At 35.9% G+C, this 72,089-nt stretch overlaps 1 protein-coding gene across 1 annotated transcript; it reads right to left on the minus strand.

The window, feature by feature from the left end:
* Positions 1-32,467: 32,467 nt before the first annotated feature.
* Positions 32,468-33,095, minus strand: LOC101971974 (fatty acid-binding protein 5). The gene has a single exon (XM_040272359.2). The coding sequence runs from the start codon at positions 33,078-33,080 to the stop codon at positions 32,673-32,675; it is 408 nt and encodes a 135-aa protein (XP_040128293.2). The 5' UTR covers positions 33,081-33,095; the 3' UTR covers positions 32,468-32,672.
* Between the last annotated feature and the right edge of the window lie 38,994 nt (positions 33,096-72,089).

The following is a 72,089-nucleotide window of genomic DNA, read 5'->3' on the forward strand; positions in this document are numbered from 1 at the left end:
TGGTTTCTGTCATCTGAAATGATATGACCAAGGGACCAACCTCCCCTAAAGCCTGTGCTATCTGAACAAACTTCAAATCTCCAAACTAAAACTTAAGTTACACTCTTCATAAGAAACCTGTGCCAGGTAGTTCATCACAATGCTAGAGACCTGATTAATTTATCCAATAGCGTCAGCTGTGCAGTAGTATGACAAGAATGCTTAACCTGATCCAATTTGTGATATATTCTGCAATAAAAATTGCCTCGGCATTTCAGAATATCAGTCATATGAAATGAGGTAGGACAATCTGTTCTAGATTGAGAGGTTCAGCAAATGCGTGATCTTGTTTGGATCTCTGATAAGGAAACAGAGAAACAGAACATATTTGAGTGATAAATGACACTTGTAAATTGTATTTAAATAATGTTTTCTAAAATATTCAATAATATTTATGCAACACCTTATTCAAATTTCATGAGCAATAATGACAGGACTGTGGTTATATTGACAAATGTTCCAGTTCAGGAGGTTTGTGCTAAATAAAAGTCATAATGTCCATCTCTTACTTTCAAATGCTTCATCAGATAAAAACTGTACATGTGTATGTGTTTGTGTATGTGTGTGTGTGTGTGTGTGTGTGTGTGTTTACTTTTTTCTGTTTCTGAATCAATAATATATTTTTTAAGAAATTTGACTCTGTAATTAAGTGGTGAAATTCATGGTCATGCTATCTCCCTCCTATCTTTTGGATAAAGAATCTCTAGAGACACCACATTTTCATTTCATTCTTTTCTTGAATTTTTTCTCCCTGTGATCAGTCTTTCTACTGGTTTATCAGTTTGTTAGTAATTGAGAAGAATCAAGATTTGGCTTTGTTGATTTTCTCTATGTTGTCTTCTTTGTAGTTCATAGATTACTTCTTATTAGTATATACTTCTTTCCTTCTGAGTTCTTTAGCAATAATTTGCTTGACTTTCTGTTAGCTTAATGAAAGCATGAATCATTCATTTCAACTTTTCCTATTTTTTTTTAATATTATATATCGGTAAAAACTTACATCAAAAACAACTGCATCCTAACTGGGTTCAAACCCTAATACCCCCTTAAAAAAAGCTACCTCATAAGTAAAATAGTTTTCTATTGTTTGCTAAATAATATTGAAATGAACTGTGGAGTGCTGTACAGACTGGTCTAGGCTTTCAGTGGTTTTGCAACTCAACTCCTTTCTGGTTTCCTTCTGGGGTGTGGCAATCTCTGGGGTTTTTTTTTTTTTTTTTTTTGAGTGAGAGAGAGAGAGAGAGAGAGAGAGAATTTTTTAATGTTTATTTTTTTAGTTATCGGCGGACACAACATCTTTGTTTGTATGCGGTGCTGAGGATCGAACCTGGGCCGCACGCATAACAGGCGAGGGCTCTACCGCTTGAGCCATATCCCCAGCTCTGTTTTGTTTTCTTATTTATTTATTTTTTGTTACTGGGGATTGAACTCATGGGCACTTAGACACTGAACCACGTTTCCAGCCCTTTTTATTTTTTATTTGAGACAGGCTCTCAATAAGTTGCTTAGGCCCTTGCCACATTGTTGAGGCTGGCTTTGAACTTGGCGATCCTCTTGTCTCAGTCTCCCGAGTGCCTGGGATTATAGGCATGCAAGACCATGCGTGGCTAATCTCAGGGTTTGATTTGGAGCATAGCTGGTCTCTTTCTCCTCAGTTCTGAATGACTGCAGGAGATTCTGTTCTTGCCTTTGTGGGGTGACAGCTTAGCTCTTTAATCTTCCCTCCTGGGGACCTCAAATTATAGCCTGTATGTTGAGGAGAAGATTAATATGCACTGTGGTGAGCTTTACCCTCTTGTGCAATCTTTCATCTATGCTTGGTAAGAAAGTGGGATATTTTACTCTCCTTTTTAAATGTTATTTATTTGTTTTTGTGTGGTGCTGAGGCTCGAACTCAGTGCCTCACACATGCAAGGCAAATGCTCTACAAACTGGGCTATAATCTCAGCCCTTACTGTCACCTTTTATTTAAATATATATATATATATATATTAGTGCATTGTCATTATACATATTAGTGGATTCCTCCAAATACAGGGAAGATCACACTCCCTTTTAAAAACCTTCCACCAATCTCCTAGTCTCCCATGTCACACAGCAATTAGCAACTGCCCCGTGGGGGAAACCTGCCATTTGTCCAGTTCCAATGTGTTCTAGTTTCCATGTGTCCTGTTAGTCTCATGCTAGCAATGGCTGGGTTTGGCTTTTCCTCTTCTCCTGTGACAGGTTCACTCCAAGGCTATGCTTGTCCTAACCTGTGCTCCAAACTCGGGCTCTAGGAGATGAAAACCTTCAGTGGTCCTCTGCTATTACCATGCTCTCTCTGCCTGCAAGTTTAGTCAATTTCATTCCTCTTGCTTCTGTAAGTCTCTGACTTCTGCAAGTATGAGTTTCAAAATGTATCTATTTCTTTCTAATAATTACGCTAGAAAAATAGGTACCTGCTATTATGTACTACTTAGAAAAGAAAATATTCTCTTTTTCTAGAATTTTTTATAATTATACTCTTACTTTGTTTTCATGTTTACTATATATATTAATAATCCCAAAACTCTATTTTGGCTTATGTACACTAGAATACCATATGTAAAGTTAAATCATTCTCTATTATACTATTTTGATGTGTTTAATTCAGCTTTAAGTTAATGAAAAAAAAAATCCATGTTTACACATACAGTAGTAGTTCATTTTTTTTGCTATATAGATTTCCATTTTATGTACTAGCCAAAACTTGTTTATATATACTATTGATGATATAAATGTAAAGAATTTTAGAGGTAACTTATATGGCATTCCAATATAGGGATATCAGCTCATTTCTTGAGACGTTGCTAAGTATCATTTCCCTTACCAAGTTTACCACATGACCTCAGAGGATTTCTCAAGCTCCACCCATTTCTTCTACATTCTGGACAACAGAAAACATGAAAGAGGCGAGCATAGTCTTTTGGGGACATTTCTAGAAACTGTTCATATCATTTTCATTTACTTTAATGGTCAGATTTTAACGATTCACTCACCTCCAGGTACATGGGAAGCTGGAATTCACATTTTTTATTTTAGGGAGTAATAGGTTTATGTATACGTAAAATCTATTATTATGTAATATATTGGGGATAAGGAGACAACTATCCTTTTTTTACCACATTAGTAATAAACACTCTGCAACCAAGTTTCTATGTATTATTTATAGCTATTTATGGTTTATGTTTTCCCAGAGTGGTCTTAAATTTATGAGGAAAGCTTTGCTACTGGTGATTGAAAGAGAATTTTGCCTATATTGATTCATGTATAACACATATAGTTAATAAACTATTAGTAATATATTTTTTAGAATTTTACAACTATTAGTGGTATATATTTTAGAAATTTATATATTTTCTATTGTTTACATTATTTTTGGTGTCTGTAATAATTATAGCATTGATGTGCTACTAATGATAATGTCTTTATTTAAGAATTAAAAAAACTCTGAAGAAACTAATGGGAAATCCCCAAGCTTATTTTCCTCTGATAACAGTTGATATTTTAAAAACTGTATGCTCTTAAGAAAAAAAATAATGCAATGCAATCATCTATATTATTTATAGGATTTTAAAAAACATTCTCATGTTATGATTTTGAGTTGTATTGGTGTTTTATTTTTAAGAGAAAAAGTAATACGAATTACAAATTATATGTTAAATCATATTTTAAGATACTGGATAGCTTGGATCTCAAAATGATGTCAATTCCTATAAATTTATGGTGTTTGCATTCTGCTTTCAACATAAAATAAATGTGTTCATTGTAACTGTCTTTTTGATAATTATGGACCATAAAAGATTGAATTCATTTCTGGGTATTTAAAATTCTGTGAATGACTTTGAATATGGTTGCTTAATATATGATATGCATGCCCAAAGAGAACAAAAGGATAGTAACAAAACAAATATGTGGAAGGCACATGCATTTGAGATTAATGTGAAGCTCCCTTTTGACTTGCTGGTATAGACAAGATGTAGCCTTTCACCATACAGTTATAATGACGGTTGGTTTCAGGTAGCAGGGTGAACCCTTGGGATTAGAAGGGGGAGACAAAGGAGGTAAATGATTTTCTATGAACTGTCTGTCTTTCCTTTCCAGAAATATTGGTTTAAACAGAAAGTGTGAACCCAGGAAGATGAGCAAAATTGATGATGTGACTTCTGTTATGAGACAGTTATTAGAGAATGAATGCCTCTTGCTGAGGTGGAAATTAGAATTCTCATTTCTCCTATTTATTTATTTATTTTTTTGATCACTTCATATTGTAAGTGAATTTTTTTTGAAAATATGCAAAAGTGAAGGATGAACCAGAAAAAATTGGGGGAGGAGGAAAATCTGCCAACAGTAGGTGGGAAAATAATTGATTAACTATAAACAGGAGCTGAGAATATGAGGTTCAGCAGGAGTGAGTTTTTGGAGTTCAGAATCTGCTGTGAGATGTTAATAAGAATAATGAAACAGCAGGGCCTAGTGCTAACTATGGACTAGATACTTTTAAGTATTGTGCATGGATTAATCAACTTAATTCTTATTTAATAATATGAGGTAGATACAATGGTATTGCCTTGTTTTACAAAAGAGGAAGCTAAGGCACAAGCAGGTTAAGCCATTTGCTCCCAGTGACACAAGTAGTGACCTGGTACATCCAGTTAAACAGAGATCTTCTGGTTACAGAATTGGAGTCTTCACCGCTTCTCTGGTGAAAGGCCTTCAGAATTAAGGCAGATAGCAGAAAGGTTGGGTTTCTATTTTAGTGTGAAGAGGCAAGGGGTGCTTCATTTATACCAAGAACAGCCACAGAACCCACTGACACATCTCCTAGGAGAGAAGATATAATTCTGAGTAATTTGAGAGTTGGAGTCCTGCAAACTCTCATTGAAAGGGAAGAAGGGATGACATCTAGACTGTGGCAGGACATCCTGAAATCCAGTGACAGATGAGCACAGATATGAGAGAAAAAAAAGTGCCTTCATGAGATGGACTAAAATTAAAGATGGACTTGTCATTTGTCAAATTTTCATACTTTCAGAATGGGTAAAGAAAACATTAAATAATTTTTAGAGCAAGCTCCCCCACCAAAAGAAACAAACAAACAAGGAATGTCATTGGACCAGAAATGCAAGTGCTTTTTTATTTTTTCCCCAAAGACTCAAGATGTTACTTGGGAATCCATCTAAGGAATAAATGCCTTATCAGATTGGAAAATAAACCATGGACCTTGTTACATTTTTCTGTTTGCAAAATCAAATGTACCTTGGAGCACTGTGCCCAAATCATGATTGAGTTTTCTTCACAGAGTATGTGAAGTGGCTGATTCAATTTTTGGGAAATCAAGGGATCTCCCCTGAGCTCACATAATGAAGGCAATTGGACAAAAAGACTACAGATCAGCATAGTTTTCTCTAAGCATCTCATGCTTGCAGAAGATGACTGAGTAGTAAGGTGGAAAAGAAGAGCCTTTTTGAAACTGTGAAGTCTTAGCATTTTTTTTCCAAATGCAATCACCACTTTTTTTTTTCTGTAATATCGACAATATTTAAGTTCTGAGAATCTGTTTTTTAATGTCCCATCAAGTCAAGATGAAAGTATCAACTTGATAGCAATGTTTTGAGTGTTACATGGCATGTTGTATAAAATTTGAATGGAGTCTGACACCATAAATAATAATTTTTCCTGATTACCTTTGAAATTGCTTCTACAATTTTAGCTTCTGAACACTTCTGATATTTTTATGTTGTATTTAACAACCTTATTAATGAAAGCCAGGAAAAAGAAATATTGTAGAGTTTATTTTGACAGCCACAGGCCAAGTCGTTCCAACTCCAGGAGATTCAATGATCAGTCCAACATAGGTGGAGAGTTTAAACAGGGACTGAGCATCCTCTGAGATATGACCTTCAGCCTTAGCCCCAGGGATGAAGACAGCATCCCAACACCAAGCCACAGTCCAGCCTGTGGACCAAAAAATGTGATGTGGATCTCACACATATAACTTCTGCTTTTATTCCCTGATCTTGAACTTAGCCATAAGGCTAGAAGGGAGAAGGTGGTGATGACATCTCGAGAGACAAGAGCTCAGCAGAAAATCCAGCATTTTACACTGTGACCTTGTACGAGCTATTATTAAAGGATAAATGAGTTGCCATGGGAACATGGATGAAGAGCAAGTGAGCATTTTGAATGAAGGGGTATCTTTTCTCAGCCAGCTTCTTTCCTGAATTCTATTAGTAATCTAAATGTTGACAACAAAAATACACTTTTCTTTTATTGAACCATGTGAAAATGTACTCTTATGTATGAATTTTAAAATACTCGTGTTGTTCTTGATGATTTAAAAAACCTCACTCTCTAAATTTTGGCATTTCCTTGGGATGTGGTCTTGTGTCTGAGATGGTGAAATGACCATGATGGTAGAAGTATATTCTACAAGTAATTCAACTAAGTGTCTCTTACCTGAATACACTCCTTCACTCATTTCTTCATTTTAAAATGATAATTAAATAAAAACAGATGTTTGAAATCAATAGCACTGAAGAGTGGAAAGGGAGAGAGGGTGATGAATAGGCGGGGTTAAGCCCTGGGAGGAGCACAATGTCTGCCTCAATACTATTAAAATGAAGGGCTGAATTGAGAAGCAGCCAAGTGGGAAACAAAGATGCTAATGATAAGCTATAAGGTGCTTCAAACAAAGTTTTCCTGGATATGTGGTCAGCTGAGTGTCTGTTCTGATTGACAAGACAGCATTCCTTCTTCCCTACCCTGCTCAGCCAGGGCTGAAATATGCTAAGAATGCTAAATTAATCAAAGTTACTTCTTCTTTGCTTATTGAATTATCAAGGAGTTTCATGTGTCTTGATTCCTAATTCCACCAAGAAGCTATGAGTGGGCTGGGGATGTGGCTCAAGCTGTAGCACACTCGCCTGGCATGCGCGTGGCACTGGGTTCGATCCTCAGCACCACCCACAAACAAAGATGTTGTGTCTGCCGAAAAAACTAAAAAATAAATATTGAAAAATTCTCTCTCTCTCTCTCTCTCTCTCTCTCTCTCTCTTAAAAAAAAAGAAGCTATGAGTAATTCATTTCCAGAACATGAGTGGACATCACATAGGAGCCAAAAATGTGTTAGGTGCTAGAGGTGCTAGAGGACAAACAGGAAAGCATCCATAGTCCAGCAGGACAGACCAACACTCTTATGGTCTGGGAAGGAACTCTGCAAGGATGCCATAGGCACAGGTGAGGAGAGAACAGAAAAGGTGGCATTGGGCGGACTGGTGATTCTGGAACTCTCTGGTGCCAGAGAGGGGCTGAAGGATGGGTTTCCACACCCTCACCCCCTGTAGCTCCGACACATTAGTCAGAGCTGCTGACCAGTGTACACATTCACAGGATTTCCTTGAAGGTAGGCATTAACAGGCAATGAAAATTGAAAACCCCATTCCCTGAATGACATGAGTGCCAATCATGAAAATTTTCCTTGGAGATATATATATATATATATATATATATATATATATATTTCACACACACACACTCAGAATTAACCCTAGTGTACTTTACCATTCAACCACATGCCCAGATTTTTTGTTTTGTTTTTTTGAGAGGGTCTCATTAAAATGCTCAAGGCCTATCTAAATTCCCAAGGCTGGCCTCCAACTTATGATGCTTCTGTCTCAGCCTCCTGAGCTGCTGGGATTACAGGTGTGTGCTGTTGTATTTAGCTTGTTGTTTTTGACCAATTTATTTTATGGGATTCATGCATGTTGACAAACGTATCTGTACTTCACTTATTTTCAATAATGAACAGCATTTCATTAGTTAAATCTGATATGATTTTTAAAGTTATTTCTCATGGTAATCTCATATAGTTTTCTATTGCTAAGAAATTAGTGGGAAGCAGAATTCTGAGACTGCCCTTAAGATTTCCATCCCCTTGTATACGTTTACTTTATAATTACCCACCTGTGACTGTGGGTAAAGAGGGGTACAGATATGATGGATTTTACATCCTAAGTTTGTATTAAGCCCAGATGAGGAGATTTTGAAGTGTACTTAATTAAGGTTGAAAACCAGTTAATTTTGAGATTATTCTATGTGGACTAAACCTAATCAAGTGTTTGCTTAAAAAGGGCTGGACCCTTCCTGAGAGGTACAATAAATGGTCTTGATGGCTTTAAGTAAGCAAATATTCATGTTGTAAAGTACTTATTGCTTGTTTTAGCTACTGAATCCTCAAGTGTACAGTCAAGGGACTGAATTCTGCTCACCACCTAAGTGAGCTCAGAAGAGGATCTCTCATTTCATGAGAGAACTCAGTCCTGAAAGATACTTGGATTCCAACCTTGGGAAACCTTAAATAGAAGACTCTGCCAATTAGCCTCAGACTCCTGAAAGTGGAATATAATTGAGAAATATTCATTTGAATCACTAAGATGTGCTAATTTGTTACACAGTTATATAAAACTAGCACATCTAAAAATTTTGCTGTATAATTCCTGATGCACGTGCATTATTTTTCTTTAGGATATGGACCAAGGGCGTGTTCACCTCTGCACACTACCAACCCTGCACAAAAAACAGCTTTTTTACACAAGAGAAGAACTAATAATCAAATCATCAGTCTTATAGCCATGTCTTTTCTCTGATATTCCATTTTTCTGGGAAAGTATTTTACTGATTTACTTCCACAGTATAATTAAACAGGAACATAGTATTTTTTTTTATTAAGAAATCACCCTATAGATTTGTATCTCATGTGGCATAGTGTACCCAACTGCATTCTTAAAGTCAAAAATCTTTCTGAAATAGTAATTACAAATGCTAATTTTTAATGTGAAACTACATTCATTTCCAGTTTGTACTTCAGAGAAGACATGCACAGTGAAAAAGAATACAATTTCCATTTCTAGAGTGCTCTTCAAATTCATGAGCAAGGCCACAATAATGAAAGGCTGCTTATACACGGTAGAGCCAGGACTCAAAGAAAGGTCCTTGGGTTTGCTTCCACAGATCTGTTTGCACATGTTGCTAGGCAATGGAAGAAAATCACAACCCTAAAGCTGTAGATTGCCTTTTTATGACATTCATTATTAAAAACAAAACTAAGTATAGTATATGCAGGGTTGCACATTTATATAACCTAATTTTTGAAATTTGTTAAACACTAACACCCATTTTAGAAAATAAAAAATTAATTTGGCCCCAGTCAACGAATGTGAAGTTTTGTTTCTCACTTTTCCTATGAAACAATTTTTGATCCTTTATTTATTATGATTATTGTATTTAGAACATGACAGATTTCTTTTAAAAATCCAAAATGATGTTTGGTAGTCTCTTGATACTTGCAGGTTTAAAATTTGGGGCTCTGATTTTTCATGAGTGATATTGGTAATTTTCTATTCACCTGTATAATTTTTCAGAGGCATGTATTTGAGAGTGAGTTTAGCCAACCATCTAGCAGACATGTTATATAAGCCATGTTTTCCTACATAGGCTTTATTTCTGGTGAAGCCAGAAAAAGGTATTACAATTATTACAAGAAGAAAGTAAGGATGGAAATAAAGAAGGGAGAGCACATACGAGAGAGAATTGAAGGAAAATTTAAATACACATCTCCATAGGCATATGTCCAGTGCCCAGGACTTACTTAAAAGGTAGGATTTGCACGTCCACAGCTGTGCATGGTTTCAATGTAACCAGAGAGAGACCAATTGCTCCCTGGGTTTGGAGTTCTACTTCCCGTTCTCCTGGTGTATTACTGGTATACGTGTTCCCATTCCTCAAATCTTCATTAACACTTGACTTAATCTTTGTCCAGCTGATCATAACGAAATATTTCATTGTTCCTGTACTAGTTTTCTTCACCTACTATATCAAATTGTTGCAAATTTAGTGGCTTAAAATAAGCACTGAGCCAGCAGGCTGAGTATAAAACTCACTGGTAGAGCACTTGCCTAGCTTGTGTGAGACCCCAGGTTCAATTTCTGGCACTGCAAAGAAAAATTAATAAGCACTTGTTTTATTTCAGTTTTGTAGGTCAGACCTGTGGGCAGAGCATGTGTTGGGTCCTCTGTTTTGAATCTCATGAGGTCAAAATTGAAGTTTTTGCAGGATGCTCTGGGGATTAATCCGCTTCCAGGTTCATTCAATTCCTTGGCCAAATTCAGTTCTGTTTTCCTTTTCAGCTTCAGCCAGTGGCTGTGTGCTCTTAGGACTGTCGGTACACGTTCTCTTTCCTTCTGCGATGGTGGGTCCAGTCCCTCTCACACTGATTTCTCAGTGTTCATATACTTTATTTCTGTTATTCTACCTGGAAAGAGTTCTTTGCTTTAAGGGCTTGTTTAACTCCAATGGCCTACCTGTATAGTCCAGGGTATGCTCCCTGTCTTGAGGCCCCAAGTTATAACCACATCTGTTTTAGTCAGGCTTTTCACTTCTGTAAACAAAAGACCTGACAAGAACAATGTTATAGCAGGAAAAGTTTATTGGGCTCAGAGTTGCAGAGGTCTCAATCCACAGATGGCCAAAGCCGTTGTTGCTCTGGGCCTGAAGTGAAACAGAACATGATGGCAAAAATGTGTGGAAGAGGAAAGCAGCTTGGGATGCGACAACCAGTAATGAGAGTCCACTCATCAGAGACAAAATATACACCCCAGAGACACACCGCATGAGCCACCTCCTCTAGCCACACCCTACCTGCCTACAGTCACCACCCAGTTAATCCATTAATATGCTTTATAATTATATAATACTATTATATCATAAGTAATTGATTAGGTAAGGCTCTCACAACCCAATCATTTCACCTCTTAATGTTCTTGTATTGTCTCATGCATGAACTTTTGGGGGACATCTCACTTCTAAACCATGACATTATTTAAGGTAAAATAGTCATAATTTCTAGGCATCAGGGCCTGGGCACCTTTGGAGTTCTACTCTACCTTCCAGAGTTTTATTTTTTAATCTATATTTTGTTGGTTACTATTGAGGGTGAGCATATTTTCTATGTTAATTGGCCATATAGGCTTCTTTTCTTTTGAACTTAATTTTCATAATTTCCTTTTGAGCATTTTTTATTGTTTTTTGTGGTTTATTATCTGTTTGAGCTAATAATAATTTCTCCAAAAATATTAAAAATATTTAAAACTAAAATATAACTTTTAAAGAAGTTTTACTTATTTATTATTTATTTATTTACCTTTTTTGTTACAGGGATTGAACTCGGGAGCACTCAACCGCTGAGCCACATCCCCAGCCCTATTTTGTATTTTATTTAGAGACAGGGTCTCACTGAGTTGCTTAGTAATACCTAAGCAGCCTTAGCAGTTGCTGAGGCTAGCTGTGAACTCGCAATCCTTCTGCCTCAGCCTCCCAAGCTACTGGGATTACAGATATGAGCCACCATGCTGGGTTTAAGGGAGTTTATGATGTCTTAAGTACTTAAATTTTTATAATTTTAAATTTGGTCAAATTTATCAGTCATTTTCCCTCATTGCTGTGATGGTATAAAGTCACTCATCTGTATTATCTTCTAATTTTTTTTCAATCTTCCATTTTTTTTTTCACTACTTGTTTGTGTACATGATTTGGAATTGATTTTAATGCATAAGAAGAGATGAGTGTGATGTTATCTTTATATTATAATAGTATCATATTATTATTAAGCATATTAACTTTTACTCTCTTGTAAGGAAAGTCCTTCTTTGTTAATATTATTCAGGTTTCTCTGGCTATTCTTTTCAGATTGACTCATATTTCTATTTTTTAGGATTATCTGGGTAGATTTTGTGAAAAAAAATCTTTTAAGAATTTTAACTCCTTTATTGCATTTATAACTAATATTGTCAAAAAACTATCAGCTTCACAGTACTGACTTTCTTTCATTAAAAAATGTTCTCCATTCCTATAGGTTTGATGGTTTTGATAACTATTATAGTTTTCTCCCAAAGTTTTTATTTGGTTAGATGAGGCTCAAGATGCTTATAGTTGTTGTTCATGGCTTTATTGATATTAAATTCTTAATTAAATTATGTAATTTTTTAGCTATATACAGGAATGATACAGACTCTGTACAGACCTTTACTAGTGTGGTCACTTTGGCTTACACTGGTTTGTGGACTCATGAATTCTTCCCAGTGGTGCCATTCAGAGGTCTCTTAGTGAGTGCGCATATTCCACACTGAAGAACTGCGCCTAATATTTGCAGAGTATTGTCTCCCTGGCTGCACTTTAGCTGCCACAGGCCACCAAACGAGTGGTTTTTCTTTTTTTTTTTTTTTAAAGAGAGAGTGAGAGAGGAGAGAGAAAGAGAGAGAGAGAGAGAGAGAGAGAGAGAGAGAGAGAGAGAGAGAGAGAGAGAATTTTTAATATTTATTTCTTAGTTCTCGGAGGATACAACATTTTTGTTGGTATGTGGTGCTGAGGATGGAACCCGGGCCGCACACATGCCAGACGAGAGTGCTACTGCCTGAGCCACATTCCCAGCCCACGAGTGGTTTTTCTCTTTGAAGGATGGTCTATCTTACTGGGGACACATCTTTGGTCTCTGTGCTTTTGCAGCTTGGTTTTTCAGAAGCAGCAGTTGTGAAAATCAGCTTTAATATATATAAGTCTTTGGTGTTTGGTGAGTTGATCCTAAATTGGCCATCTCCTCTCCAAGTCATCCACCTGAAGCCAAAGTATTAATGGTCTAATATTTTGGGTCCCTAGCTTCATTGAAGACACTGAAAGTATTTTTGAAAAATTGCCAAGGACTATATTATATCTATAGTATATTCATCTCATTTCTATGTGAATGATTTTTATTTTATTTGATAAGCACTGCATTTTAATGAAAACAAAAAGCCTTTAGCAGAAGACTGAAAAGAAGGCATTTGTAAATTTTAATTTGTCACAAATCCAGAAAAAGTAAGAGAGTGTTCTCTAGAGCAGTGATCCTCAAAATTTAGTGTGCATTGGGATCACCCAGAAGGTCTATCAGATTCCAGATTACTGGGCCTCCAAAACCCTTACCTCATCATCTACCATGGTTAAAAGGGGAGTACAGGCCTTAGGATGATGGTGATTTTGAAATGTTTTGTGTTGTTCAATGTTTACTCTAAATTGAATTTCCAAAGAAAGTCTTCAAAGCATTTCTCAGGAGCGTATTCCTAAAGACCCCAAACTCAGAGATTGCTCATATCTTAATTCCTTGGCTAGGCTTGGCAGTATCTTCCTCTAACATATTTTAGGTATCTGCTGAGCCCTGAGTGGGACTGTCCTGTTAATTCTTTGATAGATAATAACCTGTGAAAACTGAAACTAGAGCTTTCACTGGGCAGGAGCATTAGGGTGCTAACACTTTATAATGATTTCTTGAGCAGAAGTAGCTCATGGAAATTACTACTTAGACAATTTATGTCTGATTTATGAGAAGTATATATTTCATTTCCTATGTAATATCCATTTCCTTTATAATATTTTCCTGTTTATATCTATGTAATAAACAAAAGCACATACTATCCTAAAGTAGCCTTCAGTTTTATGAGGGTGTAGTTCTTAACACCCTTATTTTAATTTTTAAATGACTTACAATATAATTAATGGTCCAAGTGGGAAAAGTTGAATTTGGATGTGAAATTAACCAGTTTTTATTTGCTATATTTATGTAACCTCAGCCCTGAAGAACTAACATTCATTATATCCATTCTTCTCACATATTCTGTTTATCTTTTATGCAAATTATAAGATCATAAAGCATTCTGTGGAGCTGTTAGTTATGCATGTTTTATGACACTGTTAAAGCATCTTTGTACATTTAAAGTGATACAATGGCAAAAAATGGGATTAACAAGTATGGATTTACAAATTGAAACTAATTGTTTAAATGAATGGATTAGTTTTGAATCTGGTAGACTTCTGGGAGCACATGCTGAATTGTTTTCATGCTTTTCTAAGTTTATTATAATAAATTTCCTGCAAATGAATGACTTTAAAACAGTACACCTAAATTTATGAATAATTATGAAGATGCTTGGTATCCCAAAATACATGGTAGAATTAATAATAGAAACTAAATAAATAATTTATTTCACTTTTGTGGTGTACATTTTTATCAGTTACATTAGCATGAAACTAGATTGGGAACTTAAGAATTATTCAATTTCAAAATTTTGTCTGAAAAGTTTTCTGTGGCTATACTCATTGTGAAACTTTGACCTTTTATCCTGCTGGAGCTCAGGGAGGAAATAATGAATTTCACTTAGTCACCTACATAGATATTATGCAGCTTTAAATAGTGCTCACAGAAGATCTGCCATTAATTTTGCAGCAGTGGAATCTACTATGGTTGAGCCCATGAGAATATAATTTTAATTTAGTTTTTACTGAGTTTCCTCAGTAATGTTCCTACTATGTTCAAATGTATTCAACTCAAGTTTTCTCACACCTGAAGTCTTAACATTGAGAAGACTTGACTGGAAATATGTGATTGGTTTTTAGGAAATATGATCTAGATATTTATAATCTATTACCTACTTTCAAAAAATAGTTGTAGTTTAAGTCTCTGATGATACCTGTTATCACATACCTCATGTTGGTCAAACTTCTAGGCATTTTCATCTTTACTTATTACTTATTGCAGAGACCAAACTGAAGTAACAGAAAACATGATTTGGGTTGATTATTTTTCTTCTGTTTGAAGTTCAAAGTTCAAAGCTTGGTCCAGAGTGGGGAGTCTGCGATTTTGCACATGATCAAAAATACAAGCTCCTTCTCTCTTACTTACGGCTTTTTCATTCCTTAACATCTTACCTATTTTCCTTGTAAACTTTTCAGTTTATGAAAAGAGAAAAAATGAAATGGGCACAAACATCTTCGTCAAGAAAAAAGGGAGCCTAGGTTTCTCAGCTTGCTGTCTTCCCCCTGAAAAAATGACATGTTGACTTTCCTATGATTCTACTGTTATAATTTATTCTGCTGATAAAATATATAGCCTTCAAAAATTTTAATTGAAATGTATACTTGGGTAATTGAAATATAAAACTGCTTAGTGGTTACAATCCACTTTATGAGTGCATCTAAAACGATAGGATAGCTATAGTAAATCCATTTCAAATCTTTTTGTCTGGAACTTTATGAGATTAACATTTCCAACCCAATTTACCATTATTAAGTATTTGTATCCTTTTGCAGGATTATAGGAACTTTCAATTTACTTCAACTTAAGAATATGATATGTGGATTCCTGCCTTGTGTCCTTATAGTATTCCTCACTAATGAGTCCAAAGAAATTGTGCATTTGTTGATTTACTCATTTAAGCTCTTATTATAAAAAACATGACATTAAAAATAAACATTACACTAAAATTCACTAATTATTAGCAGTAATTATCAAATTTGAAAGATTCTTAAAAATTATTAAAATATATAATATTTTTTTATTGATTGTTCAAAACATTACAGAGCTCTTGATAAATCATCCTTCATACATTTGACTCCATTGGGTTTTGAACTCCCATTTCTACCCCCAACACAGATTGCAGAATCACATCTGTTACATACTCACATTTTTACATAATGGCATATTAGTGACTGTTGTATTCTGCTACCTTTCCTATCCCCTACTATCCCCCTTCCTGTCCCGTCCCATCTTCCCTCTCTGCCTCCTCTGCTGTTGTTCAATTCTCTCCCTTTTTACCCCTCCCCCTTGCCCATCATAACCTCTTATTCTTTTGTGTATCATTGAAGGTCTCCTACCATTTCCATATCCTTTCCCTTCTCTCTCCCTTTCTCTCCCCCCATTCGTCTTTGTTTACTGTTAGTCTTTTCCTCATGCTCTTCCTTCCTGTTCTGTTCTTAGTTGCTCTCTTTATATCAAAGAAGACATTTGACATTTGTTTTTTAGGGTTTGGCTAGCTTCACTTAGCATAATCTGCTCTAATGCCATCCATTTCCCTGCAAATTCTATGATTTTGTCATTTCTTAGTGCTGCATAATACTCCATTGTATATAGATGCCACATTTTTTTATCCACTCATCTATTGAAGGGCATCTAGGTTGGTTCCACAGTCTAGCTATTGTGAATTGTGCCGCTATAATCATTGATGTGGCCGTATCCCTATAGTGTGCTCTTTTCAGGTCCTCAGGGAATAGTCCGAGAAGGGCGATAGGTGGGTCAAATGGTGGATCCATTCCCAGCTTTCCCAGGAATCTCCATACTGCTTTCCAAATTGGCCTCACCATTTTGCAGTCCCACCAGCAGTGTACAAGTGTACCCTTTTCCCCACATTCTCGACAACACTTGTTGTTGTTTGACTTCATAATGGCTGCCAATCTTACTGGAGTGAGATGGTATCTTAGGGTGGTTTTGATTTGCATTTCTCTGACTGCTAAAGATGGTGAGCATTTTTTCATTTACTTGTTGATTGATTGTATGTCCTCCTCTGAGAAGTGTCTGTTCAGGTCCTTGGCCTATTTGTTGATTGGATTATTTGTTATCTTATTGTTTAATTTTTTGAGTTCTTTGTACATTCTGGATATTAGGGCTCTATCTGATGTGTGAGGGATAAAAATTTGTTCCCAGGATGTAGGCTCTCTATTTACCTCTTTTATTGTTTCTCTTGCTGAGAAAAAACTTTTTAGTTTAAGTAAGTCCCATTTGTTTATTCTTGTTGTTAACTCTTGGGCTGTAGGAGTCCTATTAAGGAATTTGGAGCCCGACCCCACAATATGTAGATCGTAGCCAACTTTTTCTTCTATCAGACGCAGTGTCTCTGATTTGATATCTAGCTCCTTGATCCATTTTGAATTAAATTTTGTGGCTGGCAAGAGAAAGGGATTCAATTTCATTTTGTTGCATATGGATTTCCAATTTTCCCAGCACCATTTGTTGAAGATGCTATCCTTCCTCCATTGCATGTTTTTAGCCCCTTTATCAAATATAAGATAGTTGTAACTTTGTGGATTAGTCTCTGTGTCCTCTATTCTGTACCATTGGTCCACCCGCCTGTTTTGGTACCAGTACCATGCTGTTTTTGTTACTATTGCTTTGTAGTACAATTTGAACTCTGGTATCGCTATACCTCCAGATTCACACTTCCTGCTTAGAATTGCTTTTACTATTCTGGGTCTTTTATTTTTCCATATGAATTTCATGATTGCTTTATCTATAATATTATATTGTAGAATTATTCTTATTGAATAAGAAGTGATTAAAAACTTTTTTAAAAATTCAGTAATTTTTTATTATGGTAACTGGTGTATGTCTTTTGTTACCCTGTAATGATTCAAATGGCATGCCACTTGTTAAAAACTTGACTTTATTGTGGATAATCCTTTCTGCAAGACTTCCAACTTAGATATTCTCTCAACTTTTAAAATAAAGCCTATAAATTATTTGATAATTGTTCAAATTTGGATCACTTGCAGCTTAATATTTCAGAATGTTTTAATGGAACAACTGTTTTCTAAGGCTATTTGTTTTAGACAAATGTTCAGACTTTAGAAAATATTTTATAATTTATCATTTTACTCAAATATATTTGAATTTCATAGGCCAATGTATTATTTTCTAATTAAACAATCCAGCATACTATAATGAAAATCGATTTCCAGTAAGAGTTAGAAAACATGACATGAAATTTCTGCTCAATAGTTATTTTGTGACCTTGAAAAAGGCTCTAAAACTCTGAGTCCCAATTTCTTTATGTTAGCATGAAAGAGTTAGGTTAGATCTAATTCCTAATTTCATTTTAGTCACATCTTAAAAGTCTTTTATGATACATCTTGCTAAATTAAGAAGATACCAAGATGATTTAGATTGTCATGTTCCAGGAGGGTTTATTGTCTTTATGTAGAATATGAAGTACCACAAAAGAAATGTACACTATCAAATTCTTCAAATATATTTTAAAGAAGAGCATTGTTAGCAAGATATGAAAATGGTATATTATTGCAATATTGATCCGTTTATAGGCCATATTATATTATCCTAGTGTCAACCAATGTTGCATTTTTTTCTATGGTGCTAAATATTGCTCAATTCTTTTAACTTCTCTCCATGAACCCAGATGCTTCTTTTTCAGCCTCCTGCTTTCTTGAGAAATACTCTTACACCTTGAATTTATTGTGGTTCTACAAGAAACACAGCAATAAGAGAGAGATAGATTATCTATATATGGAAGGAAGGAATGAAGAATTGGCTCACACAATCATGGAGGCTAAGAAGTTCCACAACAGGTCATCTGCAAACTGAGAACTAGAGAAAGAAGTAGCATAATTCAGGACAAGTCTAAAAATTAGCCTGAGAACCGAGGAAGATAATGATGTAACTCAGCCTGAGGCCAAAGGCCCACGGGCCCCAAGAGTCCAAATTCTCAAAGTATAAAGGCTAAAGAACTTGAACTTCTATGTTCAAAGGCAAAATAATGATGTCCTGCTTCAGAAGAATGAGATTGTGAATTCTCTATTTTTCTACTTTTATGCCTCCAGGTCTCCAGTCAAGGATGGTGCCCAATTACTTGAGGGCAGATTTTTCTCTGATCTTGTTTTCTGACTCACACCAGTGACTGACTCACACCTCTGCCCTTAAAACACCCTCAGAGATACCCAGAAGCAATGCTGTAACAGTCATCTACGTATCCCACTATCAAATGAGGTTGACACATAAAATTAACCATACACATCTCAATCCTTTGGTGTCAGGCAGCTTTTTGTTGCTGTGCCAAAATACCTGAGATAAACTAACTTACATGGAGCGAAGATTTGTTTTGGTTCATGGCTTCAGAGGTGTCAGTCCATGGTCATTTGGCCCTTTTGCTTTGAACTTTCGTACATCATGGGGAGCATGTGGCAGGGCAAAGCTTCTCATTTTATAGTGATTGGGAAAGAAAGAGAGAGAAAGGAACAACATTCCCAATATCCTTTTCAAGATCATCCCCAGTGATCTACTTGCCTTCCACTAAGCATTAGGTTAGCATTTAGGCCTTTAAGGGATGTTTAATATCTAAAATATAACAGGTTCCAAGTAGAGAAAAGACTAAAATATTTTCTCTAGAAGTATAAAGCCTAAACCCCTTCAACTGGCACTTATAACATGCTATATAGGGGTTCTATAACTTCTCAACACTAATTTTTATTGTTTCTATATAAACTTTGACTGTAAGTAGGTGAATCTATTTGTTTTTGGTTACACAAATGTAAATTACTTTCTGAAAATTCGGGCACTTGCCTAACAAAAAGTCTTCTAAATTTTTAACTTTCAAGATGACTGTGGATAAAGTGACTCAATGACATACTCAGCAACTTTCACCAAAGATCAGTACCAGCATTTGCTTATCTTATTCTTGAGCCAAAATCTAGAATGAAATATAGAGAGGGATTCAAAATTTAAGGATGTGATTAATATCAAACATCTAGAAGAGGAAACTAAAGTACAGAGGTGTTTTGGCCATGTCCATCTGCCAGAGAAAGTCATGTGTTTAGTGCCTCTTGACCCTTCTCAGGATCAATTCAGATTCGATTTTTCCCTGGGATGAGTGACTTTAGACTTTTAAAACATACTCAGTTTACCAAGATCAGAGAAAAGTGTCTTCCATTGAATTCATTAGTTCAAATTGGAGTGACCACAAAAGGTTAGAACTCTGTCTGTGACAATAATCCACTCTTGAAAACTAGATGATACGGAAGGGAATGGCATAGTTACTTGTCTTGTTTCCAAATGATTAAATGCCAATATAAAAAAAATTGAATATTACATAGCATTGCACCAGGAAGTATAAGCACAGGAATTTCTTTGAAGACTACAAAATAGAAAAAAACTTTAGTAATCATTGAGTTTTAAGACTTCAAATGTTTAAAAAGTTGACTCTGAAAAAATGGCTGAAAATGTAATTTGAGATGAAAAGGCAGCATTTTTGCCTGAAAACGGAAACATACTACATTAAATAAGATACTATCTCAAGGAAATGGCAATGGAGTAGAATTATCTATTGCATTTGAACTGTAATGTAACGGAATGGTTGATGAATAAAGCAGAATACAGTATAACAGAGTATGGACAGGAAACCAGAAGACAACTTCTGAAGGAGACTAATGCATACAACAGAAGCAAAAATTAAAAATACTTATCTAATCAAAATGATCTTGTGGTGAAATCCTGAATTTTATATTAAAGTGGTCAGTAGTAAAAGTACTCAACATATGGTATTAATCAAAATAAGTCAAACTTAATCCGTGTGAAATTCTGGTGAGATTCATGCATATAATGTTCTCCAAAATATTTAAAATCATTCAAGTAGAAACACAGCTTTTCAGGGCTGAGGCTATAGCTCAGTGGCAGAGCACTTGCCTAGCATGTGTGAGGCACTGGGTTCGATCCTTAGCACCACATATAAAGAAACAAATAAAGACATTCTGCCCATCTACAATTACAAAAATTAAAAAGAAAGAAAACACTGTTTAAAAAAAACAGCTTTACTATGAAAATAAAAGAAAATGGCCTCATATTTTTCTGTAGTAATTGTAACGTACGAATGATGGGAAAATTATTTAGAAAGAGTTTTTGAAGAAAAAATCATGGTGCAAGAATTTTAACGGAAGAGCTACAGATTGTGTAAGTAAAGAGACAATATGTTTTTCACTGCTTTGTAAAAGTTTATACCACATATTATTCAGATACTCTACCCCTCAACATTATTGATGTTTACCAAGTATGCAAATAAAAGTAAAATCTCAAGAATAAAAAAATAGTGCTATAAAGGGAATCACAATTAATATTACAACTAGTTAAACATATTGTTTGACTTATAACTCTCAGTACAAAAGCAAAGGAAAACATTGCACAGTATCTCAAATTAGTAAAAAAAAATAATAATTTCAAATATAATAAGACTTTGTAACTAAAATTTTGGGTCACATCAGTAATAAAAACAATTGACTGGTGGAAAAGTTTAAGAAGATAAAACCTTGAAAAATTTATCTCTTTTTCATAAGCACTCAATAGATACTTTTTATTCCTAATATTGAGAAATTCTAGCACAAAGTATTAGATAGTCCATTCTGTCAGAATAAATTTTATCATATTGGATGCCAGAAAGAAAACAGACAGCTCTTCTGAAGAGCTATTGAAAAGCATTTAATAAAAGGATATTTATACTGATTGGGGTAGGATTAATGGGACCATCAAAGATGGCCCAGCACCAGGACCAATAGCAATGGGAAACCAAGATCATGCCTAAGCCTGAAGGTCCACAGAAGGAATTGGTTGGCAAGTCTTTATAATCTCTGCAGCTGTAAATGAGGATACTTGACGTGGCACAGTCTCTTCTGTATTGTGGCCCACCATGGAAGGAGCCTTGTGATGTCTCCTGGTTTTTCCTTCTACCTGCCCTCTGATTTGATGCTTTTGCCTTTCATTGTCCAGGCTCCAGTGGAACCCACATGCAAGATGGCCCAAGGTATGTATCACCAAAGTACAGCTTCTTGAGGAAGAACTCGGGGTAAGGTAGGATGGTAAGTAGATCCACAGGGGCACTGGCATGAATGAAATAAGACACACTGAAGGCTTAGAAATCACTTGAATATCTAAATGAATCAGCATTGTTAATTTAACAAATATTAACAAACAAAGATACAAAATGGCAGCCTATTTCTATTAGGGAAACTGGTTTGGTTTGTTGTCTGTAATAAAATAAAATGATGGAAATTTGTGGGGTTTTTTTTTTTTTTTTTTTAGATACTTTTGTGTTTGATGGTCAGTCTAAGCGGTGTTCTTTGGTCTGTCTGAATGACTTATAAAGGAGACTGGCATAGAGACCTGTGCCTGGAGACATTTAGTAACTGACCCCAAGTCCACAATTTAAAAAGTCACTAAGATTTAATGTTTTCATTTTGTGCCTAGACAAGTGCTTTTTTTGACTCTTATCTAGAAACCAACTGCTAAAATCAGATTTGAACAGTTTGGGGGATATTTAAATGTGGGTTTACACACCCTCCACTGGGACAACTTTGAATTAATTCCCAGGAGAGGATTTTTAAACCTTAGGTAGGAGAATGTTAGCAATGTTATAGGGACAGATTCATAGAGTTGAATAAAAGAAGATACCAGTAACAGTCAGTAAAAAACTGTCATGTGAAAACTAAAAAGAACCAATACAAAATTTTTAAAAATTAAATTGAAAAACACACAAAAATAAGGAAACAACCCCCCAAAACCTTAATCTATTTACTTATCTCAATTTCCACTATTAATGTGGTTTTTTAAATTTATCTTTTGCTGAATAACAAAGTATATTAAAGTTTTCTGGCTTAAAACCATGCCTGGTTTCTATGGGTTAGGAATCCAGGAGCAGCTTAGTGCCCGTGGCTCAAGGTTCCCCATGTGATTGTAGTTAATCTGTTCATTGTGGCTGTGATTTAGTTAGAAGAATTAAATAATAAGAAGAGGAAAAATAAATAAGTAAGTAAATAAATAAATAAAACCCAACACAGAAGTGTCACGCCCTTATGTCATGCTTAGAGACAGGGCAATACAGCAGCTGGTTATGTCAGTGCAATAATCATGACTCCACATTTTTTTGTTCATAAGAGTTCATGGAAATAATAAAAAAATGGATGCTTCCTACACCTCCCCTAAAATGTCATACATAAAATCTGAAAGAAAAAAAGCTACAAAATAAAAATATTTAAATACAGTAATAGTAAAAAATAAGAAATCAAAGGACAGTGAAATTTTTTTTCTAAACTCTGAAATTATTAAGATCTTTTATTTTACTAAATATTACTAATCATGTTGATACCACCTTTCCCACTGCTAATGGAGGTATAAATTTATCATTTTTTGCTTGTAAATAATTTCTAAAAAAATGTTATAAATTTTAACTTTCTTTTGAAAATTAACTATCAATTACTCTTTTTAGAAAACCAACCCATGATTGGTAAATATTAAAAAAACTGACATGCTGAGATGTTCATCATAGTGTTTTGTATAATAATTAAAAAGTAAATATAGTTCAGATATTTGAAAATGGGCCAGAAATAAATGATATCTATTTAAGGAAATATGCTGTATCCTTTAAAATGCTGGTTTTGTAAACAAAAGTGAAGTGAGAATTTGGTTGTGATAGTGCTTAATGTAAATGCAGAATAACCTCTGTTAAGAAAATATAATTAAACTTATTCATACATATTCATTTATATGTATGTGAATACATACACATATCTCCATAAGCATATCCTCCTACATAAAAGTTTGCATAATAAAGACTGGAAAGTATAGAAATGTTAACTCTAATTTTGTTTGAATGTAATAAATATCACAAGCACTATTCTCTCATTCTATCAACTTAAACCAATATGGCTACCTAGATAATGTTTTCTTCTTTAACATTTCTGTGAAAATGTGTGACTTATGCTCTGTCTATAGGTCACCCAGAATAAGATGATCTCATGTATTTATTAGAAGAGGTACAATATGCTGGGTCACTTGCCTGGTGCAGAAGTTTTTAAATCTTCTCTTGTCCAGAATTTAGTGTATCTGTTCTGTGGTACTGAGAAACACCCTTTAGATATTACCAATTCTACTTTTTAGGAAGTGTACTGAGATTAATTAAAGAGTAGTGTTTTATTAGATAAGAAAACATATATTTCTGAACACATATGCTGCATTTCTGAAAACTCATAACTAAAAAGTGTGACATTTGGTTTAAAAAAGGAGGAAGGAAAAAAAAAGTCTGTGGGATTTAGTCAAGTTTGCATATGCTTCTGTCTAGATACTGTGGATGCTCAAATACCAAATATAGATTAGAAGATATAAAAGGGATTTCATTCTTCTGACAACATTATACTTCTCTACTTCTGTGCATGATATTTAGACGAGAAAGATAAACAGATCTTTTGGAACTATCAAGTGTTAAGGGATTAAAATTATTTCCTTGGGGGAAATATATTTTGACCAATTGTATTCATTGACTTTCCAAACTCTTCAGGGTTTGGGTTAATGTAGCATTTTTTGAGATGTATCATGCTAATTGCTATCATATGATTATAAAAAAATGGAAGGCATATTTGTTTGTATGTTTGGTAAATATTGGGTTAAACAGATTTTTTTCAACTGTGAGACTTCTCATTGCTTTTAATCTAATTATGTAATAGTAAATATAACTGAATGCTTTTCTGTGTCAGGGCTGTATGATATATTTTGCACATGATCACAATAATTCTATGAGGAGAATATTGTTATCATCCCTATTTTGTGGTAAGGATATTTTAAAAAGGAAAACCAATTTGCCTGAGATTACTTAGACATTAACTTTTGCATGTGCTGTTAGGACCAATTCAGACCAAATCAGAAGTCTAGACTCTGAATCAATGGAAAATACATCACATCTCCTCATCATCAAATACTCACTGATGACATCCCATAATAGAATATAATAAGCTGGACTTCCCATCCTTATTGGACCTCAGACCTCTTGTTTTTTTTAAAAAAAAATTAGAGATGAAAATTATGAAGCTTAGACAAGAGGAAACTGAATCCCAAAGGGAAATATATATATATTTAACTATGCAAAAGATAGAACATAATGATGAGTTTGGTTGGACATTTAAATTAAAGTGAGTTTTTCCTTATTATTGTCATTAAAAATAATTATTTAAAATATTTCTAATATTTTTTTGTGTGTCAGTAACTATTTGGACCCTGAAGCAATTTACTGAAGAAAAACCCCCACAAATTTTAAAAGGCAAACATCAGAAATGAAACCTCAAGATGTTCTCCTGCTGGTTTTTTTTTCCCTGAAAGTTATAAAACAACAAGAGGCCCACAGAGGGCTTTGAGTAAGCCCCAGCATGAGGCATGAGGAAAATGAAGAGCATTATCTTTCCTGACCTACTTGAAACATGTATTTTCAACCTTTTCCTTTATTCCTACTGCTTCTCTGATCAGGAGTTAGTGTAACTCAGTGGGAGCAGCGAGCTTGTAAAATTTAATGCCAATTTTGCATAAACTAGAACCATTTCTCACTTGGTCCTGAAGACAACAAGGTGGAATCCAGTTCAATATAAAAGATCCAAATAAAGAGGCATGCCAAGGTTCTTATTTTGATTCTTAGTTGTAATACAGAGGATCTGATCTTCTATAAATTTATTTATTCTACATTGAATTATTCATGGTGAACTGTTTCGTGCAGGTCTATTCACTCTTCAGGAAACCTGTTTTCTTTTGCCTGAATTTTACGAGGAGATGCATTAAGTCTGCTCTGCAGGTCTCAGTTTTGCTTTGTAATAAACAGTTGACTTTCATCTAAGGGCATTTGCTTACATTGAGAGCTATCACTCTAAAATATCCACATCCGTGATATTTACTGGACTTTGAGGAAATCTCCATTTCAGTATCCTCACTGATGTCACTGTGGGCAGGGTCTTAGAGGTCCTGAAATGGGCCATATGATCAGCACTTCCTCATGTTCTGGCCATTAGTATTCCTGTGATACCTTGGAGAGAGGCCAAGCCTAGATAAGCAGGCAACTAGAGAGAATGCTTAGAATGTGCAAGTTCTGGGAGAAGAAATTCACACAGACATAAAAAAAAAAAAAAAACTGTTGATTTAGTTGAAAGTGGAAGAATAAGAAACCCATGGAGATGAGGGATGGGAAGAGGTAGGAAATAAGTTTTGACCCAAATTAGGCTTGACTTAAGAACACAAAGATGGAAATGTGAGACTTAATTCGTGGTGACTTTTCTTCAAGGTAAGACTACATGCACAAACAAGTGCCAGTTAGTTGTTTTGGTTTTTTTTTTTTTTTTTTTTGGAATCATTTTGGTCACCATTTAAGCATGCAAAGTGACTTGCTCCATCCTAAGAAATTCTGACCCAATAAGTTTGGGGTGGATTGCAAGAATCTGAATAATAACAATGTAAAAAACTCCTAGGAAGAGCCTTGTACACAGGGCCATTTTGGAACCACTCTTGTCAGATCACACAGAACTGAAATCAATGAGACAAAGTATAAGAGGACAGGTTAAATTTCTAAATTGTGAGGCTGATGTTTTATGCATTGGGGTAAAAATGGGTCAATAGTGGAGGTGATATTTTCCCATAATATTAGTTTTCCAACCATTTAAACAGAATTTTTGGTAACCAGAGAATGAAAATAAGCATCACATCTCAGTTTTCCTGGGATCTAGGTGTGGTCTGTGATGGAATCATACCTAGCAGAGTTGTGTTAGTCATCCTTCCATCACTGAAAGGAAGTCCCTGATGTATTTAACTTTTAAGATGAAAGATTTATTTGGCCCATACTTTCAGAGATTCTATTCTATGATCAGGCAGACCCTCTGCTTTTCCACCTTGGTGGGGATGCCAGATGGCAATGGTGGAGGAAAGTGACAGAGTAAAACCACTTACCTCAGAGGCCAGGAAGCAAAAGAGACTGAAGGGCATGAAGAGCGCTAGGGTCAGACCAGCAAGGGCTGGCCCCTATGTTTCTCCCATGAACCCCACTTCCTGCGAGCTCTACTGTGTTCCAGTAGTGCTATGCTGGGGACCAAGCCTTTAACACAGGGGCTCTGGGGGCCACTTCCTCAAACCATAGCACTGTCTAGGAAAATTTCTGCCCCTCACTGTGTCATCCACCCTGCCCCTGAGGCTGCTTGGATTGAAGAAGCTACCCAGTTGGACCATCAGGACAGGAATGGACTTGGGGATGGATCAAGATCTGAGCTAGGAGGAGTCAGGGTCACTGAAGAATTGTGGGGGAGAGCTCCATATCATCCCTATCCTGGATTATTATTTATATATTTACTTACTTAATAATTTTTATTGGTTATGTTTGACAGTAGAATCCATTTTGTTTTAATTATACAAGCATGAGATACACCTTGTTCTATTTAAGATCTCATTCTTAAGGATGCACAGGATGGTGGGATTTACTGTTTTCATACATGTACATGGGGAAATTATGTCAGATTCATTCTACTGTCTTTCCTTTTCCTACCCCCCCCCCTCACTTGCCTCCATTCCTCCTTGTCTAATCTACTGAACTTTTATTCTTCTACTCACAGGTTCCCTCCCTAAACTCTTGTGGATTAGCATCCACATATCAAAGAAAACATTTAACTTTTGGCTTTTCAAATGAAAGAGATTAACATTTTTTTTTAACTTTGACTTTCAAACCATCCCTCACACACACACACTTGTAGTCTTAAAACTATCTGAGCTGGGTGCAGTGGTATACGCCTGTGAGACAAACATCTTCAGAGTTAATGCAAGACTTGTTGCTTTTCCCTTGGAGGACTCTAGACACACTCAGGTCTTAAAATCAACTGAGTTCAAAGCCAGTCTCAGCAACAGTGAGGTGACAAGCAACTCAGTGAGACCCTGTCTCTAAATTAAATACAAAACCGGGCTGGGGATGTGGCTCAGTGGCAGAGTGCTCCTGAATTCAATCCCTGGTATCATCTCCTCCCACCCCTCACCAAAAAAAATATCCAAAACCAAATTTGTACACGTGGAGATCAAATCCCATTTCTCTCTGTGCAATTTCATGTATTTCTGTTATAGCCTGTCTGATACTGTAGGCATATTAGGCTTCCTCCTTGTACCTTGAGATAGAAGTATGCACATTTAAATAACTTACCCCTTAGGCATGATCCTGTGTATAGCATTGTAGGTAAGACCTGCTAGCCATTTCGCAGCTTTCTAAATTTTTTCCTAACCTGGTAATTAGTCCTTCTGATGGCTGACTCTAGGGAAAACACAAACCTAATTATTGGAAAAGTTCATTTTGAACCAGAATTGTGGAAGGTATTCTATGATCCTTTCTAGAATTTAAAAAGGATCAGAAATTCCTACTGGAAGGTATTTGACTCCAGTTTTCCACCCCCTATCTTTAGATTGCAAATCTATTTACCACTTAGTATTCTGCAATGCTGATATTTCTAATAAAAAGCTAATTTAAACATAGAAGCATTTTCAGAGTTAATACAAGACTTATTGCTTTTCCCTTGGAGAACTCTAGACACACGTAGGTCTTAAAATCAGCTGAAGCTAGCAGGGTTTTTCTTTAGAAATGAGTTTAATGACTGTAAATGTATATGATGATATTATAGCAATAAAATAAAATAATTAAAATTATAGAAGTTTTTCTGGAATTGTAACTTTCCCTCTGGAGATTTATTGTTCCTTTAAATAGCATAATTCCATTTTTTAAAAACCACTAAAGTTGTAGAGCTCATTTAGCTGGATGAGCTATTGGACTATTAAGTATCATTAAGAAAATAAATTAACATTGATATCAGGAGGCAAGTGTTTATAGTTCTGAATGATATATAGCTTTTAATAACAGTGACAGAATTAATTTTCAAAGCACATTAAGACTTCCAAGATTAGAGCAACTATTTCCCTTTCAGGGTTATGGGTGCAAAAGCTTGCTTTATCATGGTTCCACTGGCTTAGTGTCCCTTTTTCCTTTTGTAAAATACCTGAAGCTTCTTCATATTTCTTTCTTTTTTTAAAAGAGAGAGGAGAGAGAGAGAGAGAGAGAGAGAGAGAGAGAGAGAGAGAGAGAGAGAGAGAGAATTTTTTTAATATTTATTTTTTAGTTCTCGGCGGACACAACATCTTCGTTGGTATGTGGTGCTGAGGATCGAACCCGGGCCGCACGCATGCCAGGTGAGCTCACTACCACTTGAGCCACTTCCCCAGCCCTTCTTCATATTTCTTGCTTGCTTATTTATGATCTCACTTAGCTATTTATTTATCTATCTATCTATCTATCTATCTATCTATCTATCTATCTATCTATCTATCTATCTATATTTCCTTGCTGGGAAAATCTTGGAGATTATAACCTATGCCTGTTTGCTAGCAAACTCTCTATATCCATCTCTTAAAAAGATACATTTTACACAATTCCCACAAGATTCCTGTAAATTTTCTTGGCAAAAACCAGTTGCCAGATTCCTGTTCAGCATTTCTGCTAAATTGCATGCAGGGACTTATTTTTTAAATTGACCTCAAATGTGGTAATTATTGGCTCTCATTATGGCCAATTAATTTTGCCCTAAGAGAGGTTATAAAGGTGTCTCATTTGAAGAAGATTCTAAGCAGCAGGTAAAGCCCTTCCTGTCCAACCACAGGACACAGAGATTAAGAAAAAAAGGGGGGAGATGTTGACATTGTTGAGAATAACACACACACACACACACACACATTTACAACACACCTCAAATAATTTTGCCACCTAAATCCACTGTGCTCTGTCTGAATGTCCTTCAGTGTAATTTTTATTTAATAAATAATTCACTAGTGAAGTAATGCTTTGTCTATTAAGGTAGTAAAATCATATGTAGCTCAGATAAAGGAGTAATTTCTTATTTAGATAAATGTCTAATGTACATGTTCTTCAGATATGGTATTTCAGGTTGTTTAACTGTTTAAGCACATGGGGGCTAGGTAGCAAGTGAGGGCTGAATTTAACCCTGGACTTTGCTCTTCAAAACATTTTCCCTTCTTAAATCTATCTTCCAAAGAAAAGGATACACTTTTCCAATTTCCCAGAGGTACAAGTGGATTACTATAGCAATTGAGTCTGGAAAATCCATCAACTTCTAGAAAAATGTGATACTAAAATATCCTATGTCTATGAGGCAATCATATATTAAAAATAAGCTATATTTACCTCCCAGGAACAAACTTGAAATTTGTTCATGCATGTATTTCATTAGCATTATATAGTGTGTGTGTATATATATATATATATATATATATAAATGTTTCAAAATTTGGAGTAAAATATACCTCTGTTTTAAGTTCCACTCCTTAGTGAAATTTTCATAAAAATTTTACAAATACAGTTGGTAGTAATTAACTGTAAATCAAATAAGTGAAAATAATGAAAAGTATTTATAAGATTTTAACATGAAATGGCCATTTTTGTGGTCTAGGAATTTTAAATACTGCCAAATTTTTTTATGGTCCAATCAAATACATTGTTAATGAAGCTCTTCCCTCAAACAACTTCTAACCTGGCATCCATTGTATGGCTCACGACTGTCATCAAGTTGAAGGTGCAATTCTCAAAACACTTTGTTGATTTATATCTCATTCTGTTTTTCAGTCTTTTCACCTTCCCTTATTCATTATGTGTTTGTTCAACAGCTGCTCTTCACCTGTGTGTGTGAGTGTGTGTATGTGTGTGTGATTTATATTCTTGTCTGTATAGGAAACAGTTTTTTTAAAAAAGAGAAGCTCATAGTTGGCTCTGAAGTTCACATGATTCTGAACATGGAGACTTGACATTTCTGTGTAAAAGAAAGTAGAGTGGAGGAAGGGAATGGGGGAGGAAGGAGGGGCAGGATCAGTGAGGAATGGTGGAATCAACATGACCAAACCGTCCCATGTGCAAATATGAAAATACCACAGTGGGTTTCACCTTTATGTTCATCTATAATCACCAATTTCTAAAAAAACCTATAAATAAATAGAAGAAAGACTAATAGAATAGAGGAAAAGGAATAGGGGGAGGAAGAATGAGAGGGAAAGGGGAATGACTAGGGACTAAAATGGACCAAATTATACTCTATGCTTCTATGATTGTGTCCAAATGAACCCAGATATTATGTATAATTGTAATGCACTAATAATTTTATTTTCAAATGAAGAGCAATAGGAATGGCAAGGTGTCTTACCTGAAGCTGCTATAACAAAGAACCATAAAATGGATGGCTGAAAAGGCAAACATTTATTTCTCAGGAATCTGTAGTCTGTAAAGACTCTAGACAGGTCCAGAGTCTCCTGAAGGCCTGAGCCCTGGTAAGCAGATGTCCATCTTCTCACTGTATTCTCAGATGGAGACAGGAAGTAAGCCCTCTTTTGCCTCTTCCTCTAAGGGCATCAATCTCAGTAAAAAGGATTCTGCTCTCATGATCTAATTACCATGCAAAGGCTCTACCTCCTCACACCATCACGCAGGGGTTTGGGTTTCAGTGTATGAATTTTGAGAGTCACACACATAGCTGGAGGTGAGCGCCAGCAGTGTGCTGTCTCTGTGCTGACTGGGCTGGTCCATGAGACACGCCTAAGTAAGGACCCAGCACTAATGCAGAAGTGTAGTTCCTCTCTCTTGAAGAGAGACACAGCTGTCCTTCCACACCTGGGTCTCAGTACTCACTGTGCACAAAATCAGTGGCCAGCTTTAAGCAGATACCCTCAGACATCTTTTTTCTGGCTTTAGGTTCTAGCATGGATAATTTTTTAAAGCGCCCAGGTTGTGCATATGTGCGGAGCAGGTGGAGACAAGCTTCTCCAGAGCAAAACCAAGACAGGATGAGGGACACAGGACTCTCACGAAGGAATGACAGAGTAAATTTTGGGAACAAGCTAGGAGGTTTCCTTTTGAAAACCTTTCATCAGATGATTGTTGGTATCCTAGTAAGGACTGATGTATTTCTGATAGGAACAATATTTTCATTGATTGATCGATTGATCCTGTGGATTTAGCCCAACCCCCCGGATGCTTTACCACTGAGCCAGATCCCCAGCCCGTTTTATTTTTTATTTTGAGACAGGGTCCCACTGAGTTGTTTAGGGCCTTGATAAATTTTTGAAGCTTGTCTCGAACTTGGATAGTCTCAGTCTCCCAAATCACTGGGATTGCAGACATGCGCTAGTGTGTACCCTGGTGGAACAAGATTTTACTGAAGAAAACTTAAGCATAAAAAGAAATTGTATCCTGTTCTTTCTTAAAAATGTATTCCTAGTAAAAGTTTTAAGAATAGTTGTGGCTGCTAAGAATAGATGATTTTATTTGCCATTATTTGGACAGATAGGCTATCTCCATTGGCAGATGATGCAAAGGAATGCCTGTTACCAGGACTTGCTGCTGCATCTCCTATCTAGCTCTGGGCACGTGGGTATGCTACTCACCCTTCTCAGTCTTACCTTCTTAATCTACATTATGAGAAATACAACTGCTGTTGCTTATCTTTTAATAAATGGATGCTTTTGTAAAACTAAAAAGCCTGTCTAAATAAAGCAAGAAGATTCTGGTTGATATTTTTCACATTTTGTTTATAAGTGGGTGTGCTGAGGAACCTAATATTTTCTAACGGTCCCTTCATGAAGGACATGCTGCTTCAAGAAGGACATGCTGTCTATTCCTATTTTGGGGAGGCCCTTTTAGTTCTTCTTGGGTCCAGTCATAACTGTAACTTTAAAAACTTTCTCCCTTTGTACTTCTAGTTTTTAAACTAGGGTGGGAATCTATTTAAATTCATTATGTATGGAAAAGACCTTTTGCTATAATAAAAAGAGAATTTCTGGGTCCCTTTGGTAAAACCATGGTTGAGTTACAAGCTTCTTTGGATTTTACGCCCCTAATTTTCTAATCAATTTTGCTAGATTATTCAAAGTTAAATGCTTCCTTAATTTTTTTTAGCACAAACACATTTATTTACTAACCAAAGGGATAATCTTAGTTAAACCAACACTTTGAAATAGTTGCATGTAAAATGTTAGTGATAGAGATAATTGAACACAGTAATGAAAAAAAAAGGCAGTCTGGAGATTGGCTCATTGAACTGAGCTTCTTCATTCTTTTAGCTAATTCCTGTCCAAAGTGATGATGGAATTTTTATTCTACTTTCTCATAGACTCGAGTACAGGTAACATTATTCATGACACACTCCACCACTAACTTCCCATCTTTCAATTTTCTTGTTATTGTGCTTTCCTTCCCATCCCATTCCTGATGCTGAACCAATGCATTGTCAACAAAGCTGCAGACTGTCTGAGTTTTTCTGCCATCAGCTGTAGTTTCTTCAAACTTCTCTCCCAGGGTACAAGAAAACTGTGTTGTTTTCAAAGTGCTTTCAGTTTTTATGTTGAGCTTCTGGCCGTCAAGGGTGATGATACAATCTGGTTCGGCCATTGCGCCCATTTTCCTCATAGTCAGTCCCACTCCTAGTTCTTTCCTGTAGTCATCAAAGCCTTTGCTGTCCACCAGGTGCCATCTTCCTTCCAGCTGCTGAATAGTGGCCATGGTGGGCGCGGGCGGGCTGGTGCACACGGCGAGGGGAGCTGCTGGGAGGCGGATAACGTGCTCTCTGCTTCCTTAATTTCTAAAACACCTACAATATTAAGATAGATTAGTTTATTTGTGAAATATACCCAAGGATGTTGTAAATAATTTCTGTGCATAAACATTAAATTGAATCTTTGAAACATTTTTTAATATATATCACAATATTTGATCTTTTTAATATATCACATATTATTGTCATATTCAGAAATGTATTAGATTTTGTTTTCAAATTTGACAATATAGTTCAACAAAACATAGTATATTTAATATTTGAACTGATGTAAAATCAATACTTTAAGGTATTTTCAAGGTATTGGAATTCCCATAAAACTTTACTTTTCTATATGTTTGTATGAAGAAATACATATATAACAAGCAGTGTTCATATGAATGTAACACAATGTTGACTGGACAGAATAAAATGTTTTATAATTTTAATATGATATAATATATACATTGAAAACATGTTTTTATTACCAATACAAGTCTTAAAAATTATACTTATTACAGATCACTTATTAAGTGCTTTGAGATGTATTTTTTTATTTTACTTGATTTAAAGAAATGATTTCCAAACAATATGCAAGACATATTTCTCACAGATGAATAATACAAAATCTCTGTTCCTTGGAAGTCAGATGATTACAGGCTTAATCCCAGAAAAAATATGATACAAAGTCAAATTTAATGCATTTTGTGAAAATAAAGTCAACTAGGTTTTAGAGGAATCTTTTCCTTTCCACACTTCCCAAGGATTCATGAAGAGATTTTTTCATCGTTAGAGTCAAAGCTCAGGATAGTGGAGCATCGTTGGAAGTGTATTAGTGATTCTTCCGGGGGCCTGGGGTCTGGGGGCTTTGTTCTCCCTTTTATTTTCCTGTGCTATTTATATTTGACCCTGATGGGATTTCGTCCTCTGGAAATGGTAAACTATTAGAAAACTAAATAAAGCTTCACCAAAGGCACGGGGCCCACTAGGCTGCTAAGTTTGCGTTTGTTCTAACTGTAGGCCTTTTTGCTCCAGGAAAAGTGTCCTTATAGATGCTTTATCCAAAATATTTCAATAGAAAACTATGTTTTTCATTCAGCTGAAAAGACTGCAGGAAGCTGGTAGCTCTTGTGCTTCTGCTTGATTTGAGAGCAGAAACAAAATGTAATTTATTTGGTACCATCTACCTCTTCAAAGATGTTTGCATGAGGTACAGCTTTGGGAGACAGAGATAGTGCCTTCTTCGGAAGCAATGGGCATTCTTTCATACTGTCCAGTATAAGGAAAATAATATTTCCCATTGAGGCAGTGGCCAATGGTTCTCATAATCCATTGCAAAAGAATTGGGTTTCCTACACTCCAAGTTTCTCTTCTGTATCTCAACCCCCTCTGCTTCCTAATGAACACAAGGAGTCTTGCTTTTTCAAAATGCCAGTTACTTTTGGAAACTCACCTTTTGCTATGATTTACAAAACTACCTTCATTACTTTCTATTCAAGAGGTCCAACTGAGCATAATGTTCTCTGTTCTCATTTTCTGAGAATTGTTAAAATAACAGTAAAAAAAAAAAATTGAAAAAAGATGTTGCTTCAGAGAGTAGGAAGAGGGACATTGAATGGTGAAAAGAGAATATTTTTTTAGAAGGTTAAAAAAAAGGACAATACTAACAGAAAAAGGCAGCCACATCACAAAATATTCAGAAGAGAAAGGTACTGAAGATGCACACTTGTTAGATTTTTACTTTTTTATTTTTTGGAAGAACCATGAAATTACCTCAAAAGCAGAATGGGAAAGACTGGGAATAGATTTGGAATTTAGCAAGTAATTAAGATGCTTAATTAAAAAATATTCTAGGGACCACGAATGACAACAGTTCCCTTGCTACCTTCCCAGGTGATTTTTCATGACTGCTCATCCCTGCTTGAGAAGTATCATAGAAACACATTGAACCATCTTTTTAGGAAGAGCAGGTTCCATAATCCCATTAACACTGCATTGTAGATTCTTCATTGATTTAAAATTTCAGGATGGCACACTTTACTGGGCTGACCTTTGTGGTGCCCTCCACATAAAACTTGTCCATCCACTCACCTCATCCCTACACATAAAGCTTGTAAGTCTACCCTCTCCTTTCATGGGAGAAATACTGAAGAGAAACAAGGCAACTCATGGGACTATTAATCAACTTGAATTTTCATTTGTATGCATGAACAATCAGCCAGGGTAACCAGAGTCCTGAGAAAAGACTAGCAGTTTAAAAATATAAGTTCAAGTTAAGTATAGAGATAAGATTGTTCAAATGAAATAAGATATTTCCTGGAATATAAAATCTATCTCTGCTTATGTAATATATGTAGAATTCACAATAATAAAGCAAATGTGGCAGCTGGGAAAGGAGACAATGTGAACAAGAAAATTTTGATTGCTGAAACATGAATGCAGGGGCAAACATGATAAATAGACTCACTGGATGGAACATTTGGGAAACAACATTTCTCAGAACATTGACCAAAAAGTAAGTGATAGAAAATATGACTCTAGAGCAATATGTAACCTCAAATATATCAAAACTGTCAGGAAGAAGGAAGAAGGAGGATCTTTAAGTGGAAGGAAAATTTTAAAATTGGAAAAAAAATGTGAGTATTCAATCTAGAAGGGCATCAGAAGCTGTATCGACATGGTGCACCAATACCTTCTCCCTTAGGCATTCCTTTGTAAAATTCTAGACACAAAGACAAAAGAGAAAATCCTAAAGGCTTCCATAGAGAAACAACCAATCAGAAAGTTCCTCTATGAAGGATCTAGAATAGGTTCATTTTCAACTTGTTATTAGCAATGCAGAATAGTAGACATTGACAATCCTAAAGAAAAAGAGAGTCCCCAAGTATTTTCTATCACTAAGCTATCTATTTCGGAATCTAGAGAAATATTTTGTTTTCAGAAATTCAAAATATCTGCAAGGACTCACTTCAGAAACTCAGGAAATAAAGAAAATAATTTGCAGATGAAATGGAGAAGAGAGAACTAATCCTTGAAAGAGCAAAGAATAGAATCTACAAAAAACTAAACTGACTAAAATGTGCATTGACAGTCAATGGCAAGACAAAAGCAGGGCTGCAATGTGTCCAAATTAGAGAAGTTTAGCTCTGTTTAAAAGATTCCACTGGGAGTCAAGGGCAACAGTGTCACTAGGAAATTGGAAGATAAGAAAGGCATGTGAAGTCTTTTTCAACAACAACACAATAAATAAATAAAGCAAATTAAATTTGCAAAAAATATATCATGATTTGAGTGATCCATGGAGAGAAGGAACGGAATCCTTTCAACATTTCCTTTTGTGGAACAAACATCAGATTTAAAAATCTAAAGTAAAACTTCTGTCATTCACTAGAAATCTGCATGCAAGAAACTGTAGTCCTCTGCAATTGAGTCCTCCATAGATCAGTTCAATAGTTTCTGTTCTATACAGAGAATAAGGCAAGCTTCTCACTCTCCCCTCCTGAAGGTATCTGTGACATCTGTCAGGGAAGGGTACACACATGTGGATGAACTTCAAAAAGCATCTGGAAAGATATTACAATATGACTTTGAAACAGGAGGAGTCAGAGTAAATAAGGTGCAATGTATAGTGTGTTAACATTTCATTGCTGTAACAAAACACCTGATAAGAACAAATACAAGTCTGTATTTGGTTCACCGTTTCAGAGGCTGAGTCCATGGTTGGTTGGCTCTCAGGAAGGAGGCAGCATATCATGGTGGAAGGACATAGTAGAGAAAACTGCTCATCTCATGGCAGCCAGGAAGCAGAAAGAAAGCCACCCCCCATCCCACACACACACAGGAAGACTGAACACTAGCAAGCTAGGAACCAGGAAAAAGATATTCCCTAAGAACATGTCCACAGTGACCTACTTGCTTCAGCCACATTTCACCTGTCTACACTTTCCACCTAGTAATTCCATTCAAAGTATTAACCTATCAAATGGATTAGTCCATCAATTAAGTGACAGCTTTCTGAATGTTCCTGCATTGTGTAATACATAAGTTTTTTTGGGGGGGCATCTCATGTCCAGATCCCAGCATATTGTTGAATCAAATTTCAATTACACAATTACAATGAAAGTTAGATGTTAGTTCAGGGGAACAAAGAAGAGGCAGTTTATGTCTTTGAAGGTCTGTAATGAGGTCATGATGATTGTTGAAGCAAGTGAAATATTAAAGATACTATGTGTTGGTGGATTTTAACTTTAGAATTTGTGAACAGATTATTTTAATCATTATGGGGCTGCTCCATATTTCATCTTGACAATTGAGATGATCTTAAGAAAAACAATTTTTTTGACTTATGTTACTGTCTTGCTCCTGGCCCGTTTACAGTGCATAGAATTGCTATGAATAGTGTTTTCACAATTCAGTGTTTAATGCCCATTAATAGTTTAAATTTCTGGAAACTTGAAAGAGTTAAATATAATCACTAGACATGTCATTTAAAATTTTTCCCCAAATTCATTTCTCCAACTTTGTCTTCTCTCCTCAAAATCTGTCCCACAGTTTCATGTCAATGGTGGACATTTTGCTATACAGTCCAAATTTCATAAATATGTAATTTAACTCAATTTCTCCCCATGACCAACTTGTGTTCCTTTTGGATCTGTTTTCCTTCATGATAAGAATGATTATGTGGCATTCATTTTCAAATTATTTTGGTAAACTTCACATCTTCCACTTTAGCAAAGTTGGCATGAATTGTTAATTTCAGTTGACTCATTTTATTTATTTTTATTAACAAATATTAACTATACACTTTATTGTCTGATATTTCCATAAATTAACACAGTGTGCAAAGATCGAATCCAACTTCCCTTCCCAACATCTAGTAACTGTTATTCTGCTTTTAGGTCAATTTCTTTTAGCTTCCACAACTGAGAGAGAATATGGATTACTTGTCTTTCTGGATTTGTCTTATTTAACTTGACATAATGTCCTCCATTTCCATCCATTTTGGTGGAAATCACATAGTTTTTTTCTTTTTAATACCAAATAACATTCAATTGTGTTTATATACCAGATGTTTTTTTTAGTCCATTCATCTAATGGCCCCAGGTGGATTCTTCGCTATTGTGAATCGTGCTGTAGTAAACATGGTCATGCAAATATCTCATTGTTATATTCACTTCATTTCCTTGGGACATCTAACCAAAAATGGGATAGCTGAGTTTTATGATAATAGAATATGTTGGGAGCCACATTGAGTTACCAGACCTTCCAGTCCTGATGCACCATGAGAATCTGAAAGATCATTGGTCTTTTGCCCCTGCTCAGATAGCAAGGCCAGTCTTCTGAGTAGGCATAACCCCTGGGGTTGAGTTACACTCACTTATTTTTATAATTTTTTTTTTGTAATCCTACCAATTTGCCCTTTGGGGGATAGAATGTTCCATGGAAATTCCTTTTGTGTGTTACCTTCTCTTATTCTGCCTTTGGATGTGGCCTTCCTAGATGTCAGTCAATCTGCTGATAGCCAACATCATGAAGCTAGACTCAACCCCCTGAAACCTGACCCCTTGCCCCATTTGAATGGCTTCTCCCCAATAAAAGTGTTCAGCACATGTTCTCTCTCTCTCTGTCTCTCTCTCTCTCTCTCTCTCTCTTCCTCATCCCAGACCCCTAAGGTCAGAGGAGCTGTCACAGGTCCAAAGAAAAATGTATCTCTGTTGTAAGGGTCCGGTGAAGCGTCGGAGAAAGAGACCACCAAGAGACCACTCATGCAATTGACAGAAGGGGATTTATTGAACCAGCATGCTGGGGCTCAGTGCCCACTCAAGAAAGGAGAGCAGCCCAGAGCCCCAGGCAGGGGTTGAGCAGTGTTTAAGTACACTTTTTGGAGAGGGTGGGGGGCTTTGCATACATCAGAACAAATCATCATGAGGCACGGGAAAATTGAACAACAACTCTGAGACATGATTAGTACATTCATTGGCGGGAACAGATTGGGCAGGGTGATTGGTCACTTCTAAGTGGGGTACACATTCAAACTGATTGGTTTTAGGGCCTAAAGGACTACGTGACAAACTACACAGAGTCCCAGGTTATTAGACAACCAGGGAGTTAGTGGGAATATTTACTGGGTAGTTCAGGTATTGTCCTAACAGAGGATTTTAACAATACCTGATCCTTCACTTTTTAATTCAGGCCCTGCAGCTTGGCAACTTTACAATGCCCGGTCTTTTACACTTTAACTCAGGCTTTGCAGTTTAGAAACAGCTTAGAAATTTTACCCTTACACTGGCACTTGTGTGATTATTATGTACAGCCCAGTTCACCTGGAGTGACCCTGAGTGTTTTAGTTGTGAGAAACGCCACAAGAGTATTTTTATTTAGTTATTTGAGGAACCCTCATACTGTTTTCCATAATGACTATACTAATTAACATTTCACTAACAACAGTGTTCCTTTTTCTCTACATACTCATCAGCATTTGTTATTTTTTATAACATTCTTCCTAACTGTGGTGAGATGGGTCTCATCCTAGTTTTGATTCTCATTTCCCTGAGGACTAAACATATTGAACATTTTTGCATGTATTTGTTAGTCATTTGTATTTCTTCTTGAGAACAGTCTATTTAGATCATTTGCCCAATTTTAAATTAGGTTTATCTGGAGACTTTTTGTTATTGAGCTTTTGAAATTTCTATATTCTGGGTATTAACCTCTTGCCAGATTTATAGTGTACAAGTATTTTCTTCTATTCTGTAGGCTGTCTCTTTATTATGTTGATAGTTTCCTTTGATGTGCAGAAATTTTTTTAGTTCTATGTAACTCTATTTGTCAATTTTTGCATTTGTTCCTGTGCTTTGGAATTCTATCCACAAAATCACTGCTTATGCCAATGTCTTCAGGTGTTTTCCTTATATCTTCTAGTACTTTCAGAGTTTTAGGTCTTATATTTAGTTAAGTCTTTCATCCAAATAAAGTTTATTTTTGTACAAGATGAGAAATGGGATCAAATTTCATTTTTATGCATGTGGCTATCCAGGTTTCCCAGCACTATTTATTGAAGAGGCTGACTTTTTTTCAATGTATGTTTTAGGTGCATTAGTCAAAAACAGGTGGCTGTATATGTGTTGATTTATTTCTGGATTCTCTATCCTGTTTTGTTGTCCTTTGTGTTTGTTTTTGTGTCAATACAATGTTTGGGGTTTTTTTTTTGGGGGGGGGCTGTTGTTTGTTCGTTTTTACTGTGGCTCTGTAGTATGTCTTGAAATTAGGTATTATGATGTCTACAACTTCATTCATTTTGCTCAAGATAGCTTAGACTAACGAAAACCTAATTGATGCCTCTTGAAGGGCTTAGAAAAGGCAGAACAAAACAAACCTAAAATTAGTAGAAGGGAAATAAATAAACAAAGCTCAGAGCATTTATAAATGAAATAAAGTCTAACAAAAATATAAAAGGGCAATGAAACAAAGACTTTTTTTTAAGATAAGCAAAATCAGCAAAGCTTTAATTAGATTAGCCCATAAAAAAGACAAAAAGAAGGCACTAAAACTGATACCACAGAAGCACAAGGGCTCATTAGAGGCTATCATGAAAAACCATAGGCTAACAACTTGGACACCTAGAAGAAATTTCTCAACATAGATGACCTGCCAAAATCTAACCACGGGGACATAAATGCACAATTAGACCAAAACAACAAATGAGTTTGAATCAGTAGTAAAAACTCTCCCAAAACAGTAGCAGCAAAAAGCTCAGGACTTCATGGCTTCTCTGATTACAAAGTTTTAATGAAGAACTAATGCCAATTCTTAGACTGTTTGAAAGAATCCTTCCAACTTGTTTTATGAGGCCAGCAGTATTCTGCTTCCAAAAACCAGACAAGGACACCAAAAAAGAGAAAACTGCAGACCAATACCCCTGAGGAACATAGGGGCTGACCTTGTGAACAGAATTCCAGCCATGGGAGTTCATGGGCTGACCTTGGTTTTCCTTCTGTCTCATTCATCCCTCTCTCCCCCTCCTCATCAAGATCACGCTCATAACTCCAGCCCATTTCACCTCACGGTTAATCTCTTCCATGGGAAATTCAATGTACAAGCTTCCTTACTTTTAACTTCTGTATTTTAAACCAGGTTTAAATTTCTAAATCCCTTTTTTTTTATCAGTCACGTGTGCTCAAAATTTGAATGCCTATTTTACATCCAAATTCCTTAAGCTTGCCCATAAAATATTTTACCATCTGACACAAAAGCAGTGTCAAGGGGTCGTTTATAGATGGATCTTAGCCCTCTTAATTCCCTACCTGACACTTGAACAGGCCAGCAAAAGTGCCATCCACTATCAGGGGGACAATGGCCAGTGTCTCTTTGGAGAGTTCTTCCTGACCAGGGGAATCCAAGCCACCCTAAAATTTACAATCTCAAATAATTAGCAAGTAACAAAGCACAAACACTTAGAAATACATTTACAGAAAATGAAGCTCCTGATAGATCTAATCCACATGGGTTCTAGAACTAGACAAAGGGAAAGTGGCTCCTTAGTTTATTTAAGGGGGTAATCAAAGACAGGGATAAGGTTTCAAGAGCAGAGTCTTGCTTCTTGATGTCTTGCAATCACCAGGTTGATTGACATCTTGGCAGGTCACACCCATCTCAGGTGCAGTGTGGGATCTTTGGCAGAGCTTGAAGGGCAAGTTCCCCTGCATTAGGTGGTCAATCCCTGTGGGGGGTGCCACAGGGAGTTCCCAATGCCAGGCTTATTCCCTTCAGGAGGCTACTATGAGCAGTAGTCCACACACAGCCCAGGGAGGGCAGCTGACAATCCATGCCAGGCTCAGTGGCACATGCCTGTAATCTCAGTGACTCTGGAGACTAAGGCAGGAGGATCGAGAGTTCAAAGCCAGCCTGGCAACTTAGCAAGGTCCTAAGCAACTTAAGGGAGACCCAGTCTCTAAAAAAGGGCTGGGGACTGTCTCAGTGGTTGGGTGCCCCTAGGTTCAATCCCTGGTCCCAAAATAATAATAATAATAATAATAATAATAATAATAATAATAATAATAATACTATCTGCATAATACAAGGAGTTTGCCACACCAAGGTAGCCTCGAGATAGAGCATGGACTATCTCTTCCCTTTCTTGAAAAAAAAACCTAGTATCATTTTTATCTGACCCCAAACCAAAGTTTCTGCCTTGTCTTCCTATAATCCCTACAATCACTGTGTTTTAAACTCAAAATTAATTTGTCATCATCTATTGAACCATTTTCAATTTGTTTTACTAAATGGAATTCCATATCAATTTCCTTTTCTTTACAACTCAGCACCAATCTCACTTTTCCACAAAGACCCTGACTTCTCGTAGCTGATGGGAGTCCTTCCTTCAATACATTACTTCAACCTAAGATAAATTTTGTTATTGATCATTTATATCTTTGTTCTATTTTTATTACTTTAAGCAGTTAAAAACTCTTTGTGTAAAGTTTAAACCTGTTAAAAATCTTGGTACATGTACAAGAATGTATGATTTTAGTGTAGGGGCTGACTCTTTGTTCTAATTTGTCTTCCATAGAGTAGAAATTCCATACTCTGTCAAATGAAGGCATGACATTGTTATGCTCGAATTCGGGACCCCCAAGACCACCAGAGACCCAAGATCGATGTAAGCAGCAAAGAGATGTTTATTGCGAGCTAGCTAGGTCCTCCGCATGCACACACAGCAACTGGTGACACTGAGAGGCCCCGAGCCCAGGGTTTGCAGCAGTTTTATACGTTCTCTGGAGAGGGCAGGGACTTCACATACATCATAGCAAATCATCACACAGCGCGGGAAAATCAAATAACAACTCTAAAACATGATTAGCACATTCACTGGCGGGAACAAGTTGGGTAGGGGTGATTGGTCAGTACAAAAGGGGTATTCTTTGAACTGATTGGTTTAAGCCAAGAGGGGTGTACGTGCGGAACTACATGGTTTCCCAACTTGTTATCAACTACCATAATCTACTGGGAGGGTCATCTGGCATCCCAGGTATTTCCCTGTCTCATGCTGATTGGTGGCTGCTAGGGGGTTGCTATGGATCTCCACTTAGTCTGACTGAGTCAGGGACACCTGGGGCAGCAGATCTCTCCTGTTATTTGTAGATAAACAACTTAGCAGGGTGGGAATGTGCTTAGGAGTTTTCTGTGGGTTTTTCCAAGGACAAAGGTCATGTCCCTTTCTTGAACAGGCTTTGCTCTGAGATAGAGGCTGCTTTTTCAACATCGTAAATAGCAATCCACTTCTGTCACTGGTGATCTAATTCAGTTGTTTTCAAGTGGGAGTGATTTTCACCCTTTGGGAAATACTTTTCAATGTCTGGCAGTTTCACAACTGTTATGGAAGTTTGTGTGGTATCTACTAGGTGGAGATGAGGGATATTAAAAATTCTACCCTTATCCTGAGGCTTCAATAACGTTCTTAAGAAATATTATTTTGTGTCAAAAGATGGCCAAATAGAGTTTCAAAGCCACCTCCCCAGCTTTAACCAGAGAATCTCTCTAAACAACTGGACGGGACACTGAAATAATTTGTAGATCTTTATTTTTAAATGGCTACTATGAAGCAAAAAACCAAGAAAAATCAAGCCATGAGTGAAAACCAATGGTATTTTGTTAGGGAAAGTGAGTTAGAAAACACAGAACTCCTGTAATGGGCAAATAGCAACAAACACGTGTGCAGTGAGAAAATTCTCTGGTTACATTGTAAGAGGGGTCTAGCAGAGCATCGGAGGGAGAGACCACACAAGAGACTTACTCCATGCAATTGGCAAAAGGGGATTTATTGGGGATCCATTCCAGCGCACTGGGGCTCCATGCTTACTCAAGAAGGGAGAGCAGCCCAGAGCCCAGAGCTGAGGTCAAGCAGAGCTTAAGTACACTTTCTGGAGAGGGCGGTGGGCTTTGCCTACATCAGAACAAATCATCATGAGGCACGGGAAAATTGAACAACAACTCTGAGACGTGATTGGCACATTCATTGGCGGGAACAGGTTGGGCAGGGGTGATTGGTCATTCCTAAGCGGGTTACACATTCAAACTGATTGGTTCGGGCCCTGTGACAAACTGCACAGGGCCCTAGGCTAAATGGCCAGTAGGGCGTTGTTTTAACTATCAGGAATTCCAGGTTCTGGGTGTAACAGAGGAATTTAATAATACCTAATCCTTTACATTCAAGCTTTCCAGCTTAGAAACTTTACCCTTTCAACATGGAGTGTAAGAGCTCCCTGGCTGAGGATGAAAGGAGTTTCAGTGGGGAGGTCCAGAGTCTCCCAGAAAGGGAGAATAGATGAAGCATAAGGGTTCCAGACCAATAACCCAGACACAGCAAAGAACCTTTGGAAAAGTAAATAGCTGCTCCTCTCCACACTGGGTGTTGCTATGAGGCCTGCTACCTCTTCAACTCTGGGAACCCATACAGAGTGGACCTGTGTGCCATTGGCAATGCTCCTTTTGCTCAGGAACATGATCTTTCTGGGAAGGAGAAAGGAAAGCAGGCAGACAGATGCCTTCCTCGCATGTCCTAGCTTCTGACTCACAGCTGGCTGAGCTGCATCTGCTCCAAGGTGCTTAAGCTGCATTTCCCCAATGGGAGCAAAGAAAAGCCCGGGAGAGCAAGTATCTAGCATTTTCAGTATTTACAGAGACAGACTTGCTTTCTGTACTTTGAACAGACTAGTAAAAGTAGGAGGATTCTTCACACGCATATACAGAGTAGTCTTCCAAAGTGAGTACTAAAGGTATTTTAAAATACAAAATATACTACACCATTTAAACAAGAACATGATTTAGATAAGACATAAGCTAATAATAAACTTGTTCCTTTAAAATGAGTACTGCAATTTTCTGTCAGTGTAAAAATATGGTTACACAGAACTAGCTTCTAAATAAACCATAGAAACGAAACGAGAATACACCTGTTTGCTCCCTTTAATTTCTGAATTAATATAAATTAATTATTACTCAGTCTCCTCTTTGTATTTACTTTTTCCTTTCTATGGTAAATCAATCATAGATATTCAAGTAGCATTTTTTTTCTTAACTCTCATTATCAGGTTTGAAATGGGTAATTGAATTTGACCTCTTTTAACAATTACCTATTCTTAAGACTGAGAAGCAGAGGCATAAAAGAACCTGTAATTTCCAGGTTATTACGTCTGGAAATATTCTCATATCTAGGCTTGGGTGTGTGAGAAAAGAAGAAGGAAAAAACCCAGCACATCATTTTCTTTGTTTTGAGGGTGAATAGATCTTGAAGTCAGCAAGTTTAATAAAGTTTATAAAAATATGAAGGCTCAAAGATAGACTCTGGGGTAGTGCACTTTGGAAGCTGTGGCAATCTTTATGAAGTAAAAAAAAATTACCCAGAGTCTTAAGTGACTCTCCGAGAATGTTTCTCCCCAGAGATTGTTAATTTTCTGAAATGGAGAAAATATCTTTTAGAGCTCACTATTATCAGTGGCAGCTTGAAGAGCAATTCACATTTAAATAGCTGTTTCATTGCTTCTCCTTCTTTGCCAACTGCAGGATCCTGAAACACTAATGTGCACCCAGGAAAGAGATGGTATTGTAACATCACAATGCTAATATACTATGAATGTCATGCCTGACTTTTTTTATTGAGATGTCATCGGTTATTACATGATCTGGCTAAAAATATAATGGAAGGTAAAGAAGGTAAAGAGTAAAAGCTATTTATATTAAAATTTTGCATCAGTTTATAGCTTCTCTGAGATGTATTATTTCTCAGCTTTTTATCCAATCTACTTATATTCTAGCCTTTAGAATACTGTAAATACTTAAACTGAATGCATAGCGTACATGCCCTGAAGTAAATGCATAGCATATTATTTTCTAGATGACTCTAACCTTAAAATGTTATAAGACTTTGCTTTAAAATTACGATTGCTTTATCATTGACTTGGATAATTTACAAGTTTAATTGCATGTAGAACTTAAAGTATGTTCTAAGTGAAATATTTTAGAAAGCAGAGCTATAGTTTGTAAGTGTAATTTTATTTGCTAGGTTGAGTTATGTACGATTAGTTTTGATAGGTTAATAAATGTCCAGATATTAACAATTCCATGTCAACTAATCCATTGAAATTCAGATTACTTTAGAGTTAGTTGACTGAAAAAAATCACGCATTGTCCTTCCTCCTTCCTGAAATTTGGTGAACTTTTAGAACTTGGAGAGACAGAGTGAATGCTTGAACTCATTCCTTCACAAAGTTGATGAGGTTTTTTTTTACAAATTTCCCTGACAGTGTTTAATGGAGGCCATGCTGGGAATGACTCAGGGAAAACACAGGACAACTCATGGAATGTTAATGAAGTCCCAAAGAGGCCCTAGGCCAAAGTCCACCTGGAAGAAGTATTAATGAATAGCCCCCAGCAGATTTGAAGATAGCCCATCACAAAGAAGTGATAATGAAGTCCTTCCTGCTGAGACTACTTCTTTGGCCCACCTGTGTCCCACCCCTCAGGCCTTCCAACCTACATTCCCTCACCAAAACTATAAACAGGGGGAAACAACCGCACTTCCACGGGTTCCACCTCCTGGGTCCCCTTCTTCCTCCGGGAGAAGTCTTTTCTGCTGTCCTTTAATAAACTTCTAATCTCTACTCTGACCTTGCCTCGGCGTGCTTCTTTGGTATTATTCTTCAACATCGGGGAAGCAAGAACTCGTCACCGGTCAATAGCGGTAACATTACAAGTTAAGAATTAACATATTTTTTTTAAAAACTCTTTTTTTGTCTTTAAAGCTTGCAGTCTAATTCTAGTAATCTAAAATGTTGTGTGACTGTTTTGTTTAAATAAATAAGTAAATAAATAAAAAGGTGCAAATTTCCTTACTTTCTGACTGAAACAATTTCTGTAACAAATTCTTCCAATGTTCCTTATGTTTACTTAGCTTCTAGGTCTTTCTCTGATCCTGCACTAAATGCTTGTTGATTCCAAATAAGCGGGCATGCTTTTAATACTGCCTTTTGCCTTGAAGAGTCCTTGCTTCCCTGAATGCTGAAGTATAGCACCCAAGAAGCACCCAGAGGCAAGGGTAGAGTGGAAAGTGAAAGAGTTTATTAAAGATAGCAGAGAAGAAAACTTCCCTCAGGAGGAAGAAGAGGATTCAAAAGGTGGAATGTGGAAGGGGAAGTCTTCTCCCTTTTATAGCTAAGGTCTTTTGTACTTCTACATTCCTATCCTTTATTTTGCTTTATCTCCCTCTATCCTGTCTGTGGTGGGGATGCAGGTGAGAAGGCCAAAAGGCCCAAGATGCCCATGGGGCAGGGGAGGAGTGATCTGAGCAGGAAGGGCCTAGGGTGTTTTGATTAGCTTCTTCCTGTCTTGCTGGGAGCCTTGGAAACATTAACATTTTAATCTCCCAGGTGCTGTTCTGGTTTCTTAGGCTCAGATTGACTCCATTCTCTCTATTAGTCTTGATATTAGACCCGATTTACCCAACTACACTAATTACCTAGCTTTAAACCTGGCTTCACTTTTGTTTTTGTTTTGGCATGGACACACTGATTTATACTTCCACAGCACTTCTACAGAATGTTAGTGACTTCTAAGTTTGCTTTCATTCCACAGCCTGACTCCTGGGGAAAAAAAAGCTTGTCTTTTCTTTGTAGTGAAAATGTATGAAAGACATAAGTCAGTCAAATATTTACTGAATTAAACTTGAAAAATAATTTCTGTTTTTTAAAAAAAAATTCCCTGAAAAATAATCAAAGGTGTAAGACTGGAAGACGCCGCACCACACGACACAGATCACCAAAGAGTTTTTCACTTTATTTCAAAAGGCTGTGTGTTTATATAGGTCTAAGGAGAGGTCGCAGGGCTGAGGTAGATAACAGATCACCCATTTATTGGCAAGCTCTTCCATATGTCAGTTCCGGAGCCCAAGAAGTTAATTCTAATTGGGGCTAAGGCTTCCCACCAGCAGGGTTTGAACATTTCACGCCAGTGAAAGAAACAAAGAGGAGAAAGGGGGTAGTTAGACGCCATGCTGGGGTTTTTCTCTGGGGTGCTGCTGCCGTTATATGTTTTCCCAACAAAAGGGAAGTGCTAAAAATAATTCATGGATAATTTAATTATTCATTATCTTTATGTATATAAATACATTATATATATATATAATTTTCCCCCACTGTTGCATACTTGTCTGTGTAGACATCCATACACACACACATAAGCAAACGTATGTGTGGTATATATGTGTGTGCATATGTGTGTGTATGTGTGTGTCAGTGAAAAAGTTTAATTAATTAATTTGTAAAAACTTTGTGGAAATTAAAATTTTGTATTATAAAAGTGTATAATTCTGACCATATTCCTGTTCATCTATGATAGAAACATGGTCAGATTCTATTGTTTTCCAATTTCTATCAATACAATTTCAGCCTTCACTCCCCATCCCATTCAAAGCTTTCCCTTCTCCAACATAGTAAGAAGGATGTTGGTTTATTTGTCCTTCTCTTTTGTACCCATGTTGCTTTTGTCACTTTTTCAAAAAGGGAACCCTTAGGGACTCTTTTGTAACTGGCAGGTGGAAGGAGTTCACCTCATTATTCTTGTCTTTTATTCCTGTGACTTTAATAAACCTTCCTGTGTGTCTGGCCTATTTTAAATGGATATTGGCCAGGCGATGATCACAATGGGTCAGTCCTTCTATCCTTTAATAAACCCTTGACTAAGAAAAAATTCACTAGATTGTAGAGACCCTTATATGTGTTGTGTGGCACTAGTGAAATTCCAAGAAAATTGCAGAAATCCCTATATATGGCATGTTACATAGATTATTACAAATTTCTTGATATTTTAGCAGTTTTAAATGGAGCTTCATTTAAGTCTATATCACACACACTAATCAAGTGTCTGCTGTGTGTAAGATGTGCTTTTAAAGATTCTCAAAAACATCCATTCCCACGCTTTATCTACCACAAAAATAAGAATAAAGATCACATTTTTATCTTCAACTTGAATCTTTTTCCTGAACCTCATTCAGATTATTTAACAACTGCCTACAGACATGTCCACTTGAGAGTCCAGGAAGAAGACAGTTCACAGCGGGTCTATCATGTCCTTTGTCCCTTTCCAGATGTGGGAAGCAGTGATGATCCAGACTACTTGTCCTTGTAGAAACTTTCATGGTCAACATTGCTTAGTTAAAAACCTTAGAACTTGAAAGATGTTATTTATTGCTAAGTGGAAGTTACTTTGCAATACTTTTTCACCCCTGAATGACACCTAATCAAAGCAAAATATTATGGACTGAATTGTGTCACCTTGAAATTCATATGGTAAAGACCTAGTGGAAGTGTATTGCAAGATGCTGCGGCCTTTAAAGAGGTGATTAACACCATGATCTTTGACTTGATTTTTTTCACTCATACAGCAGGTATTTATTTAACATCTATTGTGCCAGGTACTGTTTTAAACCCTGGAAGTGAAACTGTTAAGGTTACCTAGGCCCTTGTTTCTCACAAGCTGATATTTTAACTGTAATATCTATAGCAATACATGAATAGATAGATGGTTAAGATTTTTTGGTTTTGGTTTTTTTTTTATATGAAAAAATACTGCTGGTTAAGTCTCTTAGTCTATGATATTTTGTTATGACTGGCCTAAAAGCTAATAGAGCATACAAAATATGACTAAGAGACTCTGAACTCTACCAGTGTTCTCTGGGCCAGTGTGAACCTCATGGATATATCATCAATGATTTCATGCTCTTGTTTTATTCCAGTAACAAAGTTTTTATTCCAGGCAAAAAAAAAAGACATGGGGAACTGCTTCTGACAGATGTGTCCAAAGACAAATTTTGCCTCTGTGCTTGGGGTTTGCTGAGGGCCATTACCAAGTAGGAATGACGCATCGAAATTTCCTTGCCAAGTGTACCCCATGCTGCTTAGAGGACATTCGATGGGACATTGCATGCATGCTTTAATAAGGTGACCTTGCTCAAGGACCGAGGTGGATCCGGGTTTAGAGCTGATCAGGTTTGAGGAAGTAACCGGCTCCTTGAGTTTAAGGCGTTGCCAGTTTAAGATAATGGGTTTTAGGGAAGTTGGAGATTGAAGATTATTGCTGGGATTAGGGTGTTCCTGTTGCTTGTTCCCGTTGAGTTCTCGTGAGATTAAAATGGGATTTGGAGAGAGCCTCGTGGAGTAGGTGAATTGTGCGGGCAGACGGCAGAACGCGATTGCCCCTGGACCTGTGTGGAGGCGGTGTGAGAGCTGGAATAAAGAATTGCTGTTTGAACCTACAAAGGTGTGTGGTGGCTCGTGATTCTGGTGCCAAGCCGAGACATTGGCTTTGGCAGGGGTTTGCCTATATTTCAAATCATTAGTAAAATTTAATGTTTAATACCCTGTGTGAGTTTTAGACTTCTGGAATGATAAGTCAATCTTTTGTGGTATTTCTAGTAGTCCTACGAAGTATCTAAAAATTTACATATTCAAAACTGAAGCAACCACTTCAGAACTTCAAATATGCATCTCAATATACAGTCCCCTGAATTACATTCTTAGAACTGCTATAAGAAAATACAAGAAACTAAATGACTTTAAATAAGAAATTTATTCCTGTACATTCTTGGAGGCTGGAAGTCCTCAATAAAGGTGGGGACAGGTCCTCACACTGTTTGAAGTCTCTAAGGAAAGATAAGTTGATTCCTTTTCTCTTACTTTTTAGCGTTGTTTGAAATTTATGGTCTTCCTTGGCTTGTAGACCCACCAGTACAATTTCGGCCTCTATCATCACATGGTAATCTTCTCTATATCTATGTCTATATCTCCCCACTTAAAAAAAAATAAAGCAAATAGTCATATTTGTTTATATTTCCATCCTACCCCAGTAACTTGTTTATAGCCAAATGTTTCCAAATAGAACTCAATTTCCACTTCACTTTCTTAATTTTATTTATTTATTTATGAATTTATTTATTTATTTTGGTGCTGGGGATTTAACCTAAGGGGTCTTTACTACTGAGCCACACCCCCATGTCTTTTTATTTTTTATTTTGAGACTAGGTCTCACTTAGTTTTTTAGGTGCTTGCTAAATTACTTGAGGCCAGGCTGGGACTTGGAATCCTCCTGTCTCAGCCTACCAAGTTTCTGGGACTACTGGTATGTGCCACCACACCTGGCTCATTTAAAGGATTTTAAAATCCTTTATTTAAATCCTTTTATTTAAAGGAAAATTAGGGCATAATGCATAGTTCATTCAATGATTTTTTTCACACATACAGCAGGTATTTATTTAACGTCTATTGTGCCAGGCATTGTTTTAAACCCTGATAGTCAAACTGTTAAGGCAAAAAAGGCCCTAGTTTCTCACAAGCTGATATTTTAACTGTAGCTACAGTGACACATGAATAGGTAGATGGTTAAGGGTGTTTTTTTTTTTGTTGTTGTTGTTTGTTTGTTTTGATAGTGGTAAGTGGTATGAGGAAAATAAAGTAGGTAGTGGGATCTGAGATGACTCAGTTGATGGAGACATATGAGAGCACCCTTGCTTAGACAAAGTGATAGGAGAAGGTTTCACTGAAAGGAATGCTGAAACTGAAATCTCAAGGAAAAATTTCTGGTGCAGAGCTCTTCTAGGTGAAAGGAAGGGGAAATGAAAAAGTTCTATGTCCTTGGAATAAAGAATAAAGAGGAAGCTCCCATAACTGACACTTAGTGCCCATGGGGAATGGAACCAAATGCCATCAGACATTTGCAAGTGCTCAGGTTGTGTGCTCATGACAATAAGACTAGATTTTATTCCAATTGCCATGGGATACTAGTAGGTAGCATTTAGCTAAGACTGTCATTTGTATTTTAGAAAACTCTTCCTACCTACTGTGTGAAGAATGAGAACTCTGAAGACAAATAGTGGAAGCAGAAATTAGTTCAGAGGTTATTGAATTAGTCTAGGTAAAAGATGATATTGGTTTAGACTAAAATTGGAACAGTGGAGATAGTGAGAGGCTTTGGCACAGATTTATCAGTTATGTACAGGAAACAACAACACTGCACCTGTGATATGTCAAATAATGGTCACCCAAAGATGTTCACATGCTGCCTTGTGGATATTTCATGTTATGTGGCAAATGGGATTTTACCTATGATTAAGATTAGGCAATCTAATAAAAGGGAATTATCATGGATTATCTCTGAAGGTACCATCTAATTTCATGAGCCCTTAAAAATAGTGAAATTTCTCTAGCTATAATAAAAAAAAATGATGAGGCAGAAGAAAAAGTTGCAGAGTTGAATCACTAGAGATATTGGCCCACCAAAGCTATAGGATGGGTGCATGAAGCACACAAGAGTGAATGCAGGCAGCTTCTAGGAGCAAAGCCCTACCCCCAAGTGACAACCAGCAAGGAAATGGGGTCTTCATCACTCCAACTGCAAGCAAATGATTTCTGCCAACAACCTGATCTAATTTGGAAGAAGATTCATTCCTACAATCTCCAAAACTAAAAGGAATTCAAACATTTTTATTTTGACTTCATGAAACGATGCAGAAGACTATGTTAGTCAGCTTCCCATGGCTGACTTTCCATTGCTGAGATAAAGCAACTTAAAAAAAAAGAGACATTTATTTTGGCTCATGGTTTTGGAGTTTTTGGTTCATCATCACTTATGACCCATAGTGTTTTGGCCTGTGGTGCAGCAGTACATCATGGTGAGAACATGGAGAAGAAGCTAGAAGCTGAAGAAAGAGGGAACCCCTCTGTCTCACAATTCCCTTTTGAAGTCACAACCCCAGTGACCTAAAACCTCCCAATAGACACCACCTTTTAAAGATTTGCACTCCCTTCCCAAACTGCTGAGGACAGTCTTTAATAGCTGGGTCTTTGGGGGATATTCCAGATCCAAACTCTTGCAAGGCCCCATTTAAGCTAAGCTATGTGGTACAGGGATTTTTGTCCTATTAAACTGTGAGTTAATAAATGGAATTTTTAAAAATACTTAATTATGGTCATTTGTTACAGCAGCAATAGAAAACTAATACAGAACCCCACGATTCCTATGCCATAGACAATTGCTCTGAGGTTGTTCCTTTCTGTTTCCTTTGCCATTAATATTTAGTAAACTGGCTACTTCTTTTGGAATCTAATAACTAATTCCAAACGAATCTTGTGTTCTGTCATCCACATTCAATCAGTCAGTACTAAAATGCAAATCTGACCATGACATTCCTCCTTTATTTGTGTGAATAAATTCTTTCTGTCAACAAGACCAATTTGGAGACCCTTTTCTCCAAGAGGTCCTTGTGACATCGTTTTTCCAGCTTGAGTGTTCCTCTTTGACACTTCCAAAGCTCCATATTTGGGCTCATATCCTATTTCTTTTTACAGCCATTTTCTTTCCTAAAATATCGCAATGTGTTTTTAATTTCTCAAATGATATATTAAACCATTGAAAAAAATTCAGAGTGTGTAAATACAAAAGAAAGTTCCATGCACATTTTTGTTCTTTTGCAACCTCACATGAAGCACTGTCAGGAGTCACCCTTTCATATATTTCCTATGTATACATAAGCTGCAGAATGATGTTTCTATTTGTTCTGTGTAGAGTTACATATAAACCAGTATGTCCTCCTTAAGTATATAGAACACTAATTTCTTGCAATCTTATCTTTTCTCAGTTTTTGCACTAATCACATTTAAGCTCTTTTCAGTGTTCATAAAATATTGCTTTGTTTAAATGTGTTTCACTTCATTGAATTTTATTTCTTTTGGAGAATTTTAAAAATACTTTCTAGCTTTGTCTTGGTTTTTAAATTATTTCTATAATTAAAATATATTTATGTGTTTGAGCACTTATGGAAATATATTTGTAAAATAAATATGGCAAATAGTAATCCATCAAGGGGAATGCCATTTTAAATTGCCAAATCACCTTCCAGAGTTACTGTGCCAATTCAAACTCTCATCAAGTTTGTGTGAGACTACATATTTTTTTTTTATAACCTAAGTATTATGTGAGCTTGTGAGTTGGATTTTTATGCATCAAAAGACAGCTAAAGCTGCAAAATAGACAATCCATCCATAAGGTGTCTTAATCAACTAGTAGAAGTTCCAAACAATAAAACAGTGACAAAGAGGAGGGAGACATTAAAAATAACAACAGCAGGTTTCCTAAGACTCACAACATACACAGGTCTTCCAATTCATAGAAAGGATCAAAATTTGAGGATCAAACTGCTACAACAAAAGAGAAGAATGTGTAATTCCAGTTTTTAGCTGCTATAGTTAATTGTGGTTTACTTATATTTCCCTACTGATTTTAAACTTACACACACAGCCTAAGGTAGAACAGAATGCAAACCTTCTCACCTTGGCAAAACAAAAGAAATTTTATTGTTATTAGGATCTGGGGGCTATTTAGCAAGGAGGGAGAAGAAGAGTTATGAAAGTGAGTTGCTTCTCTACCCTGTCAAGGGTAGAGTCAAAAATTATATTCAGCTCATGAAGCAAAATTAGAAGTTTATATGTTTTATTTGAAAGTATTGAGTTAACTGATAGAGAAACAATGCCAAAATTGGGAGGTAGAGAATATTGAGAGTGGTCCAAGTGAAACAGACCCTTGTCTTTAATAATAGAAAGGTGATGTGTAATGTATGAAATTATAAGTCAAGGCAGAGCTGGAGAAATATGGTGTGTAGAGTTATGGTAACAATCTCTGGAAAACTAAACTGGCAACTCTGATCAAAAGATGGCTCTCCGGTGGGTAACTGAGTGGTCAGAACTGAATAGAGATTGTGCCTTTTTATTGTACAGCTTTCTGTGTTGATTGATTTTTTTAAAAAGTATTATTAATCCTAGGTAAAAATATTATAAGAAAGAAATGGCTTTTTAAGGATAATAAATACAACAATTTAGAGTTCGATTGATTTGTTTCTTTTGTTTATACACAACTAGTAAAAAAACAAATCTTTACATTCAGACTTAATATTTTGCTCCTGAATCCAAAATTCCAACTCCTTTTTCTTCTGAAAGTCAAAGACTACTATGAGCAAAGAAGGGAGCTGCCTGCACTTCCTGTGCTAGCCAATCAATCAAATGGCCTGTATTTATTAGACAGTGGGACCAAACTTTTACTGAAATCAAAATCAAAATCAAAATGTAGATGCAAAAATGTTAGATCCAGAGTAAATGCAAATGGTAATTTTTACATTTTACATATGGCCCTATGTTATTAAGGACATATGTACTTCATTTCTTTCTCATTAAAGTATATGCTTCTTGAAGAGGGGAGTTTTTCAATAATACTCCTTTCATTCATCTTGCCAAACACATTGATTTGGTCACATTAAGTGCTCAAAAAATATAAGTCAAAGTGACGTAAATTATAATGTATATGTAATTGAATGCTCAGTAAATCTGAAAGGATCAGCAGGGTTAATTTTACCAAATTAGTTTTGATTTTAAAAGTGTGAGGGAGCCATTTGAATTGTAAAATACACTACCTAGAATCTTTTAGCCAGTCCCTCCCTTCCAGGTGCAATAGAATCCCAGAGTAGGTGTCTGAAGGTTTGGTTTCCAATCTCAGTGCTGAACAAGGGCATATCTTTCCTTAATTTCAGTGTTTATAAATTAATGAAGAATTCCTTCTAGGGCAAACATACTGTGACAATACCTTGAACTCATGTTCCTTTGCTATTGAGCACTGGGCTCAGTGAAACGCACTCCCACTATCCATCCAATCTATGGCCTAAGTCTTGAAATACTTGAGGTTTTGAAATACTTGGCTGCTTAGCTGGAGATAGCATGAGTCTCCACAGAAGCAAAGAAGAAATCTGAAAATTTGTAAAAAGTAATCTGTAATTAAAAACACTTATTAGATCTTCTATAAAAATGTTTTCAGTATTGAAATTATATGTATATGCCAATGAAATCTATCTAGTAAATGCATCTCAAGTATTTTAGCTTATATTGAATATGTTTTGACTATGCTTATACATTCCTGTTACAAATATTTCTGTAATAGGTCTCGAAAATTTTAATAATAGAAAATGTACTGGTAGCAATGAAAGAAAAAACACATTAGACATAAATTGTCCTCCATGCTCTCTCTCTCTCTCTCTCTCTCTCTCTCTCTCTCCATATATATATATATATATATATATATATATATATATATATATATACATATGCGTGTACACATATGTCATCAATATCATGCTTAATTTAATGAATTAAAAAATCTCATAGAATTAAGTAGTCCATCATCACAGAACATTTTTTATACTGATATATTTAGGAACTACTTGTTTATTTTATTAAATAAAATGGAAACTATTTCAAAATATGAATTATTCAATAGCACAATCTTTAGTTAAAATCATTGGAAATATGTAGTAAGACTGTTAAAATATTTAAATTGTGATCTTCGGAAAAGTATGCTATTTTTCCAAAAACAATCTGAAAATGATGATATTTAAATTATAGAATAAAGTATTGCTTTATAAACTGTTATGCCATATACTATGCAAATATCTGTTTTAAATGTATGCAAAATGTAATTGATATGGGAAAATATAATAATTCAGATTATATAGGTTTTGAGAATGTTCATTCATATTTCTTGACATATAAATGGAATCAATAGTGTTATATCTAATCATGACTTTCTTAATCACAGTATTTTTATTTTAAAGAATTTGAGATATTTTATATACACTCAAAAAGTTTATAAAGTTCAATAAAATTTCTGATTTCCTAATTGAAATGACAAGTAAAAAATCAGGCAGTTTAAAAAGGGAGAAAACTTTTCCTATACATTTAGCTACAAAAAGACTTTGAATCAAATTGCAAAATTATCCAAAACATTTAATTTAGATTGGCTACCCTTTTTAGGGCATTAGTGCATTATCTTCTTTTTTTTCCTGTCCTCTTGTTGTTACTAACCTGACCTCTCTTGGCTTATGCTGCCAGTCTGGGTGGCTGGGAATGTCCTGGCGATACAGGGTGTTGTCTTGTGGTGGGCCTCCTGTGCCTTTGACTGGACTGTGACCTTAAGAGAATGCACACAGATAGGTGAGGAGAAAGGAAACACCCTTCAGCTGGCCAGAGCTGAACAAACCCCTACAATCAATATGGTGCCATATGCCATCACCAGCTTGTCCCACAGGCTGCTCCCAACTCTGGAAGGATTTCATTGACCTCATGCTGGAAAGGTCTTTATTATGTCCTCAGTATCTTCAACTTCTGTTTCTGGCCAGAGGCAAGATCTGATAAATGGAAAGGGGTAGGAGTGTTATGTTACACAAAGCAGATACTTAAGCTTTGCAAATTGACAATCTCAAAGAAAGAGTAGTCCCCTCTTATCCTCTCAATTTATATACATATTAACCTTTAAGGGCATATGGAGATTAAAAAATAAACTTTTAAAAGATAAGGAGGAGGAAAAAAGGAAAGAAAAGGAATTAAAAATCATGAATATTAATTTTCTTTCTAAATAAATGCTTAAAATATTTACTTTAATAGAAGGAAAAACAGTGGATTAGAGGAAGGGGTTTGAGGGAGAAGAAGGGGGGACAGGAACGCAGAGAAACAGAAGAACCAAATAAACAAAAGCATGTCATGTACATGTAGGAATAGAGCACAATGAATTCCACCAATTAAAACATAAATTAACAAATATATTTCCTGTAATGTCCTGAATAGACTTAAGAACTTAAAAATAATAGGGAACAGTTAAGCACATTTTTATACAAAATTTTGAACACAGAGAAGTAAAAATGCTATCAGAGCCCTGCAGCTATTTTTGTTCTATTTTTTAAAATCTCACAACTGGGTTTCAGTTAGAGAAAGACAGAAAGTGACTCAGGCCAGGGACTACCAAGCTCCAGGGCTGTGCAGAATGTGGCTAAGCAAGAACCAGAAATATTCCTTCCTCTGCTCTAGTTGCCCAGAACCAGTGCCTGCAGGGGAAGGATGACAGGAGAATTCACACAAATACACTACATTTGTAGACTGGAAAAAAGTGATATTTGAATGGTCTAAGTGCTTTTCTTAGAATGTGTGCAGATTTAATACTAATCTAAATTTCACCTGGGTTTGGAAATGCGCCTTTGTTCTTGTGATAATATTAGTCTATAATATATAGGAAAGCATGAAGTATGAAATATTATTGCAACTCTTAGATAAGTACAGATTGGGAATACTGTTATAACAGATCAAAATGTATTCTAGAATGGCAATATTAAAGCAAATTTAGAATTGGTTCAGGAGCAAACAGAACAATAGATTTGAATAGAATGCAGAAGGAATACATTCATTAACTGATATTTGATATACAGCCAACGTGCCATCATAGAGTGATGCGGAAAACACAGTTCTCTTCCAGTGGCTGATGCTGGAAAATTGAGCATCCATTGAAATGAAACAAAATCTCAGATTAACTAAAGGCTTAAAATATTAAATAAAATATTTAATATGTAATATAATTAATTACTGTTTTATATTATACAAATATATTAATTAATTAATATAAAAATTAAAATAATAATAATCTGGGTATCTTAAACTAGTTACAGAATTGTTTTAACCATAAATATTTTAAGATTTACTACTTTAAAGTTAAGAATATTTTTGTTAACTTTAATTGATCAACCTTTAGGCCAAAGCAGGAGGAATCTTAGAGAACTGCAGTCTCTTTTGTTTTGAGGCTGTTTTCTAATACCTTTTAAACAGGAAGTAGAATTTTGAAGTCAACCAGGGCAACTCAGTGAGACCCAGTTTCAAGATAAAATAAAAAGGTTGAGGCTGTAGATAAGTGTTAGAGCACTTACTTAGCATGTACAAGACCCTTGGTGCAATCTCAATACAAAACAAAGAACAAATGCAAAACACAACAAACAAACGAACAAAACATTAAGAACTTTTGTTCATTAAAAGATCCAAGGATAAAAGGACCATCCTCAAGTGAGGGAGCTATGGGTTAGAATAGTGAGCTCTGTAAGTGCCCTAGCCAGCTAAGAATATAGCTCTGTGAAAGAAGCAGAAGTTGAGATTCAGACATCACTTAATTACTTGGCTGAGTACCCTTGTGCTTGGCATGATATATGCAACCTCTTTGTGGTGGCCTTCATGTTGTGGAAAGGATAGGATATTGTATAACCAATAAAGAACTGATATCTCGCCTATGAAAACAACTCCAAATGTCATTAAGGAAAACAGAAACTAAGTAGAAAAATAAGTAAAATTTTCAAAGAGGCAAATAAAAGGGATGACATGAAATGTTCCATAGCATTTTGTGTATGCTTAATCTCAGTAAGTATCAGGGTATATCCTAAAAAGAGCAAACAATTACAAAAAAAAAAAAATCTTATTAATAATAAAAACGTACCAGGGAAATTAAATACAAACCATAGTAAAATATCATTATACTTTTGTGATATTGGAAAATGTGTAATGCAATATGTATTTGAAATATTATGGAGCAGGGGAAGTTCATTCTTCTGGCAAGAATAAAAATTGGTACAAAAGTGTTGATAAATAATTAAGTAATGCATACCCTCTGAATGATCAGTTTCACTATAATATAATGCTAAGCAATGTATTCCTTCACATTGAACTTATCATGACTTAGAAACAAACTAAATGTTCATTAACAACAGAATAGATAAGACCCAGGTGACTTATTCCATTCCAAATAAGATAGCAATGCAAAAGAACATAAAATATGTAGAACACAGATCAAATGTAAAGGTGGATCAATTAAATAAACAAGCATGTTTATTTCAATTACATGACATTCATAAAGAGGCAAATACAAACTATAGTGTATATAAACACATATTAAGGTATAAAACTAAAGAATGTCAAAAATTACTGAAATTGAACTGAAAATGGTAATTTTATCTGAAGAGGGACATGTGTGATTCTCAAGAAAAAACTTGAGCAATTTTCAAATGCAGCAAAATTCTATCTTCTTTTAAATCTTAGAGATGATTTTTCCAGTATGTATTTTATCTCTTGTCCATATACTTTGCTTCATATTTGCTTTTATCTTCTTTTTTCAAAGTGCACATGATGAGTAAACACTTCATAATTTTTAAATAAAGAAAATTAGTCAGATCATTGGAAATTTATTCATTTATTGGGTGATAGTGTATTAGTTTCCTGGGATTTTTATGAAAAAGTGCCAGAAAATGGATAGCTTAAAACAATGGAAATTGTTCTCTCACATTTGTGAAGGCTGGGAATCCCCTATATATATATATATATATATATATATATATATATATATATATATATATATATATACACATACACACACACACACACTCAGGCTCTTTCTGAAGACTCAGGGAAGAATCTTTCCTTGCTTGTTCCTGGCTTCAATTGGCCAGCAATTCTTGGCCTTTCTTGGCATTTCTTGGGTTAAACCTGAATCACTTCAGGCTCTGCTTCTGCCTTCACAAGGCCCCCCTTCATGAAGGACAGCAGTCAATGTATTTAGGTCTCCTCTGGTACACTGAAACCTCATCTTAACTTGTTGCAACTGAGAAAACCCTATTTGCAAAAGAGCTCGTATTGTGAGGTTCTCGGTGATGAACATTGGGGATCAGTATTCAAACATTGGGGATCTATACATTAGGGCAGATGGTATAATACATTCATGGCATGCAATCATGATTTATAAATAACAATATGATGTTTCAGTGGATGATTCACTTCTAAGCCATGAAGCTGCAGAACCTGACTCAAATGTTGAGATCTGTCTGATATGAGGGAGAACTCACATTTTTGAAGCTAGAGAAAGCAAATTTTATCTGTTGATTTTAGGAAGAACTTCTGTGGAGAAACTTTCAGATCCTCTTGGAAACTGGACCAACAGTGATAGGGATTTATTTTTGAAGAATTGTAATTATGATTATACTTACCTTTAATCATTGACTCTTTCAAAAACAACACCCTACTCTCATTCATTAAAAATGAATAGGAAAAGCAAAGAGAGTGCAATGAATCTGACATAACTTTCCTATATCTGTGTATGAATACACCACAGTGAATCCCACCATCAGGTACATCCACAAGACTGGTATCCTAACTAGAATACAATATATTCCATGCTTGTATTGAGAAACTAATGTGACTCCATTTTAAAAAAATAAATAAATAACAGCAGCTTCTACCTCAAGGCCTGTCCTAGGGAAGGGGGCGTGACCCTTGTCCTTGGAAAAACTCACAGAGCACTCCTAAGTACACACCCACCCTGCTGAGTTGTTTGCAAATAACAGGAAAGGTCTGCAGTGCCAGGTGTCCCTGACTCAGTTAGGCTAGGTGAGGTCCCATGGCAACCCCCTAGCAACCTCCAATCAGGATAAGATAGGGAAAATACCTGGGATGCCAGATGACCCCCAAGTAATTTATGGTGGTTGATAACATGTTGGGAAACCATGTAGTTTAGCACGCACACCCCTCGTGGCCTAAACCAATCAGTTCAAAAGAACCCTTTTCTTGTACTAGCCAATCACCCCTACCCAACTTGTTCCCGCCATTGAATGTGCTAATCAATGTTAAGAGTTGTTGTTTGATTTTCCCATGGTATGGAATGATTTGGAGTGTGATGTTGTGACGCATGGAGTATCTCCCCAAAACCTATAAAGTCTCACTGAACAAAGGACTGGGACTCACTCCCTGGGACCACTGCATGCGTTGGGAACAGTTGTGAGTCCAGGCTCGAGCTTGCAATAAAGACTCTTGTGTGATTGCATCGGATTCGGCTCCTGGAGGTTTATTGGGGTCCCACAAATCTGGCATAACAATATGATTATATAAAAATGGATTTTACTGTCATGTATCACTAAAAAGAACCAATAAAAATGAATTGCTCAAAATTAGAGAAACAATTTTTAGGCTGAGAAATGTTACAACATGAATAGTTAATAAATTTACAATCTGATATTTTTGTTTGTATCTACCTTTTTTGCTCAATCACATTAAAGCCAGGATTGAATTCCAAAGCAATTATGCTTTATGGGCATTCATTAAATAATATTTGTGAGTAATTGATTTATATTTATAAATAGTTCCTGACATCTTTGACTCTAAATATAAAATAATTGCTTTATAGATAGATTAAATAATTTTCCTTTACAATCCTTTTAACTTCTGCCTCCATATTCTTCCAGTTTTCCGTTAGTATTTGGAGTGTTGCATTTCAAATACATTTCTAATATTAAAATAGGAGACTTCTATTGGAAAATTTGAATAATTGTCTCCAGAATCAAATTGTGCATATGCTGTATCTCCTCAGCCCAGCCAGCAAAGAAAAACAAAGTACTTTGGGAGTATGGTGGGAAAGACAGGAAAAAGAAATCTGGATTCATTTCAAAGTTTTAAAAAATGTCTTTTGGCAGATTCAAAGACTTGGATTATATTCAAAATATCACAGAACACTAAAACTGGAAATTATCTTATAAATCATTATCCAGTTCAATCTCCTCATCTAATACATGAGGAACCTGAAACCCAAGGAAAACTGATGACATGTTCAAAGAATCCCAGCTAGCCAAGCATAGCTCTGTCTTATTCTGTTTCCAGGATCTCAAAAGAACAAGTTTAAAAGTACACATGTTCTTCCAAAAGCCCCGGTCCATTAGTGCTCTGGTTTAAAGTTTATGAAAATATGCAGCATTAACAGTGGCCACATTTCCTGGCAGCTCACATGTTGTTCAGTGGGAGCAAAAACAAATTGCTACAAATGAGAAAACAGGTTTGAGCAGATGTTCCATCCACCTTCACCCTGTAGAATGGCATCTGTGTAGATTTATAGTATGTGAAAAAGTACACAAAGAAGATCCTGAAATGTTAAGGATTTTCAAACATATGTTTGGGTCCCCTGAAAAATTATAGATAGACGTGGTTAATCAACTTTGGGATGAAAGTGAAGTATTGACAATTTACCTTCGTGAGCTTCATTTCCTCTCATTTTGGGTGTTTGCATCATAATTCTTTCATAGGCCTTACCTCTAAGTCTTATTTTCTACCTCAGATCCCTCAGACCACAGAAGACATCATCATCTCCTCCTCCTCCTCCTCCTCCTCCTCCTCCTCCTCCTCCTCCTTCTCTTTTTTAGTTGTAGATGGACACAATATATTTATTTTATTTATTTTTTTTGTGTGTGGTGCTAAGAATCAAATGCAGTGTGCCTCGTTGGTGCTAGTCAAGCACTCTACCACTGAGCCACAACCCTAGCCCCACAGAGGACTTCTTGATCTCAATCCTTCCTCACTGTTTGTTTGTTTGTTTAAACCTAAATCTAATTTCAGAAGGACTTTTATTTATTTTTTTAAAATTTATTCTAATTTGTTATACATGACAACAGAATGCATTTCAATTCCCAGTACATGTAAAATCCACAATATTTCATGTCTCTATACACAAAGTAGAGTCACACCATTCAGGTCTTCATACGTGTACTTAGGGTAATGATGTCCATCTCATTCCACCATCTTTCCTACTCCCATGCCCCCTCCCTTCCCTTCCTTCTCGTTTGTTTGTGCTATCTAAAGTTCCTCCATTCCTCCCATGCTCTCGCCACCCCAATTATGGATCAGCATGCACATATCAGAGAAAACATTTGGCCTTTGGTTTTTGGGGATTGGCTTACTTCACTTAGCATGATATTCTCCAACTTTGTCCATTTACCTGCAAATGCCATTATTTTATTCCCTTTTACTGCTGAGTAATATTCCATTGTGTATATACACCACAGTATTTTTATCCATTCATCTATTGAAGGGCATCTAGGTTGGTTCCACAATTTATGTATTGTGAATTTTGCTGCTGCTATAAACATTGATATGGCTGTGTCACTATAGTATGATGCTTTTAAGTCCTTTGGGTATAAACCGAGGAGTGGGATAGCTGGGTCAAATGGTGGTTCTATTCCAAGTTATTGAAAGCATTCCCTCTAAAAACTGTCACAAGACAGGGATGCTCTCTTTCACCACTTCTATTTAACATACTTCTTAAAACTGTAGCCAGAGCAATTAGACAGACAAAAGAAATTTAAAGGATACAGATAGAAAAAGAAGAACTCAAACTATCACTATTTGTTGATGACATGATTCTATATCTAGAGGATCCAAAAAATTTCACCAGAAAACTTCTAGAACTAGTAAATGAATTCAGCAAAGTTGCATGATATAAAATCAATACCCATAAATTAAAGGTATTTCTGTACATAAGTAACAAATCCTCTGAAAGAGAAACTAGGAAAACTATCCCCATTTACAATAGCTTCAAAAAAAAAATGCTTGGGAATCAACTTAACAAGAGATATTATCAACATCTACAATAAAAACTACAGGACACTAAAGAAAGAAATGAAAGAAGACCTTAGAAGATGGAAAGATCTACCTTGTTCTTGCAAAGGCAGAATTAATATTGTCAAAATGATCATACTTTCAAAAGCACTATACAGATTTAATGCAATTCCAATCAAAATCTCAATGATATGCCTCATAGAAATAGAAAAAGTAATCATGAAATTCATCTGGAAAAATAAGAGACCCAGAATATCCAAAGCAATCTTTAACAAAAAGAGTGAAACAGGTGGCATCAAACTATAGGACAATAGTAACAAAAATGGCATGGTATTAGCAACAAAATAGACTTGTAAACTAATAGTACAGAATAGAGGACACAGAGATTAACCCACATAAATACAGTTATCTCATACTAGACAAAGGCGCCAAAAACATATATTGAAGACAAGCTAGTCTTTCCAACAAATGGTGCTAGAAAAACTGGAAATCCATATGCAACCAAATGAAATTAAGCCTCCATCTCTCACTGTGCACAAAACTCAACTCAAAGTGGATCAAGGACCTAGGAATTAGACCAGAGACCCTGCACCTAATAGAAGAATAATTAGGCCCAACTCTTCATTGTGTCAAATTAGGCCCTGACTTCTTTAACCAAACTCCTATAGAGCAAGAAATAAAATAAAAAATCAATAAATGAATAGATTCAAACTGAAAATCTTTTTTTTCTCATGAAAAGAAACAATCACTGAGATTGATAAGGAGCCTACAGAATGGGAGCAAATTTTTACCACACACACATCAGATAGAGGACTAATCTGTAAGATATATAAAAATTTCAAAAAAAAACTTCTAACACCAAAAAAACCCAAATAACCCAATTAATAAATGAGCCAAGGAAATGAATGGGCAATTCTCAGAAGATGATATATAATCAATCAACAAATGTATGAAAAAATGTTCAACATCTCTAGCAATTAGAGAAATGCAAATCAAGAGATTTCACCTCACTCCAGTCAAAATGGCAGCTTTTAAGAATACAGACAACTGGTGGGACATTTAATTTGATTGATGTATCAGCATTTATTTTTCTTCTGTATTTGTTAAAGGAAAGAGTTGATTATAGGTAGTAGAAAACTTTATACTCAAATCCACTAAAAACCAATGTCTGTGATTTAGCATTGTACAGAATTAGTGACTGTAAGCAGAAAATCTCTTCAATACATAGCATTTATCTTAAATTTGTGCCAATCACCTAGACTCCCTGAACAGATTTCCACTCCTGTTCATTCACGATTCTCTTTTCCTAGTGTGGAGTTAAATCATGTGTTCTGATTAACTCCTAGATGCACTCCTTGAGCTGTCACCAGCTGTAAGACTGGAAAATACTTCAAAGACACCCCTCCCATGTTTTCCTTATTTTTAAATGCCAGACCTCTGGCTTCTCAGCAGTTGGAGAGGAGTAGAACTCAGTCCAATTTGGCCTTACTCCCATGCACCAATTGCTAGGTATATTATTTGCTGAGAACAAGTAGTTCTCAATGAACCTTGGTTTGAGGCTTCAGTGGAATTCCATTTACATAAGCTACAATGGTTGCTAGGAAAAGTCTTGCCATGTTTGCAGTACTACTTTACAGGTATGCAACTTTTCAAGTTAATGAAAAAAAAGTGTTTTTTGTTAGCTTGAAGAATGCCATCAAGGTCAACACTTTGTTGCTATCTCAGCCAACCACATTTACAAAGTACAGGATGAAGGTAGCAGGGGTTGTACATGTGTCTCCTGATGGGTTTGTGGTGCTAAGGATTCTGGCTACCTTGAAGAAAGACCACTGTGTAGCTGCTGACACTTCCTGAGGAAACAGTTCATATAGCAAGAAAAATATCTATGAAAATTTTAGTTAAGTAGAATTAATATCCCAATTGATTTTGGCACAAAATGTGAAAAGCTTTATTAATTAGTTTTTTTTTTTTCCAAGGGTCAGATGGAATCTGTTGCAGGAGTAAAAGGGGACTAGTTCCAGGGTCAAGCACATCCTAAAACCAGATCACGGTCTCCCTCCCTCACATCTAACTCAGTGTCAGGGTTTACCCTTGAGCACCTCAGTATTGGACCCTCAGCGAGTTGTTCTTCGAGAGGCTTCTTTTCCCTACTTTATGGGAACTGTGATATTCCATCCCTGTAGGTTTTTATTACTTTGAATCTTAGAGAAAAAGTGTTGGAAGATTTTACTACCTACTACAACTGCTACTTCCTTTACGTAACTCAGTACATGCCCTCCTCAACACACCTAGCATCATGGTTTAGCTGAACTCCCCTAGATTGAGCAAAGGGTCACTATACATATAATTTCTGCCTAATGAATGAAGAAACGTTCTTTACTATGAGCTATTAAACACTTTTTGCCTGATAAGAAAAAATAGGTTAATTTCTGTTTTCATTCCGTACTATATTTGTTTTATTTATCCTTATAAAGGTAAAAGCAAGGAATTGCTACAACCTGAATCAAAAGAATATTAGAATAAGGTAATATCTATAAAATACATGAAATTTTATCATTGTTTCTTTGAATAAAGAAAATAGCAATGTTGTGAAAAATTTCTTTAGCTACTTTTTAAAAATTAATAGATTTTATTTTTTTAAAGAATTTTCAGGTTTACAGAAAAATTGAGCAGAATAATACAGAGTTCCCACATACTCCTTTTCCATCACATGGTTTCCCATCACTAACATCTTGCATTGATGTGTTGCTTTTGTTATAACTGATGTACAATATTGTAAAATTGCTCATTATTATTAACTCATGTCCATAGATTATGCTAGACTTCACTATTTATGTTGTACCCTCTATGGGTTTTCATGAGTGTTTATAGACATATTTCCATTTTAACAGTATCACACAGTATAGTTTCACAGCCCTAAAATTTCCAAGCTCCTTCCATTCAGCTCTGTCTCTCAAAGGCTTCTCTGCCAACCACCAATTATTATTTCTCTCTCTAGTTTTGGAATCTTACAACATGAATCCTTTATATACTGACACCCTTCATTTTGAATTATGCAATTGAGATTGCTCCATATCTTTGTGTTGTTGTTGATGTTGTTTGTTTGATCAACATTTCTTTTTATAGCTGAAAAATGTAAGAATGTATCACAGTTTATTTATCCATTCACCTCTTAAAGGACATCTTGGATTCTTCAGTTTATGGCCACTGTGTTATCTCATAAACATTGTGCAGGAATTTTATGTAGAGGTCACTTTTCAACACATTTAGATAAATACCTAGGGGTGTGATTGCTGGATCACATGGTAAGAGTATGTTTAGTTTTGTTAAGAAACTGCCAAACTGTGTTCCAAAGTGGTTGTATTATTTTACATTCCCTCCAGCAATGAAAGAGTATTCTGGTTACCTTCATGAATTCTTTATATATTTGTAATTCTAATTTAAAAAACCCAAATGTTTAACAAATAGAGAGTTAACTGGTAACATAGTTGTAGATGAAAAATATCTGGAAGATGAACGTCCTAAGTTAGGTTCAGCTTACCTTCTGTTTCGTGTTGGAATGTAATTTGGATCTTTCTGTTTCAATGATTAAGATACTTCCCATTACATGTCTTCTGAAATTCACATTGAAATCCTGACCTCCCCAAGAGCAATGTGTGCTATATTAAATTTGGTCTTTGTTGATTTCTCTTCCTTCTTATATTTCTCTGCAAATTTGGTTAAAATGATTTTGACTTCATCTGTGAGGCACTTTCCCACATTAATTTTACTAGGACACATCTTATTCTTACAGTGACTTTAAACAAAGACATTTATTAGCTATTTAATTTTAATCTAATTTCACACCATACCACCACGCTTCACTGTTTGTTTAATATCTGTCTGCTCAATACATTGACAAGTTTTTCAATAATCTATGCAATTTTTCTAACTTACTAATTTCATGTCTCAAATTTATAATTTACCATTACATACTATGTGAGTTGAGATTATTTTTATTATCTTTTCTCCAATAAGATAATATTTAAAATGAATGTGAAATTGTCAGTTAATGAGAAACTCACGACATAATTTTATTCTGGAAATATTTTTTAAAGCACAAATCATATAAATAATGATACAAATAGCACAGAATGACAGTAGATTATTAATTCTCCTAAACCCCCAATTTTTCTCTTCATTCTACTTGTGATTTATATTTGATTTGGATGAATGCAGACATTTTAGGGTATGGGCACTGAGAGACATACTGTATTCATTTTAGAAGCAAAAAAACAATTTTATTTTCCAGACCACCTGAAAGGTAACACTTTATTTACATTCTCATTGTTTTTATAAGGAAACTATTCTTTTTCAGAGGAACAGTATTAGAGTCATATCTCACTGTTTTAAATTTATTCAGACACTCCTTCCTGGAAGAGAAATCCAATTTTATCATGGTAGGAGTGTAACATTCATGGTCCAGTTCCTCTTAGGCAAAGTGAAAGTGCAATGATCACTGTGATTTTATCATCTATGGCTTCTCTCCTTTGGGTCTTCCTGCCTCCAGAGCGAGTCTGTTCCACTCCCCTTTACTGCTATGAAGACACTAGGGCAAGCCCTTTCCCCCCTGAATCAAGGTGACAAATTAATCTCAGTAAGGGATGGAAGCAATAAGAAGCTCATTTGGCCACAGATCCAAGCTGCATCTCCAAATCATGACTCCCTCAGTAAGGCTGACATTTTGATTCTGGAATCTTTTATTTCTTAGTTGTTTGTCAATTTAGAGAAAGAAAGGCTGTGATATAATCTCAGGAAGTTTAATCCCAAATTGAGATAACTGTTAGGAACTAACCACTACTAACATGCTACTTAGACAATATTTTATTTCTATATTTTTATTTATTTCTATATTATGGATCACTTCATATATGCTGATAACTGTATATCAATTAGTTAACTTGACTTAATCATAGTAAATCTTAGTTATGAAAATCTTTTCACAGAAGAAGCTAATTTCAGCATTGGGATTATTAAAGCATTCCATTTTATAAATATGTGGCTTACACAGCATTCAAAAAAAAAATCAAAGAAACCAAAGTTGTTGTGTGTATGTGTGTGTATGTTCAAAATGAACACACATTTTTAATGACACCAATCTGTGTTTTACTCAAATAGTCTTGCATATTGATGCTAATAATCCTTAGATTTGGAAGTGATAATTTCAGGTCTGAAAGTTTGGATTTTACACCAGAACCTGTGTGCTCATAAAAGCAGAGGTATGGCTCAGAACAACCTGTGTCCTTCTAATCTATAGATTTGCATGTAAGAGGTGTACCACAGCTGATTTATGGCTTCGCAGTTCATGCATGATGCCTTCTAGTTGTTTAGAACCCTGCAATATGATCATCTCAAACACAATCAAAATTTAAAATCTTCTCAAAGGTTTATGCATCACCTCCACCCCTTGTACCCAAAATGTTCTTTGATGTCAAAAGTTACATTTCTGCATCCTTGATACACGTTTCTCTATCGCTCTTATTTTTGTCCCCAAATCCAGAGAATTTTCCATCAATTGCTTCTGAATATATGTTCTTTATTTTTCCCACCCAAACTTGTTCAAAATATGATCATATATAAAATGATATTTCTCGTGATGGACACTGGAGTGGTCTTCCCAGATGCCCACTTTGGTAACAACACATTTATCCTTTAGGTATACCTGGAATTATGTGTTTTTGGTGGCTGATAATTCTGTTCCTCACTAGGAATTATATTCAACCCTAGGTAACAGCTTGTTTAAGCTGTATTATTCAGGGTCCACTTATATCTTATTTTTTTTCCTGTGCCTCATCCTGAGTCTCTTGTTTTTTTAAATGGTGCTCCCAAGAGCACTCTGAATAATGATATGTGGGATCTGGGTAGTGTCTGACATACTGTTACTATAAATTCACTGAATTATTCTTTAAATATACATGGGACACAAACGTTAAGAAACACATTTGTTGGTGCAATATCTCTGACATTAGAGAAATAAGAGAAAAATAGTCTATGGAATTGAGCATCTCTTGCTGAGAACCATTGATTCATTGAAGAGAGAAAATGATAGGTTCGGGATGATAAATCACCATTTCAAGAGAAACTGAAGGCAGATAGTCTTTTTGCTAGCTTAATTTCTTGCAGCTGGAGAGCACACAAAATGGAGACCATGTCTCAGGACTTTATCATGAAATAGAAGAGCTTTAGAGAAGGTTGAGATATAAGCCCTGGTGTTTTTCTTATCTACACTAAATCCAAGAGTGGGATCATGAAGCTTGAGAAGATATTTGGGTAGATATAATCTATATGCTTGATCTAGATTCCATAGAACCCAGTAGACCTGCAAAACTTGGTGCACCTGTCTTGGTTAGAAGATGGTGGCTCTTTCCTTGCACAATTGGACTAGGGTGAAGCAGGGGGATTGTGTAGTGAACAGCATTTAAAGAGGTGCACACTTTCAAGGTGGTGCAAGTTCATTCATCATCAGGATTTTAAGCTCTTCTAGGCACATGGGCCTCACTCTATTCTTTAACCAATCATTTTTCTTGAAGATAATGAGAAGGAGCCTTTCAAGGCCATGCTTACCCTACACAGGATTAACCCTATGTCCCTTGCCAGCAATCAAAGCCATAAGAGTCAATTCTCAGCACAAAATGAAGAAAGAAAAGTTGGATTTCTTAGGAGAAAAAAACATAAGCTTCAGAATATGTCTAAGATGTGCCAGCAAAACCTGGGATAACATGGACAGGACAAAATTCTGAGGTGCTGATTAAGGAACATAGAATATTAAGGAAATCTTGTATTGCAAATTTTACTTAGTACTCTTGAGGTACAAGATTTAACATCCTCACAGGGACCCTGATGGTGTCACTAATGTGCTGCTAGAAGGAGCTGCTGAAATTTGGCAAAAGTAATGGCTCATGCTAAGGGAAGTAGGAATGCCAGATGGGTCAGGGATGTGTTCAAAATTGGGAAAGTGTGAGTTCCTGTTTTATGAAAGGAGAGAAGACTTCGCAGGCTATTTTTTAATGAGGGGACTCAGAAGACTCTCCATTTAATAATCAGTTGATATGATCAATAATACAAAGTTGTGTTGGGTTTGGTGACACATTCCTATAATATCAGGGACTCGGGAGGCTGAGGCAGGAGGATTGCAAGTTTGGGGCCAGCCTTGGCAATTTAGAGAGACACCATCTCAAAATTTAAAAATAAATAAATTAATTAAAAGTCTGGGGGGTGTAGCTTAGTGGTAAAGTGCCATTGGGTTCAGTCTCCAGTACTGTGAACAAACAAACAAAAAAATAAAGCCAAATGCATGATCCCACAAAGATTCTAAACAGGTTATGAGACTCAAAAGTCACTTGTTTGAAAAGAAGACTGAATCTCTAAGGAAAATGACTCTGGAATACCACAGCAAGTTCCCTTAATTCATCTTCCCATGTCCCCAGAGACCTATTGCTTATTAGCCATGTAACTCTGCATTAGAGAAGGGAGTGTGCAGACCTTTTAAAGATTTCTGGACTCTGATTATGAATTGATATGCATCAGGGGATGTGCTACTCCTGCATTCAGTTGTAATGTAGTATAAAAGGATCCAATTCTTTTGGATGTTTTGCAGGAGAGTATAATATCCTACTC

Source organism: Ictidomys tridecemlineatus, chromosome 1, assembly GCF_052094955.1.
Source record: "Ictidomys tridecemlineatus isolate mIctTri1 chromosome 1, mIctTri1.hap1, whole genome shotgun sequence".
NCBI classification, from domain to species: domain Eukaryota; kingdom Metazoa; phylum Chordata; class Mammalia; order Rodentia; family Sciuridae; genus Ictidomys; species Ictidomys tridecemlineatus.

Bases quoted from the DNA above. Each gene is read 5' to 3' on its own strand.
- LOC101971974 (XM_040272359.2), bottom strand. From the start codon at position 33,080: ATGGCCACTATTCAGCAGCTGGAAGGAAGATGGCACCTGGTGGACAGC.